Source organism: Triturus cristatus, chromosome 7, assembly GCF_964204655.1.
Source record: "Triturus cristatus chromosome 7, aTriCri1.1, whole genome shotgun sequence".
In the NCBI taxonomy this organism is placed as follows: Eukaryota; Metazoa; Chordata; class Amphibia; order Caudata; family Salamandridae; genus Triturus; species Triturus cristatus.
The window spans coordinates 817,508,870-817,580,958 of NC_140590.1; the positions used below are offsets into that span (position 1 = coordinate 817,508,870).

Genomic DNA, 72,089 nt, shown 5'->3' on the forward strand with positions numbered 1-72,089 from the left:
GGTATGAGACGATGGATATTTAACAATTCCCTTATATTAGACCAAAATTTTACAAATCCTATAAACATTCTTTAGCAGCCATCTCCTTAGATGCTGAAAAAGCATTTGATCGAGTAAGCTGGCCCTTTATTTTCTCTACTCTTTCTTGGTTTGGTTTTGGCAAGCTTTTTATTGAACATGTCTCTCTTTTATATTCGTCCCCCATGTCCTCTATTTTAGTCAATGGCCTTCTTTCTCCTTCCTTTTCCTTATATCGTGGTGTTTGACAAGCTGTCCCCTTTCTCCTCTCCTTTTTATTCTTGCTCTTGAACCATTTCTGATAAAGATCCGTACAAATTCTCAAATCTCTTTCTTTCAATATGGTGAGCAGCATCTCAAGGCCTCAGTTTATGCTGACAATTTTTGCTTTTTCTGTCGCAACCTCAAGTTTCCCTTTCCGCCTTCCTATCGGAGGTGCAACTTTTTGCTTCGGTTTCAGAGTACAAAAATAAATTCTGAAAAGTGTCATATCCTCCCTTTAAATAAACTATGTTTCCATGCTGACTATATATCCTCAAATTTCACTTGGAAATCCGAAAAAATTAAATATCTTGGCTTATGGTTCATGCCTTCTATTAAAGAAAATGTTTCCTTGAATCTCAAAGAATTGCAATTAACCCTAAAAAACCTAACTGCCAGATGGAATCCTTTGTTCTTGTCATGGTGGGGCCGTTTGGATGTCATAAAAATGATGTTGGTCCCCGTGATTCTCTTTTATATATCCAATCTCCCTATAAATATTCCTCTCTCTCCATATAAAATAATTTATTCTATCTTATCAAAAATTTTGTGGAACAACAAAAAAACGCGTATGTCTCTTCAGAAACTTAAAAGACCCAAATTTATGAGGGGGTTAACTTTCCAGATTTTCACTCTTATCATACTGCATTTTTTCTCAAACAACCTGCTCTCCTTTTACAGGACGGTGATATTTAAGATTTACCTTTATGGGTCTCCATTGAAAAATTATTTTTACATCCATTTTCCTTTAAAGAATTTGTATCCTTTGCATGTAGGCCTTTATCGCTATCCCTTCCTATCTTCAATAACATTTCAAACATTTTCCAACCTCTTTTCATTTCTTATAATTCCCCCAAAGATCAATTTCTTCATTCCTCTATTTGGTACAATCGTCATATTCGACTTCGTAATAAGAATCTCATTTGGAAAGATTGGCATGCAAAAGGCCTTCATTATGTCTCAACTTTTTCAAGACACTGTTTGCATTCCGTTTGCCACTGCCCAAACAAATTTCTTGTTACCCTCCTCCTGGGAAATTAAATTTAACTCCTTAATAACAAAGATTCAAGATACTTATAATTCTCTCCTACCTTCCCATGTATCTTCTTCATCCCCTTCTAATTTACCTGCACTTTTGGAATCTATCCCCTCAGCTTCTCAACTATATAAACATTTCCTCCCTCAACCATCTACTAGAGAGAAAACAGAAGTAGAATTATTATGGGAAGCAGATCTCCAATCTACTTTTCCTATTCACATTTGGAACAAGATTTGGTTACAAATACGATGATCTTCCAGAGCAGCTAATACCACTCAAACATTATTTTATATATATAATAGGCTTCTTGTTACTCCTGTTTCATTAAATAAGATAAATAAATCTCTCCCTCATTCCTGTTGGTCTTGTTCTTCTAACAATGCTGATTTACGACATGTTTTTTGATTGCCAAAATGTTTTTACTTTTTGGACTCAGGTTTGGCAACAAATAAATAATCATCTTTCATACACACGTCCCCCTTACATTTATTAACATTTTCTTAGGTAGTATTTCCGAAGATTGGGTCTCCCAGATAACTAATTTCTCCATAATAGACCTTCTCTTGGACGTTGCTTTTCAACAAATCACAAGGTACTAGAAAACCTCTGTTAACATATCTTATTGAGCCTGGAGGTATGCGGTTTGTTACAACCACAGATTAGCTAGGACATATCTCTCTCCCATTCCCCTTGCAATTAAACGTGACACCCTTTGGCAACCTGTGACTATTTTTCTAGATACCTCTGCCATGAGTGCTTCCTCACACAACCCCGAATTGAGGAAGCTCCTAAACCTCATTGATTGCGTTTCATACCATATACCAATTGTGATATACTAAATATTATTTTGCACTTTTCTTCTTGACTTTGATGTTATTTTTTCTTTTTTGAACTGTGATTATGAGGATTTTCTTTAGATTTTTTTTTATAATTGTCTTTTCTCTCCTCCCTCCCTCTCCTCCCTTTGCATATTTTTCTTAATTTACACACTTATATGTATGATTTTATCTTGTTTTGTATTCTGTTGTACTTAATTATTTGCAAATAAAATCTCCTAAACTTAGAAGTAATATCCCAGCGCAAAGCCTTACATAATCTGGACCTTAATTTCTAGCTCGGCCTTGAAAGTTGCGTTAAACTCATTTCTTATAATTGCTTTGCTGTTTGCAAATCTTCCTGAATTAGGGCAGAGTATCGGTGAGCGCGAGTATATTGCACAAACTGAAATATGGTAAAGCTTTACGCCCCAGTGGCGTAATGCAAATTGAGGGTCCCGTGAGTCTCCCAATCCTTTATTGGCCATGGGCTGAATGTGGTCACTTTGAAGGGCTGGGGCCAGGGCTCCCCTGCACCGCAGGGGCTGCAGGAGACTGCGTTACACCCCTGCCTTAAACAGGAGTTGCGCGCCGTCTGTTTCTGGTGCGCCTGTCGCTGGGCCAGCTGCACCAAGCGTGGGTCCGTGAAGGCTCAGCCAGAGCTCTCCCTACATAGAAACAAGTGATGCGGCCGAGCAGCCAATGGGAGCGGCTCCTCCAGCACCTGAACCGAAATCTGAGGCAGGCAGGGGGAATTTACAGCTTATGAGACGCCTGCACTTTCATTTCCCACCTCATTGTGTTACCGTCGACCCACTAAAAGTTTCTGCTGTCGCCCACAACTTGAGAGCTAGTTCTGCACGTATCGCGAGGAGGAGAGATACCGGACCAGCACAGACGATGGCAGAAGAGCGCCAAGACCTACTGGCCAACCAGGAGATGCCCTCCGTCGTGGGGGGCGAGCCCGCACCACGGGGGTACGTATGGCTGGAATTCATCCACCAACTTGTTGTATCAGCTTGTGTTATGTTTTTTGTTATTTTATGCATGGTCACAGGGTGCATCTTGTATGCAGTAACGCAGATCTTGCATAAGAGTGTAAACCTGCCCACGGGTCTTAAACTGATGTAACTCCGTGCGCGCACTCTGCCAAGGAATCCGTCAGTACTCGGTTGGGAAAATGTAGGGTGTCAATTTAGGGACACTTATTTCTGATGCCACCCACGGCTAGTCCAGCGCCTCACACTGACCACTAAACCCTCATTCTCACCCTGCCACCTGTGCCATCTCATTACAGTGCCCTTTCTTACACTGTCCACCAGGGCCCGTTTTACTCTGCCCACCAGTGCCTGCACCCCACGCAGCATCGGTGCCAACTCATAACATCGTCCAGCAGGGCAGGGCAGCCTTCCACAGTGGCTTTACGCTTACATTCAATCTCCCGAGGTTGAGAAGAGTGTTTCTTCCTTTGTCTGTTGTGCGGAGGAGAGAGAGGCCGACAAGGAAGATGGAGTGTGACAAAGAGGGCGTGACTGCCCCCGCCCTCATCTCACAACTGACATCGAACTAACACTGGCTGTTAGGTCTGTCTTTTAACAGCACAGCTGGTGATTATTGTTGACCTATTGCTAACAATATGCATGGAGAGGGTTTTTGCTCTATCCCTTTGAACCAGTGTTTTATTTTCCAATCATGTTTCAGCTATTTGTTTGAGACTTAGTGAATGACGTCTTGGCTCAGCCATTTGGAGTAAGCCATCCCTCTCTTCCTTAATACTGTTGGCTGTTTGGTGTATCCTTCCACCTCCATTCGAGCGCTTGCATTGATCTGCATGAGTGACTACTTTACAACTATATCTCTCGGTGCCCGCTCCTACTGGCTCCTCCCTATGCATCTCGGTTTAATCTGCTGACGGAGCAGGCATCATTCAGCCAATTAAACCAAGAACTTTTGGTATTGCCAACGCTTGTGGATTCTTCCAGGCCAGTCCACTCTGCCGGTGCATTTCACTTGTGAGGATGGAAAGTCTCCTGGGTGTAGTTGGGCGATAACTGTGCTTGGACTCAGGATTGCAACAGGATTCATCCTGCAGCCCTCAACCCTCCTCCCCCCCCCTCCCCCACCAGAGCCACCCGTCGCCCCCTTGCTTGAAACAAATACATCGCAAAATAACCTGATGAAAAAGAGAAGCCTTTGGCGAGGAAGGGACAGCAAGGGCTTCAACTCCTCACTGAAATTATGTTAATCAAAGACAGAAACATACTTTTGAAATGCCTACTTCTTAGGTCTCAAAATGTGTGACTGGCGCCAAGCAAGGAGAGGTGCTTGGGTGGTGATGGCCAATATACTGCCTTATCGCGCACTACCTCTGGGGCCATTGTTCAGGACAGTATCAACATCTTTCATTAAACCGACATCGCTATGGCAGACAGTATTAATACTGTTGTTTTTACATGAATACTTTTGTCATGGGTGTGAAAACTCCTGACAACACTTATGTAATATCATTCTTGATCACCCTGGCCAGTAGCAGTGTCGTTATTATAAGTAGGAGTACACTTTAAAAGTATTTAGCATAGTATTGAAATGTTGTACTATCATCAGTATGGATATTGTTAATAGTGTCGTCATTAAAGTTAGTTGTAGCATTAATGCTGTCCCTAGTGTTACTGTTGTATTGTTATCTGTATTGTTAACACATCCCCTCTTGTTCTCTGGGTTATTAGAAATGCAGAAAATAGTACAGTGTTTTTTTTGCCCAGGGCCTGAATGTGTTCTTTGCTAATTTAAAACCATAAAAACACAACTAGGACTCGATCAGGATGGACCTGCAAAATGAAGTCAAGTGCTGTACGTGTATGAAAAACAGTTGTGCAGTGTTAAATATATGGCCTGGTCACTTTGGTAACCACAGCAGTCAAAACCTTTATTTTTTGTACAGTTAATGCACAGAGTGAGACTATTTGGGAGAGCTCCAAGAAGCCTGGAAATCCCCTGCCTGTACTGACCAATCAGAAGCCTGGCCGTCCATGACCTTCCTGTTGTCAGGCAGAGTTTAGTTAAAGTGGCAAAGACAAGAGCCCGATTTCAAGTTCAGTCTTAACTGGAAATCCTCCAATTGCTGGAGGTGGCTGATGACTCTAAATACATATGTAAAAAAACATCAGCTTAATTTCATCCTCAGTGCTATGCTTCTGATGGAGTAAATTCAGCTGGCGGTTTCTCCGTGTTTAGAGTTTGCTTCAGAATTTTAAAGCTTTCATTTACCACCGAACTCTGTACCAGGCCTAAGGGTGGCTCCAGTTGTCTCGCTGGGGGGTGGGCACTTGGATAAATACTGCCTATTTTAAAATCTCTGTAAAGTATTCTGTCTTCTAGGTGAGGTGATTTAGTGCCAGATGCAATGTGTCTAACCTGCTTGTCTCAGTTGCGACTCATTCTCCTAGAGTTGGGTAATAATATTATGAAAACTCAAGTGATTATCCGTTTTATTGTGTTCACTATAGAACAGGTTAACACAATTGTATTATTAATTTGGCTTTATACTAATATTGTCACTTTTATCCATATCTAGCTTATTCAGAGTGAATCCACATGTTTTGTAAAACAAAACAACAATTCAGTAATTGAAATGTTCTTCAGTATGTCAGGGCACTCATGAATGCGGGCAGGTCTTGGTGTCTTTAGATACCCACGCTTGAAATCTCCCAGCCCTAGTCGATGGTAGAGGAGACCCGGAGCATTTCTGGAGGATTGGGGGTTTGGAGACTCTTGTTGTCCCAAGAGGTGCAGGACAATCAGAAGCGCATAGTAAAAAGATACTAGCCGTCTGTTTCAAGCAAACAGATTCACTTTCTGCTTATCTGTGTCAGTTTTCCCTCTAAACACACAAGTCCTAGCGAGAGGCCCACCGCCAGCATATATTCGTGCTCTTTCATACGGTAGGGGAGTCTTGGCTTAGTTCCGGTGGAAAGTCTGACTTTCCAATGAAAACATGGGGATTTAAATGATGCCTTCACACAATAGCCCAAGTGCTCCCGGGGAAGAAAACTAAAGTGCTGGTCGGTATCCTGGGGTGGCCCAATTATTTCAGCTGTCAACCACTGTAAATACACTCTTCAGCCATTGGAACCCTCTTCCTTTCTCCCGGCAGATCCGTTCGGATCTTTCTTTTCACCCATAAGAAGCTCCCTCCTACTATCAAGAGGTCTTCACCGCCCCTTCTACCATCAGATAACTTCTTTGTTTCTTCTGCTTCCATCTGAGTTATCCTCTCACTCTAGAGCTATCAGTGTTATACTTCTGCTCTTCAGCCCTTAGAAGTTCTGCTCTTCAGCCCTTAGAAGTTCTCCGTCTCTTAAGGAAACCAAAGTGCTTCTGCCTGTCTCTGACTTCTACATCAGATATCATTTCACCAGTCAGTCAAAAGAGGTCTTCTTCTCCCAGTCCATCATAGGTCTGAGACCTTTCTCCAGGCATGGTGGGGCTTCTGCCTGTTGAAAGCCCTTCGGTCCTCTCTCCTACCATTGTGAGTCTGTTCCTCAACCCTCGACTACTGACACCCAAGACTCTAACCAACCTTAGAAATCCATTTACTGCCACGTCCTTTCCAGCCTCCTCCTTCTCTCCAAAATCAGCAGTTTGGAAACCAGGGGGGTTATTTACAAGCCCCTTGTGCCGCCTATGTGTCACTTTTAATATGTGAAAAAGATACCTACCGGCGACGCAAGGGACTTGTAAATAAGCCCCCAGATATGTAGTCCTATCCGACTGGGAAGTGAATTTTTCTATGGAGATGGAAACCCCAGATGACATAAATATATGAAGTATCGCCGATTTGTGGGCTCTGAATGACAGAGGTTCTCTGTTCTCAATGGCGTATATGACAGAAAGAGACAGTGTCCAGTTCTGAAACTGCACCCGTTCTGGTCGTTATGGTGCGGGCAGATTTTCGGCAGCCAAAAGGGATTTGCAGAGGGTAAGGAGCGCCCTTACGAGAGCATCAGGAAATAAAGGGGAATTCCTCAGGAGGCTTAGTGTGTGCGTGTGCGTGTGCGTGTGCGTGTGCGTGTGTGTGTGTGTGTGTACACAACATATATTTAGTGTCAAGGTACATATATGTGGAGTTAAGATTCGCAATTCTATCATTGCACACACTCTGAGGTCTATTTACTAAGATTTAACGCCATGTTTGCTTCACAAAAGTGACGCAAAACGGGGCTAAATCTTTATTCACCTATTTAATTTCCAGTGTAAAACCGGTTTTATGCTGGAAAATAACTTGAAAGTAACGCAAAGGAGCGCATAGCACAGCTTTGCATTACTTAGCGCCAGGGGGCGTATCATGGCCGGTGCATCGGTGTTCCAATGCAACCACCCAAGGTTTGTGACACTAAGCCCTATTTACTAAAAAAAAAGTAGACAGGATTTAGCTTCAGAAAATAGAGCCCATTTCAAATAGACACTATACAGGAGAAATGCTTTAATTTCTCCTTTCTTTTCTGACTTTGTATGTATGCTGCACTGTACAGCACACTACAAAGTGGAAAAAGGTTTCAAGTTAGTCTAAGCATGGTATTTTGTACTGGAAGGATTTTCTTCCAGTACAAAACCTATGCTAGACTCATGGAGATAACCTTGCACAATGGTGCAAAGGTGTGTTCGTGGCGCATGTCAGCATATTTCTGTGCCGACGCTAGAGAGAGGGGAGGAGAGTGCCATATTTCTGTAACTATGGCGCTCTCTTGCTATCTCCTACTCATGCAGCGCAGCATTTGTGGCTGCTTCACTGCGCTCCGTGAGAATCCACCTAGTAAATCTACTCCTTTCTGTCTCTGATGCCATGGCAGTGAAAATAAATGTGGGCCAATACAAATGCTAGTTAGAGTAATTATACTCATAGACTTGCATTCACAAATTCAAGTTTATTACCACAGTACAGCAAGTGACATCAGAAAAACCCCTTTTACTTCCTCTCAGATAGCATATAACAATTATTTTAAACATGGAAATAACTCTCGTAGTAATATTGTACGGTGGAACCACGCATACAATTAACACACATGCCTTTACAACAAGGCCATTTCCATACAACTGCCTTTACAACGCATGTCTTTATCAATCAAATCTTTAACACGGATGTGCCTTTACCATGCATACTTTTTCAACGAAAATTGTAACCTCAGCTACCCTAAACTCTAAAAACACCCTTGCCACCCAAATAACCACACCCTAAAAATACCCTTAACCTCCAAATACCGATACCCACCCTAAAACCTAAAAATATCCTTGCCACCCAAATACCCTCACCTACCCAAACCCTAAAAATACCCTTAACACCCAAATGCCCATACCCACCCTTAACATTCTTTTACCACCAAATACCCTCTCCCACCCTAAACCCTAAAAATACGCTTACCACCTAAATACTCTCACCTACCCTAAACCTAAAAACACCCTTGACACCCAAGTACCCTTATCCACCCTAAACCCTAAAAACACCCTTGCCACCCAAATACCCTCACCCAACCAAACCCTAAAAATACCCTTAACACCCAAATGCCCATACCCACCCTTAACATTCTTTTACCACCAAATACCCTCTCCCACCCTAAACCCTAAAAATATGCTTACCACCTAAATACTCTCACCCACCCTAAAACTAAAAACATCCTTGACACCCAAGTACCCTTATCCACCCTAAACCCTAAAAACACCCTTGCCACCCAAAACCCTCACCCATCCCAAACTCTAAAAGTACACTTACCACCCAAACACCCACACCCACCCTGAAAATACGCTTATCTCCAAAGAGCCGCACCCTAGCTGCGGCCCGTGCAGGTAAGAGCGGTGGGGCCGGGTTGACAGACAACCATAAGGGACAATTAATGAAATAAGGGACAATTAATGAAATAACCAATTTTCCCTCTTAACCCCCACCCGTCCCCACCGCTTTTACCAGAATGGGCCACAGCTGCTTCACCCACCCTAAAAATACCATTACCATCGAAATACCCTCACCCACCCTAAACCCTAAAAATACTTTAACCACCCAAATACCCTCACCTACCCTAATCCCTAAAATTACTCTTACAATCCAAATACCCTCACCCAACCTAAACCCTAAAAATACCTTTACCACCTAAATACCCTTACCCAACCCATACCCTAAAAATACCCTTGCCACACAAATACCCTCGCCCACTCTAAACACTAAAAACACCCTTGCCACCCAAATACCCTTACTCACCCTAAAAATACCCTTGACACCCAAACACCTTCACCCACCATAAACCCTAAAACACCCTTGCCACTCAAGTACCCTCACCCACTCTAAACCCTATAAATTCCCATGACACCCAAATACTCTCCCCACCCTAAACCATATAACACCATTGCCAACCAAACACTCTCACCCACCCATAACCCTGAAAATACCTTTGCCACCCAAATAGCCTCACCCACCCTAAACCTTAAAAATAACTTGCCAATAGCCTCACCCACCCAAAACCCTAAAAATACCTTTATCACCCAAATACCCTTACCCATCCTAAACCCTAAAAATACCCTTACCACCAACTGTCTACACCCACTCTAAACCCTAAAATACCCTTACCATACAAATACTCTCACCCACCTTAAACCCTAAACATACTGTTACCACCCAAATACCCTCACCTACCATGAATCCGAAAAATACTCTTACCACCCAAATACCCTCACCCACCCTAAACTCTAAAAATACCATTGCCACCCAAATTCCATTACCCACCCAAACCCTAAAAAAGAAAACCTTGCCACCCAATACCTTCACCTACTCATAAACCCTAAAAACACCCTTACCCATATATATATGTCTGTGGGGGTAGGAGTACGGCAGGGGGTTGAATGTTCTTTAATTGCCCTGCTTTTTGTTGAGTAGAATCAGCATGTACTGGTGGCAGCATGCTCGTTTTTACAAAGTTACAATCCTTACTATAATGGACATTTACGAACATGCAGCCAGGCTCACTTAGAGATTATTGCAAAAATGAATCATGCTATCATGGCGGACATGAAAGAAAAACAATTTGGAGGATATTACAGTCCGTCTTCCCTTATAGCAATATGCCTGTCCAATGATCATGGAGAAGGAATGGGTGAAATTGTGGGCCAAAGTGAATCATTTGTAAATGGCATTGAAAAAGGTAAGAATGCTGAAACACGTCTGCCATATTACAATTGGAGTGAAGTACTCCAAGTTTGCCTTTGGGGAAGTTTGGTGAACTATTTACTTCGTGACAACTACAGTCACGGCAAAATGCCATGGCATAAACCATGTATGTAGATCCGCAGTGTTTAATATGCTGCTTATTACCATTGTTGAGGAAGGAGAGGTGCATCATGACTCACTCAGGGGTTCACTTCTCGTGAGTCATGGCTCCTCCCCACAATCAACAATGATAGTAAATAGCATGGTATTCAATCCATGGTTACATTTCTGTTTTTTATTGTGAAGGATCACAGATAACAGGCTATTCCCAAAAATTGATTGAGACTGCCAGAATATATGATTGAAATAATCTCTGCACTTTGCGATAAAATATTTATATTCTAAATGTGTGCATAATTTGCCATCTGTGTTGCACCCTTGAAATTGATATGTGCACACATGTTGCACACACACGTGTGTGTGTGTAACATGCAACGTTTAAAAATGCACTTTAGTGCATTTTTCAAAGTTTTTGCTATTTCAAAGTTTTTGCTATTTACCACCATTATTTTTCGGTAAATAGCAGACCCTAATAGCGAAATCGTTATTTTAAATGGCATCTTGTATTGCATTTAAGGAAATCGCAATTTGCAATTTTTGCTTTTGGGATGATGAATCCCAAATGCAAAAATACCGGTCGCAAAGGGGCAGATTCTGTGAATCTCCCCGTTTGCGACCGGTTTTTACTTTGATGCATGTGGGCCCATATGTTTTATCAATGTCTCTCATATCTCCTAGCTCTGCTTTCTCATTTTCTCGCCGGGCTCTGCTTTCTCCTTTTCTCGCCGGATGACTTCTCCCTGTTTGTCCTTCCTATTTCTAAAACCCTGTCTATCCTTCCTCGTTCCCTATTTTTCCAATCAACACCCTTTTTTCCTCTGTTGTGCCCGCATCCGCCCTACTGACCTCATAACATTTTCTTTCCCCTCAATCTTTCTGTACCACTAATTCTCTCCTTCCTCTCACTCCTTGTGTCCCACAGGGTCTCCTGCAGTCGGGGAACAATTATGTCAGTATTGTCGGTCTTTGTGGGTCTGCTGTTGGCTGGCCAGATCGCCACTGTTTATTTTGTAGCCCAGCAACATGGCCAGATCACCAAACTCAAGGACTTCAATACTGAGATGAAGCTGAAGATGTTGTCAGATCAGCTGGCCAAGAGCCGTGAGTACTACCACCCTGAACACCTAACATCCTCTACAGTTGTACCACCCACTATTTAACACCTCTTTCTATTCTCATCAGTTAGCGAACGCTGTGTTATTTGGATTTGGTGTCATACTCATTGAATGTAGCTTTTGCAGCTCAGTGTAATCGTGGCAGATGAATGTATTCCTTCTGTCCTCATTTAAGGAGTTCATCATTTAAAGAGTTCATCAATGTACCTATAGCTCTTGCAAGGCCTAAACTGCCTAAAGGGGCTTCATCATCATGAGAGTTACATAGCTGTTTAGGCCTTGGGGCATCCAAGTTCTTTGTCGAAAGAGAAAGAGGAAAACTAGATGATTAAAGGGATAGATCTTGAGTGCCAAAATGGCATGAGCTTATTTATTCATGATTGGTAAACGGGGGGTTATTCCAAGGTGCTGAAAGAAGCTTGGGTCATATTATTACACACAACTGGAAGAATACCGTTTTGGCTACATAAAGCTCCGTAGCAGAACAGCTTGAAGCAAAACAGGTGTCGGTTCTATCAAGGTTTAGTCTCATTGTACATTTAAGGGGAGATTTATCATTCTTTCATGCAGCGCAATGCAGCGAGCCATCTTGCTGGGCTGCGTGAAAGGGGAGGAAAGCACCATAATCACTATTATACGGCTCATTCCTGTCCTTTCCTAGAGCTGGCACACTTTTGACTATCTAGCACCAACGCAGGCACCTTTGCCTCATGTTGCAAGGATGCCTGCACTGTAGCGAGGATTGTTTTTATGCAGTAAGGGGCACCTTACTGCACCAAAACAATCCTCAGAAGCATTTTCCTCTTTCTAAGTGTTCTGCAGAATGCAGCACCCTTAGAAAGAGGAAACAACGAGGAGAAATAAATATATTTCTTCTTGTTGCGTTTCTGGTGGAGAGGCGTATAATTCTGATGCATTCTCAGATCTACCAATGTTGGTAAATCTGCGAATGTGTCAGAATCCATGGGTGGCCATGGAATGCCTCCCTGTCGAAGAGGAACGCTATTCAGGGATCTGAACTGTCTTGTGTTACTCTAGATTTACCAACCCACCCAGGGCCACACAAGGTGGCCTTGCGTGGCTTGATAAATCTCATTTAGGTTTTATGTCCATCTTGTTTGACGCAAGGGCAACGCAAAACCTTGATAAATATGCCCCTATATTTGCAGTTTTGTATAACTCACAATAAAAACCAACATTTAAAACACTTTTTTGACTCTAAAACTTGATAATTATATATATAAGGTAAGTGAGTAAGGTAGCTCTTATCCACAGTCTAATATTCCCTTGTACGCCCACATGAGTATAGAAGGAACAGTCACCTGCTCTAAGATAATTGTGCGTAGGGGGCCAAAAGGTGTTTTGCTGGAGCTTAGAACCTAGCCTGGATGGCTCCCAGAAGATGGCTTGGATGAGTCACAGTGATGCAGCCTTTTAAACATCAGAACAGCAGATCCACTCCCCTTAGACACGCTAGGGTAGTATGCGTTAGGTATGAATACATTATATTACAGTATTAGTATGCAAGCATTTTGTTTTCTGTAATCAGCACATCTTTTTCACCATTCTCAATGTTAATTACATTATTCTGTTTCCTTCTATTCATCATTGCAGAGCACGTATATTACTCAAGAATCACAATGCTTCATTAAATATTGAAACACCTTACTATGTATTTCTTGTGCTTCTCTTTGGGTATGCATGAGTGACTAAGCAAAAGGGTTCTAGATCTGTTACCGTGATTCCTTCAGGAGTCAGGGTTGTGATTTTCTGAGGTCTTATAATCTCTCTGTTACCTGATTGGGTTTGGGGTATAGATGGTGCACTGTGATCTAACAGGACAACATATCCTGAGGGTGTCCTCCGAGTCAGTCTGGCACAATTCCAACTTCTATGTTGTCCAACAAGCGTACAGTTTTTACTAGGAAGTATAAAGCTGTACGACATGGCACATTTCTATAGAACAGCTTATGCGTCTACATTAGAACCTTAATCTTCATCCTTGCCTGCACTGGCTACCTGTGCAGTGATTTCCAAGAGTGGCTAATCTGCACTCAATAGGGGAGTGTCGGGGACTACCATTACAGCTTCATATTGGACAATATGCAACTTCGTTGTAGTCTTTTTTTGAGGTACCAAATCTCGACTCGACTCCTCCGGATGAATGGACTGTGCCAAGCATAATTTAATGATGGATTCTGCAATCACAGCGTTAGCTTCATAGATTACAACATTCAGAAGTCAAAGAGCATTCCCAGAATTTTTTTATTTTATTTATTGAAGTTTTAACCACACATATACATGGTATAAGCACAGTTATACATTTACTCTACGCAGTATTACTCAAAATTACAGCATTATGCACATCGTGAAATAGCAAAACGGCATACAAAATAAAGAGAAAAGGAAAAATAAGTGTGTTTCTCCAATGCGTCCTACTGCTTTGAATGGAGAAGAGGGAGCAATGCGAGTGAAACAACAGCACAGTTTACACATTAATAGTGATAGGAACATAGCAATTTCCGCTATTTGCTTTGCAAATCTGAAGGTCGAGTTTCCGACCCTACGGGGGGAGGGGAGGTTGGTTATGATCCGACTGAACACTGAGTAGGGCTGATCCAAATGTATAGGGGTAAGTTACACAAATTAGTGAGAGTTGAAGCGGGTTATCGGGCTGACCCTGTCGGAGAGATAGCTGGCTCCTGATTCGAACCATCCACAAGAGCGACATCACGCCCATTGAGCCAAGTAGTGAAAGGTTCCCATATGTCCAGCGGTCTAGATGCAGTAGGCATTAGGTCCCAAAATATCGCCAACTGCTCTTGGCAATAAGCAATGTCACGTACCCACGCAGCTACCCGGGGGGCTCTTGGGACACCCCAATGTATAGCTTGTCTTCGCTTTGCAAGCAGCAGCATCATGGCTACCAATCGACGTTTTGCCAGTGGTATTTCCCCTACGTGTCCTAGTAGTGCCATCAGTGGGGTGCACTCCAGTGACAATCCGGTGACAGCTTGTATTGTAACATACACCTCTTTCCAGAACTCAGCAATGGGCGGACAGCTCCACACAATATGGAGAAAGGCTGCGGCTTCATGTTTACATTTCCAGCAGAGCGAGTCCTGGCGAAGACCCAGTTTGTGTAGCTGCATGGGGGTGTGATATATCCTATGTATAAATTTAAAAGGGTTAAGCCTCATAGTTCGGGGATAGGTGTTTCAGCTGTGAGCAGCAGAATGACCATTGCTCATCTGTGGGTAATTATTCAAGGTCCGCCCTCCACTGGGTTTGTGCCCCAGGAGCAATCCATGGGGTGTGTGTTTGCGTAAGGGTATATAATCTAATGATTAACCTACGGGGTGAGGGTGTGGCTAAAATATGCTCTAACGGCTGCATGATATGTGGGGTGGCGGGAAGTTAGAGTGTATTGCCTTGCAAGTGGCTCAGAATTGAAAATAAAGGAATATGTTCAGAAGTGGTATTTGGGTGCCTTCTGGTTGTTGTGGCTGCTCTAGAAATGTGTCCTGTGGGTACAAGTCCCCCAATGTGGCTATGCCCATGTTCCGTGCTTGTGTTATGGAACCCCATCATTAAGAAAGGGGAAATGCGGATGGTACGCCACCGGGGTGGAAGTTGCGTAGAGTAGTGGTGTCCCAACACGTTTTCTCAGACCTTCCCAGGCCCAACGCAAGGTTTCGACAGTATTTATTTAATTGGCCAGTCTGCGGTAGGGTTTGTACAAGGCCATATGTAGAGGAGTAGGATCAGCCACATCTGTTTTGATGACCACATCTGGCTGGAAAGGGGTGGGATGCACCCAGAAGCGAAGAAACTAGGCCTGAGCACATAGAGCTTGAAGTCTGGCGCACCCAGTCCCCCTAAAGAAAGCGGGCAAGTCAGTAATTCCCAGCTCACGCGACGTTATTTGCCTGGCCCAAACCAATGCAATCACCAAAAAGCGTAGGGAGCTAAAAAATGCCTTGGTCAAAGGTATTGGTACATTAACAAATAGATATAAAATCTTAGGAAGAAATATCATCTTGGTGATAGCGATTCTACCAGCTAGGGATAGAGGCAGAGCAGCCCATACTTTCGATTTGCGCTCCAGCCAGTCTAATAATTTGCCAAAGTTAGGGGCATATTATCAAGCCAGGCGATAAAATTATCGCCGCTTTAGCGGCAGAAAACTGCCGCTAAAATGGCGATAATGGGCTTGATAATATGCTCTATGGAATTCCAATTGAAGCCCATGTTAGATGTGAAGGACGTCTAACATGTGCTTCAATTGGAATTCCATAGAGCATATTATCAAGCCCATTATCGCCATTTTAGCTGCAGTTTTCTGCCGCTAAAGCGGCGATAATTTTATCACCTGGCTTGATAATATGCCCTTAATTCGCCATATGTCCTGTAGGTCTCTACTCAGCCACACCCCCAGGTATTTTACTGCCCCATCAGCCCATTTAAGTGGGAATTCTAAGTCAGCTGTCAGCGGTGCCACAGTGAGAGGCAAAATAGATGATTTTGACTAGTTGATCTGTATGCCAGACATTCCACCAAAGCTGAGGACCTCTCTCAGCATGGGGTTCAGGCTTTCATCGGGTTTACGGATGTATAACGTGATATTGTCTGCGTACATCGATATTATTAGTCCTCTGTCCGTGAATCCCAGACCGCGGGCGGTATGGTGCGGGCGAAGTCTGGCAGCTAAAGGCTCCATCGCCACCGCAAACAGCAGTGGTGAGAGTGGGCATCCCTGCCTGGTGCCGCGGGTTATAAAGAATGGTTCTGATATTAGATTATTCACTCTAAGTCGGGCTGTGGGCTTAGTATAGAGCAGACCAATTAGTTTAATAAAGTTGGGACTGAAACCTAATCTTGGAAGTATCGTGAACAAGGCTACTCCAAGGAGTCAAACACCTTGGTTGCATCAAGAAACACTGCAATGGCAGGGAGTTGGGGGGTCTAACTGTTGTACCGTGGCGAAGAAAGTGCGCAGATTTTGAGCTGTCGACCTGCCCGGGATGAATCCTGATTGGTCTGGTCTAGCTATGAGCGGTAATAATGCCTGTAACCTGTTGGTTATTAGTTTGGCAAGGATCTTAGCATCCACGTTAATTAACGACAGGGGTCTATATGAGTCACAAATATTAGATGACTTATCTGGCTTCAGTAGGGAAATAATAACTGCTTCCCTCATAGTCGGTGGAAGAATTCCAACCTCCATAGACTCCTGGTAAGCATCCAAGAGTCTGGGCGCCAACTCCTCCGCATAAGTTTTATAAAATGTTGTGGTCAGACCATCGAGCCCAGGTGCTTTGTCACCGGGTAAACTGCCAATGACTTGAGTAATGTCAGCTTTTGTGATCGGCTCGTCCAGGTATTTTCTGTGGGCGTCACTTAACCAGAGTAGCTCTAATGATTCTAAATATTCAACATGTTCAGGGTGGGGCGTTGTTTGAGTTGCTGAATATAGCGAAGCGTAATATTTTGTAAGGTGTTTATGTGTAGCTCATTGCCCTCTAACTGGGGATTCTTCTTCGTCTGGTAATTCGGCTATGAAGGTAGGAGATGTGCGCTGTCTGAGTGCAGTGGCACGTGTCCTACCAGTCCGGTCACATTCCCCATAGCTATGTGCTCTTGTGCGTTTCCCTAAAAAACGGGTCTCCCTCTTCGCTTCGTCTTCAAATTCTGTTATTTTCTCTCGTATAGTTGCTAAGTGTCTGGGTTCCCTAGTTTGAAAGAACATTTGCTCTGCAGATTTGATCTCTTGCTCCAGGTTTACTATAGTAGACCTAATAGAACTCAACACTCCTGTTTGCTTGGAAATGCAGGCCCCTCGGATCACTACCTTGAACGCCTCCCATAGCGTCCAGGCTGAGTCCATCGACCCTTCATTAGTGGAGAAGTATTGTGTTATGTCAGTCCTGATCTCTTCTCGAAATACAGAGTCCAGGAGTGCATGCGGTGGTAGGCGCCAACTAAATGCGCGTGGTAATGTTTGAGGTATCTTCCAACGTGGCATCAGTGGAGCGTGGTCAAACAACGTGCGTGCAAGATGTAGGGTGTCTATGGTCCATGAGGCAATATCAGAGGTAATTAACCAATAGTCTATCCTAGACCAGGCGTTATGTTGCGTAGTAATACATGTTCCCTCCCTAGTGGTCGGGTTACGGATACGCCAGATGTCCATAAGCCCATGTTCAAGGATACTGTTATTAAGTTGTAGGGCAGCCCTAGGGTGTGGGTTGCGAGTAGCACCTATTCTGTCCCAGTCATTGTTAAGAGTGACGTTAAAGTCCCCTCCCCAAATTTTCGTGTCTTCTCCTAGTGTCATTATTTCAGCCCATACATTGAGGAAAAGTTTTGGGTCATGCACATTTGGACCGTATATTGCCACTAAGGGGGTCTTAGTTGTCATGAGTGTACCCGTTAAAATGAGAGCAGGATCTTTATGTGTTTGGGCTGTGGTCCAGCCAAGTCCCCATCTGATCAATATCGCTACCCCCCTGGTGTAGTTAAAATAGGGGGCCGAATGGATCTCACCCCAATATCTATTCTTCAGTTTAGGGTCAGAATCGGATTTCAGGTGAGTCTCTTGGAGGAAACATACATCTATGTGGTGCCTGCTTAAATAAGTATAGACCAACCGTGCTTTCTTAAAGTCATTAATCCCTTGCACGTTCCAAGTAAGAAATTTAGCCTCGACATTACTCAATATACGACATAAATGGCACCATTGTGTGTAAGAAGATCGGACATTAGAACAACAGAAAGTACTGAATAAGCAATATTTCCTTGCTGCACATTGTGTGTAAAATAAGAAAAAAACTGCATCGTGAGAAAAACAAAATTGTAAAGCACTTCATGCGTGCTCTGCGTAGTGAAACACCATGCGTCTGGATATACTGTATTCCCCCCCTTTCCACCTGCCACCCACAACAGCCTCCCAATCAGGTTGAGACTTACTGCCACCCTTGAAATACCCTGTGAACAAAACAAAGGCACATGGGAGATCTCCCTGTGGGGTATGGGACGTAGGCTGTAATCTGCAGCGAAGCAGGTTGACCAGGCTTTTGCGTTTGGTGCGGAATCTGTCAAAGGAAGAGCTTACACACTTGCATTAACATGAACAGTGCATCATGTTCAACTGTGGCCGAAACACCGAACACATTTCTTATAATTAACACAGTTATGAAGCTATTGGCGAGTTTAGGTGCAGTTATACCCGAGAGGCAGATCAGTCATTGTCGCTTAAGTTCTGTTCCGCAACGGGGTGTTGTGAGGAATGTGGTGGCGACTTCCTTGCACATATGAGCTTAGCATATTTAACCTCTTCAGTGCCCATGACGAGATAGTCTCGTCATGGAGCACGGTTGCGCTGTGCCCATGACGAGACTATCTCGTCATGAACCCCACCCACCAGTGCAACGCCCGGCACAGGAGGGGGATAGGGCGTGGCACTGAAGGGGTTAAGGGCTGACTTAGCGTCAGTGAAAAGCTGCGCCTTCCCATCAAATTTGACTCTGAGCTTCGCTGGGTATAGCATAGCATAGGGAATCGAGGCGTTCTGCAAGATACATTTCGCTGGCGTGCACTCTCTGCACGCCGCCTGGACAGCGGGCGTGTAGTCAGGAAAAAAGGAGAGAGAGTTACCTTGATGAATCACAGGGCTCTTTTCCCTAGCCGCTCTGAGGATTGCATCCTTGTCCCTGTAATTCAGAAGATGTGCGATTATTGGGTGCGGCGGGGCACCAGGCGGCGGCCGGGGACCCAAAGAGCGATGCGCCCTCTCATCGATAAGAACTTGCGAGCGATTTGGCCCAAAGAGGTCTCGTAGCAGATTCTCTATGTAGGGTTCCATCTTCGGGATTGCTGTTGATTCAGGCAGACCAATAATACGGAGGTTGTTGCGCCAAGAGCGCGCCTCCAAATCCTCGTTTTTAGGTCGAGGACTACCGGTCTGCCGAAGGCAGAACCGGAAGTCGAGATTTAATGTTTCCTAGAGTGGCTCCTTAGCCCGCCTCTCTTTTTGCCTCTCCTCCATTGGCTGGCTTCCTAAACGGAGGCCCGCCATTGGAGGAGAGAGCTGTCCCTCCAAATAGGCTCCGTCTTTTTCAGATTCGGGGGCGTGTTCCTTGCTGTTCTTTCCACTTTTTAGCCACGCCCTTTTAGAACAGCAGGAACACGCCCCCGAATCCGAAAAAGTTTCGGAGCTTCCATCCGCCATTGTTTTGCTGTCCTCTGGCCGTGAGGATCTTCGTGCTGTTGTGAGTATAGTTGGCGGCGCTGCCCTTCGATGAGCAGGGATCCGCACCGTGCCTTGGACGCCTTTCCCCCTTGTTTAGGACTTGTGCCCTGATCCTTTGCCCTCCCAAAAAACAATTCCTGGAGCCGGGCATGCTGACCTCGCTGCCCCGCACCCTACAGACTCTGGGCTCCTCCAATTGCACCCCATGCGGCCTCGTTGCTCTTGTACTGTCCCAGCGCTCCACAGACCCACCCAGGCTCCGTCCTCCTCCTCACCCTTTTGCAGCCCCTGTGGTCTATTGAAACCCCCCTTCCAGACTCGGCGGATCTCCCTTGAAACCCGTGCCCCCGTACACCCGTAGCCCTCCCGTAGTTATGTGCTCCGTTGCCGATTCAGATCCCTTACCCAGACCGAATACTCCCCCCCCCCCCCCCCCACCCCCACCCACGCCCCGCGTATGTGTGATAGCTCTAAAACACTGCTTGTACCCATTAATTGTTATCATTTACATAATGGTGTGGTTGACATTAAGGGCACCCCTCTCATACCCAACAGGCGTTGCGCACCCACCGGAGTCGTAGTGTGCTCACCGGACTCCTGTCAAGTCTACATATTTATTTCGGTGATTTCTATAAAGCGCCAACTTGCAGTCGCTACAGAGCGCTGGCGGGATGGGCAGCAGAGAAAGGCTTGGTAGAGTGCGGTGGGGTGTGGGCTGTGCACCCCTGTGCAGTATTCCGGCATCACTCTCCAGCTTGTACTGAAGGGTGGCTGGCTTTCATGCCTCACTAGGCCATATTAGAAGGAGCACAATTTATGAACTGCAAGTAACAAAGGGATCGCGGTCTTTAAAGCAGTGACCCATCCCCTGCTCTCGGCTCCCTCGGTGCTCCTGCCTCCGGCTGGCGCTGTTCGCTCTCCTCCCCCTGGCACTCGGGGTCCATATGTCATTCTTGCTGCAGTTAGGGTTAAAAAAGAAAGCTACTCTGCGTGGGTGTCAGGCCGAGCCGTACCGAGCAGAAGCAACCAGTCCAAGAGCACACGGATGCATTTCCCCGAGGAGAGTGTCACGGGAAGTATGATGCTGGGGTAATTGGATATCTAAAATGACTGTTGGTGCGTTCATCTGTCATGGGTATGGTAAGTCAGCCTGGCAGGCAATGCACTAGGTTTAATGTATTCGTGAAACCTAAATACGTTCTTCATAGGGTAGTTCAGTGCCAATAGTCTCTGCGGTGAAAGGGCGATTTCTTCCTTGGTTAAGTCAGTCGCTGTGTGGAAAGTGGCACTGGTAGCTCAGTCCCCCCCACACACGTGTAAAGCGCAGGGCCCCGTGGGGGTAGTGCACGTGTGTTGTCTGTGTTGAGTCGGCTCTTTTGTCTGCGCCTGGCACATGCTGCAGGGAGTCGCTCTGTTCTCAGACAGATAAACAACTGGTTAGAATAGGATGTTCTGAGCTCGGAGGCCCTTCTTCTGAAGGCAGAAAGCGAATGAGTGTGTGTGTGCTGTACAGAGGCAGTGGAAACAATGAACGCAAACAGCATTCAAAGCGCCTAGCTTTTAAACACCATTTCTAACTGCCCCACACCTTCCGAATTACAGCTCCATGACCCATCCAACTCCTTTACCCCCCACCCCCCCAGTCCTTGTGGGTCCTCCTTTGTACCTTCTCTAGTTTCTCTTCTTTCACTCGATATGTTCCACTAATTTTCCCTGAAAGACACCATCTTTTACTCTTATCGGCCACTCTTGCCCTAAATATCTGGATTTCTTACCCTCGCTCTTTTTTTCTTGTAATTTCCTACACTAATCCAAATGGGTGCTGGAGTAGCGTGCTACTCACCGTAAAAGCGCTTCAACACCTCGTCAAGTCGTCAGCGCTATTTAATTGCAATTACAATACAATACACATTATTGCTTCTGCCCTCTCCCCTTTTTCGCCCGCGCCTCTTCTCTTCGTATTACAGCCGCACGCTGTCCTCTCTTTGAGCCCTGGACTGCTGCCTTTTGGCCATGCGCCAATCATAGGCTGAGTTCCGCTCTTCTCCCTTTCCCCTAATATCTCCCTACCTTTCTGTCCTTCAACCCCCCACCCTCGTCTCTTGTCCCAAGTTCTCGCCTTGGCTTCCAGCCCTTCGCTATTCTTTGGCCCTACATGCCCCGCTCCACCCTGACTTTGCTCCGCTCCTCACATCTGTCTTGGCCCTTGAAGTCACCCCTCCTTTTTAGGTGTGTGTGTGTGTGTGTGTTTGTGTGTGGGTGGGTGGCTCTGTGTGTGTGGGTGGCTGTGTGTGTGGGTGGCTGTGTGTGTGTGTGTGTGTGTGTGTGTGGGTGGCTCTGTGTGTGGGTGGCTCTGTGGGGGTGGCTTTTTTTGTAGGTGGTTCTATGCGTGGTGGCTCTGGCTGTGTGTGGGTAACTGTGTGTATAGGTGGCTCTGTGGGTGCCTCTATTTGTGTGTGGGTTGCTCTGTGTGGGTGAGTGGCTCTGTGTGGGTGAGTGGCTCTGTGTGTGTGGGTGGCTCTGTGTGGGTGGGTGGCTCTGTGGGTGTGGCTCTGTGTGTGGGTGCAAATGCAATAGGTCTCGCATTTGAGAGTGATTAAGCTATTGACATCATTGTAAATAACAATGCAGTTTCTTTAAATGTTTTAAAAACATAAACAAAAATAATGTCATGAGCAATGCCAATAGCTCTAACTTTAACAATGCCGAGAACATTGCATTGTAAATGCTTGTTAGCTTTTATCACCGCCTCCTGGGTGTCCAACAATCTGTTTTCCAGGGTATCAATCCGGCCCTCCTGAACATCTACACATTTTTTAACTATTTCAAGACTTGATGTGAGAGCATCTAACTTATTGTCTACAGTTTTACTAATGGAGCGCACGTCCAGCAGGATGGTACAAAGGTCTTCTTCCTGCCGTTCCATAGGTTCTTTGGACCCTTGCGCAGTGTCCAGCTCGGGGCCTGCGTCATTCGTCCTAGTCTGGCGCTTGTTCTCAAATGGCAGCTTCGCCTGCTTGGGGTCAGTTCGTTGTGCGAACAAGGGAAGAGAACATGGGTACTGGATGACTTGGGGCCAATGCAGGATAGCAGTGCTGCTGTCGCGTTCCACATTACCAATGAGTGGCAGAGACTACTTTGATTGCTGCTTTCGCCTTTAGACCTGTAAGTGTGGGTGAATCACAGAGACTGGGGCCCTCGGGTGGTTGTCTAGCTCGGCATCTCAAAGGGGGAGCCAGCCATCTCAGTAGTGCGCATGTGGAGGCCAGTACCGAGCGACGCTCGAGCAAGCCAGGACAAAGAGGGAGCCACCGCCCCAACCCAGGCCCCCGCGCCCAACTCTCAGGCACCGGAGGTCCGCAGGGGAAGATAGAGACTCACCCGATGCCCCACTCACCCGGGTGCCAAAGCATCACAATTGCTCAGCAGAGGAGGCAGCACGGCCAGGGGCTCGAGCTAGCACAGGAGAAGCGCGCACGACTCCACAACGCCGCAGCGCCCCTGTTCCACTTACCGTACCTCTTGGTCTCGCCGGGGCCCCTTATCCCGCAGGCCTGTTCATCTGGTTGCCTCTTCGTACGCGATGGCACGCAGGCTCCGACTCTTCCCGCGGCCCGTCCAACCTTGCAGGACAAGCCCACGAACACGGCCCAGAACACCACGAGCGCCTCCACCTCCAGTATCGGAGCGTCTCACTCGTCGCAGGGGTGCCGCAGGATGGAATCAGGCACCGGGCCACAGATCCAGCCCGAAATGTCTGCTCTCGGCTCCACCGGATACACTGTCACTCTTGGCTCCAGGGGCACGCCAGTCTAGGTGCATTCTCTAGGTGCGGCGGCCATGATGTCTCATCGGCCAGGCCGCGGTGAATCGGGTGAGATATCTCGGCGTTAACTCCACTCCCGTCTACAAAAACTTTGACTAGGCAGTGCATGTCGGCACTTCAGCAGCTTCTGTCGGTAGGCATTAGTAGATTCCTATTTAAAATGTTGATTTTCAGGGTTAATGACGCCTGGGCTGCGGAGCCCCTTCAACAGGCGACCATCCCGCTGCACGACGTAGCCACGCCCCCGAGCATTCCCAGAATGTTCATTTTATTTAGTACTGTTATGGTAGTGACACCAAGCTAGATTGTTGCATATTTTAACAAATGTAATTTGATTCACCTGGAAGATTTTCATTGGGGTTAAGTAATCTGCATGGGTGCTTCTTTCCCTTGCTATAATTTGGTTCATCAGAACAATTTACTCTTTCTGCCACGATTATACAAGCGGTCTAATTTTATAGGCTCAATATGTACCTAGTTAAATTCTGTGTCTCCTTTTATACTTACCTGTTTGCTTTACTTAGCTGATCACCTTTCCATCTCACCTCTTTCTCTTGTTTTGATTTCCTCATCTCTCTTTATTCTATCCCCTGCCGTACATTCTCTTTTCTTCTTCTCTTTAATATTGTCATCCTCATTCTGCAGACCCTTCTCCCCATAAGAAGATGCAGATGGCCATGGCCATGGCCAGCATGCCATTGGCCTTTGCAGACACAGACGAGCATCCTTTGAAGGTGAACCTGACGGTGAGTCTTGTGTGGTGTAAGAGGCATCAAGGACTTCTGCACCAGCTTGGGTTTTGTGCATGCATCACTCCTCTCCTGCTCCTTGTGGAGCTCAATGCTTCCACAGCCCCACATGGGGCCTCCTGCATAGGTTGCTCTGTTTTGCTTTTCACACAGTCTCATGGGAGGTTTTAAGTATGCCCTTCTATAATTTGCTCATCATACAGTCTAACATAGACTTTCTGCATGTCCTTCAAGGACTCCCTCTCAATGCAATTTCACATGAGCTTTCTGCATGTGCTGCTATGGCTGACTCCTCACACAGCTTCACATTTGCCTATTGTATGCCCTGTTCTGATTCAGCCTTACATGGGCCTTTTGTACTTCATGCAGTTTGCTCTTCATACAGCTTTACATGCCATTTGCATGCTCTGTTCCAATTTACTAGCCATTATGTTATGTTATAAGTTGCTTGTAAAGCGCACGTACACCCAGGGCTTTCATGGAGCTACTTGGAACATACCGGGACCGAAGCCATTCAGGCTCACATAGGCGTCCTCTATCTCCTACTGCACTTCACTCTTGCAGTTTTACATGGATTTTTTCTCTACATGTGCCTTTCGTGCTGCTGCACCAGTGTTAAATCCCCAACCTGCTCCATGCATTCCCTGATTCTTTCTTTCTTGCACCCTCTCATGATCCTCCCGCATGTTCTGCTCTGCTTCACACCTCACATAGCCTCACCAGGCACTCCTGCATGTCCAGTCAATATTTTGTCTTCCTACAATCTCACATGGACCTGCAGCATGTACTGCCATGACTCACTCCTCATACAGACTTGTGTAGTTCTCCTAATAGCTGTACTTTATTTCTACTCCTTACAATTAATGCTTCTACGTGGACATTCTTTCTGCATGTGCTTTACTGCTACACCATTGTTAAAATCTCACACTGGCCTCATGCATTCTCTGCTTCTCATGGGCGTTTCTGTTTTGCAGTATTTCATTCTTCATATAGCCTCATCCAAGACTATTACATGCCCTGGTTAGATTCAGTATTAGTGCTGGCCTCTTGCATTTTCCGCTATAATACCATTGCACTATCTCACCGGTCTCCTGCAAGGCTGTTATCGCAATCAAGCTGTGCAGATCTTGACTATAATAAAAGCGTGCAGCACCCCTACAATAGTACTTATGGCTCTTCATCACACCCCCTCCCTTCGCCCAACACTCATTCCATAGCTTTATTATTCTTTTGTCTAATTGAACATGGTTAGAGTAAAGTGTAGGCTCTGCTCCTTTAAGATGATCCATACTGGCACATAACACCCAATCTCTCCACCACCCACAGAAACTGGAGAACACGGCCAAGAGGAGCAACAAAATAGAAGACCACGTGAAGTACATCGTGGCGGTGAGAGATTCACATTTCTGAAAACATATCTGCCCATACACTGGTATATGTCTTTGTTAGGATTTCATTAATGTTTCATATAGAAGTGGAAGCATGACCTCAGGATTCTGCTTTAGATCAATGTATCCAGCCAACACTTGAGCAGGGTGAATGAGGTGCCCAGACACCTAAGGGTTGCGTTCCTCTCTAGCGTTACAGTGATGTGGGAATCCTGCACCCAAAAATACCAATACTGTGAGCTTGTTTTTGACTGAGTACAATACTACTGCACTAGTTCTGCATCTCAGTTGAGGATAACATGGTACTGCTGCATGTTTTCCCTATATCAAGGAGCAAATATTGGAATGTATAGTATTTTCCCTTAACAGATTCTGCCAGGTTTATCTGCTGGGATTTGTTTGGGGGAGAAACCTCTGGCATACGGTAACGTCTGCAAATCTGCTTAATGCACCTGAATCAGGATTACTTCAGAGGGGAAAGAGGCCTTATGTGTTAGGTTTAAAGTTGTAGCATTTTGGATCATTGCCAAGTTTGCCCCAGTCCTAACCCAAATCATACTCCTAGGTATCTGTGACTTTTAGCCTCCACTTCCTCATAATAGATTGCTGCCTCTGAGATCGTAGACACCGGCCATTGCGACAAGATCTGATGTTGCTAAATCACATGTATGTATTCAGACCAAGGGCCTTATTATGAGTTTGGCGGTCTGTTAGTGGGCCGCCATGCCAGCACCCCAGTATGATAACACCAAACCCCGTAGTCACAACGTCATCCAGATTAGGACCTACATCCTGGTCTGGCAGGTAGTGCTTTGGCGGTCCCACAGCCGTGCCTTTCTTAGGCTCATATGTGAACCTTAGAAAGGCAGCGCCATGGGACCACCAAAGCAAGTTCCAGCACAGAAAGAAATGCACCATGTCGTGCATTTCTTTCCGTGATGAAACTGGAGATGCAGACATATAGGGGAGTGGGGGTACCCCCGTGCACAGAGGCAACAGAGGGCCCTGAAGGGCCCCCGTTGTTGCCTCTCCGCCACCCTTTTCATGGTGGTCGCACCGCTATGAAAAGGGTGGCGGTGAGGCAACTCATAATATGCTTGGTGGTGCCAGCTGCGTCACTGCCAGCATATTCTGACCAGGAAAAGACCGGCGGCCCAGCGGGATCCTTGATCCCGGCAATGTCGGCCCTCTGACCACCACAGCTGTAATACTGAGGGCAGTCCCGCAGTGTGGCAGTAATAAGACCGCCACCACGACTACGGCGTGTAGTCATAATAAGGCCCTTATACAGTCTAAACTTAGCTATAAAGCAACAGAGCACTCTATAGTAGGTGAGGTTACAATGTATCAACCGGTGAGTGTTAGCTTGGCAGGGGCTTGCTGCAAGGGAAGTAGGGTATTGTGGGATCTGGGGTGAGAGTGACCGGCCAGATAGAAGGCAAGGTGTGCGAGCAGTAGGCCATATGGTTGGTGCAGCAACAAGCATATGTGTGGGGTTGCAGAAAGGGGTATCTGGAAGCATTTATCTAATGTTGGTAAACAGGATGTTGCCATGGAATGAGGTGCTGTCTGATCAGTAAGCGCTTACGCTTTTTTCTATTGCGGATGTGGGATGGTGTTTGACCGGTTATGATTGAGAGAGATTTCCACATCCACGGAAGGTAAAAGGTCAAGGCATGTCTTCTGGTCTTGCACTGCCCGCACTCATTGGATTCCAGTCTGGCAATGATGCTACTTTGTGTCCGTCGATTTCCTCCTAATGCTTGATATCATTGGAGATGAGAACAAACTTCATTTGGATTGAGTACAGCTTGAGGGAGGTCTTAGATATCCATGGTGTGTGTGAGTTTGTGAGACATGTTATAATCTGGGCAATGCCATAGACGGATGAGAGCCTAATGTGGAGCTTGGCCTCTTGTTCCCATTCATGAATTGGGGATGTCTTGGTTGGTAGTAAGACCTACATGGGGCTTCCTGTAGAAACCCCTAAGTAGTTAGTTTAGTTTTAGTATTTAATACATTATCTTAAGACAAAAAAAACACCACAAACGTTTCCTCCTAAAAAAGTAATATCTATTGAATGAATTCACACCTCCACCCAGCAGGACTGAAGGCTAGATTTATCGCCGTCTATCTCTGGAATTTCTTGCCCTGGTAACGCGTTATTAACAACGCGTTACTCCAGGGCGATACAAATTGCAGAGATAGCGGGAAAATCGCCGTTTTGCAGGAAACATCGCTGGGCAATACACGGTGTGGATATGACCAATTGCAGAATGCAGCGGTAACTCCATGAGTGTATATGTCTGTCACTGGTCAGAAGCAGTGGCTCTATTGGTGGATATACCTATATCTTAAATAGGAGAGCTGGTTCTCTGTGTGAATACCTACCTAGGAAGCAGAGATAGCTCTAAGTGGGGCTGCATTTTGAAAGCAGAGATGCCTGTGTGTATGTGGATATGTAGATATTGTCCATGTATAAATATTTCAGCCTCTAGATAAGAGATTTTGTTATTAGTTAAGAACCAAAAGGCAGATAAGCATCTCAAATACAAAATGACTGCCTCTCTGCAGTCATACCCACTGTAAAGAAGGCCCAGCGCATTCCTCCTTAGGATGGGGCACCCACCTTTGCCAAGTGCATTAAAGCTTGTTTTTAGAAAGGGAAACAGTCTGTGTTTGTTTGTAAAAGATCTTTGCATGGCCAATAGATCTATTGCTGGAAATGTGGGCAGGTTTGTTGTAAAGAAAAAAAGACGGAAATGTTATTTTGCATGCACAGATATCACAGTGAACACTCGAAAAATCAACTTTTTGTATTTTGTATGCCGCTTTATGTACTCATCCAAGCAGGGTTATAAAAGTTGCTAGAGCACGCAAGTATGACATTTTCCCACATCATTCAATCTCTTGAACTGCTTTCTTAAGTCTTTTTCATCCATTTATTTTTGCAGAAGGACAATCCTCAAGCGATGTTGCCAGAATTCAATGACACCTACCTAGAGAACCTGAACAAGTTGAGGGGGTCCATGAATGATGCAGAGTGGAAGGTAGGTGTTCTGAAAGTGCTGGTTTCTCAGTCAGGATTAGTACTCCCTCCTAGGCATCCTCTAAGGCCCCCTCAACCCCCCCCCAATAAAATTCAATCTAGTGATGTGTTTAAGATCTATTCTCCCACTAGAAAGGCGCCCACCTAAAAACTTCTAATTATCTCTAAACTAGCTGGTGCTCATGCCATCTAGAACAACATTCCCTTAAGATTGTGTCTGCCATTCCAGGCAGCAAAACTGACTGTCAAAGGGGATCTGAGGCCTAGCTTCATTTTCAGATAAATGCATCTTTTCCTAAAGACACAGATATAAACTGAAGCAGTAAAGTAAAGAAGAACAAGTTACTTACTTTCTGTAACATTCTTTCTGATGGATATTCTAGCTACCACTGCAGATTCATCTTTAAAATATCCCCAGCACCAGACTGGATCTTGATGATTTAAACAGATTTGATCCCATACACTGGTTGGTGGCAACGTGCCACTCCACATTGATTTTGTTTCACCCAGGAAGTGAAAATGAAGCTTCACATCAACTTCCGTGTCTTTCTGAACTATGTCCATGCCCTTGGGCACACAACCCAACAATAATCAGAGGTACCAGTGTGCAAATCTCTAAATCAAGACCCTTTTAAATAGGGAGGGGGGGGGGGGTGGAGGGGAGAGGAGGTAAGAGATTATTCCTTTGAACAGGGAGTAGGGAGGGGTTTGAGAAATCTGCAGTTAGATTTGAGTAGCCACCAGAAGGAGCATTACCAAAGGTAAGGAACTTGTTCTTCTGATGCATATTTTTAATTGTATATTCCTCACCTTTATAATAAACATCAAAGCAGTAACTCTCACAGTGGTGGGTCTGTGGCATGGCTCATATAAAGAATTCCTGCAGGACCATACAGACAAAATGGCCTTCCCTTCAGATCTAGCTGCAAAGGCAATAGTGCTTTGTGAAAGTGCGTACTGATGCCCACGTCGCAGCCAGACAGCTGCCAAGGACAGGCACTCTGCATGTCAGCGCAGTGGTAGCAGCCTTGGCCCTAGTGGAATGGGGCCTTAACCCCTCCGGAGACTGCTTCTTGGCCATTGCGTAGCAGATATTGACGCAGAGGACTATCTACCTTGACAAAGTCCTTTTTGTTCTTCCTTGCCCCAGAGAACCCCAAAAAGAGCTGATCATCTACCTGATGGTCTTTGGTGCGATCTGTGTAAATACTTAAAGCTCTTTTAAGGTCCAGTCGATGGAGTCTCGCCTGTCTTTCGAAAGAACGTTGGGAGAGTGATGGAGTCTCCAAAATGAAAAACAGTCACAACTTTAGGCAAAAAGGCTGCCTTGGTCCTCAGCACCACTTTGTCTAGGGAAAAAAGGTGGCATAAGGCAGCTGCACTAATAGAGGTTGGAGTTCACTCACGGGACAAGTCAAAGTCACCGTGACTAGAAACAGACATCAGAGCCAGGAGATGTAGCAGACAGCTGTGCATGGTTTCAAGTGACGTGCACATGAGGAAAGTTTAGACAAAATTAATATCCCACTGTGGAATCACAAAGGGTTTGCTTTGAAACAAATGTTAAACCTTTTAGAAAACTTAGCAAAATAGCTGATTTGAACAAGGACAGCTGGTCTAGTACATTTAAAAAGTCCAAAAGGAGAGACAGATAACCTTTAATGATGCCCACAGCAAGTCCTTGTTGGCAAACGAAATGTTGTGGGGCGGGTGGAGGGGGAGTGCAGGAGGGGGAGTTTCATAATAATTAAACAGAAGGAAGACTTACCTGAAACTGCCGGCCACCTCCCTAGCTCTCTAAGCTAGGGCTGCATGCATCGGTATGGCATCGGGATAGAACTTGGTTGGGGCCAAGATTAATTTAGCTTAGATTTCTAAAGCACTATATGAATGGGTGCTTCTTCCAGTGCTGTAAATGTCAAAGAAACCAATGTGGATTTTGGTGCTGGATTGGAAGTCTGCTCCATATACGGAGCAGAACTCAAGGTAGGTTCAGGAAGATTAAGGGTGGACCCGCCGGTTGTCCCCAACTGGCATATCTATTGGGGCCTTAAAGTGTGTGCTAGAGGGAGCCAGAAGAGTGCCACAAATTTGTAACATTGCCTCTCCAAAGGCCTCAACCTGCTACAATGTTGCCAATGGACCCAGTAACTCGCCATACATAGGATCAGTAAAAGATCTGCTCCTTGGCAGGGGATTTGGAGAGAGACCGCAAGGCACTCCAATGTTCTCGTGCCTTTCTCAGGCTGAAAGTGGCAGGACTGCACACCGGAATTAAGAATTTTGGGCAGAAAGAAGGGAACTGAAGGAGATATGCTGGGGTGGTGCTTATGTGCTGTTCCATCATCGATTCTGGGGAGGAAAGAAGACAACAAGGAGCTGCATGGCGCCACCTGCTGAAGGAAGGAACACTGCTGTTTAAATCTTCCAGATACATTCTGTATAGTGTGAAGGTGAGGAATCTATGGTTAGAAGTAGCCATCAAAAAACATAGGCACAAATAGCTTTGATTCTCTGGTAAAATTGTTTAACACAACTTGCCTCATTTCACAGAATTAATTTATATTCGTATTGTGGGTGAAGGGGATACCAAGGTGACTAATGAATAGTTCTACAGCCAAATGCAAAGCCTAACTTGGCTGATGAACATAGTCGTTCCTTCCTATGTGTGAAGTGATATATGTTGGTAACAGAGACCAATGAATTGTGTGTTTGGTGTTATTTCGGTGACTGATACTGACTCGCCTACCCTTTCTGGTCTAAAGTGTGAAAAATAGATTGATTATTTATCTCTTACGAGTGACTCATTGTCAGTTCCAGCACACTGTTGAACACACTATTTGCCTCACCCACAGTGAATGAAAAATGTATTTGGTTAGTCATGATTTAATAATAAACAGAGCATGTAAACCATTAACATTTATCAGCTATACACTTATTTGCAAAAAGCGTTAAAGTGGATCACAGACAAAAACCATACAAAATGTTCCCCTGTGTACTCAGAAGGTTGCTTAGTTACCTTCAGGATGTCAAAAGTCTAAAATGGGCAGTACACGCTCCATGTCACAGGGAGAAGTGCATCATTGGTTGCTGAGAGAAACATCAGCAAGGATGACTTGTTGAATTTGGGACCTGCGGTTTCTAATACGGGCTCACCGATTATATACGATCTTTAACACAATCTGGAGGAGGCCATTTTGCAGAAGAGGTCACATGATCAGGGTGAATGTGCAGTGAGATTCTCTGTATTGACTGCCTCTTCACTCCTCTATTCAAGTAAGAGTTTTCTCGGCCACTTTAAAGGAGGGATTACAATTTGCATTCTCCATGGGTACTGTAGGTCTGATTACTAGAGTCCTGTAATCTCTATTTGGGCACAAATGAGAGTTTGATTCCAAATTAGGGCTACAAATAATACACATGACCTACACTCTTGAGTTGTTTGCCATGTCCACATTTCACCAGGAAAAACGTGGTGAAATTTGCAAAGGCAAAATGCACAGTAGTCAGGGGTGTCAACTCCAATACTTCATGCTGTGCCTCATCTCAACCGCCTCAACTCGAAACTGAGCTGTAACACTGACCTGTGGCAATACCACACCCTGCTGTATCCATGGGCAATATTACTGCATCACAATATCCTAGACATGTCCTTATTCTAATATGACAGTGCCTAACTTAAGTAAAAAATCACTCTGCAATTTGAAACCACCTAGAACACTTCTAAGTGGTCATTAAATAGTGAAACTTGAACCTAAGGAAGTAAATCCACTGGGACATATTAAGTCTCAAATGCACAGATGTGCCAGTAGGCATGGTAAAATATGTTCAACCAATAGGACCAAGAAATGGTACAGAAAAAACAGGTAGAACTCTTTAAAAAGTTGAATTCTCAAAACTCGCTCTGGACTCAGCTCTACTGCCAAGTATCCCCAATAGCAGAGGACTAGCAAGATCCTGGGCAATGGAAAAATGTGCTGAGGGAAAAGAGACAAAAGGAGAACATGAAAGGTGAGTGGGATCTGTGCACACCACGTGCATGCCACCAGGGTGCTCTATACCTAGGCTCATAACTACGTTAAAAACATATAAAAAAGATTCTGCATGGACAAGGATGAATATGGTATGGACATATAATCTTATGCGCTCCCCCTCTTGGAACTCTTCTGTTTTTTTCAGGTTTTCAAATCGTGGCTGCGTCATTGGCTGCTTTTCCATTCAGTCCAGAACCCCTTGCAGAAAGAATCCAAGGCAGATGAAGAGGAACTGTCTCCCATTACAGGTAACTTCACCTACTTATACCTATTAAACTCATACTAACCTCTAACACAGATGCCACCCTCAGACTGACATCTGCCCAGTGGGGAAGACATAGATATATAAGCAGGCCAGCATCTCTTGGCCTGGGAGAGCTTGCAAAGTGTCACTCAAGCAAGACAGACTCAGGACACTGATATGCTCCCAGCTGGGTTGTGGGTGAAGATTGAAGTGCTGAGTTTGGGTGACTCACTTATGTTATGTTTGGGTTCAGATGAACAACATAATGTATTGGGCAGATATGGACGTACTGCGTTGGGTAGAAGAGGACTTATTTCTATGTCCTATTCTTCATCCTTTACAGAAGCTCCAGTTTTGACCAAATGTCAGCTAGAGGCCGCCGGCAGAGGCATTCATAGCCCACTTCTGGGTGCATGCCTTCCAGAGTGTACTGAGAGTGGAGACTATCTCCCCAAGCAATGTTGTCACAGCACCGGTTTCTGCTCTTGTGTCTACAAGAATGGCACAAAGATCCCTGGAACCAGTACCCGTGGAAAGCTAGACTGCAGTAAGTACCTGATCACTGTTCCTTTGCCATCAAAAGACACTTGAGTGTGGCAAGAAAGGAGTGTGAAAGGTGTGTGTTTAAGCACTAAAAATGCATTCAGGTTAGCTGAAAACTGCATAGCACGGCAATGCAAGTGTATGGAACCATCTAAGGACAAACATTACCATGCCATCTGACCAGCTAGTAACTCTGGAGCCCGAAGTACTCATTCAGATGTAAGCTAGCGTCAGTTAAATGTTCAAGCTAAGTATATTGGCAATGATCATGAATCATTAACATTTCATTGGTTTTCCCTCTGGACCTCATATACATATTGTCCCCCATAAGGCCTGTAACATTTTCTGTGTGGTACCTACACATTAAACTGGTAGTTTCATCATGACAAGAGAGGAAGCAGCCCCTACAGCGATGGAAGCGATCAGGATAGAGAAATCTGTGGCAGCACTGTTGTTTTAAGGGAGCGACCAGAGGGATAATGCTTTTGCATATCCAGATGTGCAGCAAATTTATGGCAACCAGAGCAGAAGTTCAGGGGATTCTTACTGGTAGTCGCAAATGTGGAGTAAAGATTAAGATGTCTGTCGGGGACATTTATTATATATTGCTTGCACAAGGAAAAATATTAGTGTGAGAAAGTGCCTCTTTTGACATGGCTACCCCCCACTCTCTGCCTGGTATTTGATGTGATTTTGACTGTATGACACACGGTCCCTGCCAACCATGACCCCTTTGCCAGTGCTTCTTCCCTATAAATGTTCCACAATTGGCCTTTCAGGCCCCTGTAAGTCCCTAGTAAATGGTACCTAGGGCATTGGGACTGAAGAGGGCCCCTCTGGGACACCTCACCTACGCCATGCAGACTGCTACTGCAGCATGTGTGACCTGGTGCAGACAAAACAACAAAGTCAGCATGGCACACTTCCTGTGTGCCATTCCAGCTAGTACTGCCTAAGGTATGGGTAAGTCACCTCTCTGACAGCCCTAAGACAGTGTACACCATATCCCCAGTGTGGGCATATCTGCATGAGCAGATATGCCCCAACAATATTTAAGTCCATTCTTAGATATTGTAAGTGCCAGGGAAGCCATAGCGAGTACATGTGCCGGAAACTCGACAACTTGAGATCGCCAGCACATAATGGCTTCTTTGAACCCAGGATGTTTGGTACCAAACTATTCCTCTCAATAAACTCATACTGATACCAGTGTGGGATTTATTGAAATATGTAGTCAGAGAGCACCTCAGATGTGCCCCCTGAAAACCCAACAACCCTGATGTGGCCACAGGCTGACTTTAGGCAGCCTGCCACCACCAGACATTTTTCTGGACCCCTGGGTCGAGAGCCTCTGCTCTCTGGGACCAGAAAAAAGCACATTCTGGGCAGAGGTATCACTCCTCCTCCTCCCCCAGGATGGGAACAGGCCTGCTGCCTTTGTAATGCGACCCCCAGCCTCTGGTGCTAGCAGCAGATGGCAGCCGACAGTTTTCACCCCCACTTTGGGCGGGAAACCAGTCAGGAAAACCTCGGAAGAATAGGAGGTGTGCCCACCTCTGCCAACTCCATCCCTAAGGTGAAGGAGGTGAGATGAAGTACATCTTCCAGTCCCCACCATCTTGAAGAGGGGGAGCCTTCCAATCATGGCTATGACTATGTCCCCTCCCAAAGGAGGGTGGCATAATTAAGGGTGTAGTCATCCCAGGTAAGGTACCCTTTGGCCCTACATGACACTCCCTTAAAACACCCCTAAATTTAGTATTTAGGTGGCTCCCCAGACCCTAAAACTAGTTCCAGCCAACCTAAGAATAAAAAGAAACAAAGAAAAAACTGCTGTGTGAAGACTGAAGACGCCTATTGACTTGGCCCCAGCCCTACTGGCCTGTCTGCAGCCCTCGAAAAGTTTGTGAAGAAATTATGCCGGTCCAGCAGTCAGCAACCTCCACAAACTCTGGGAGGACTGCCTGCCTCTTAAGAAGACCAGAACTCCTGAGGACAGTGGCTCTGTCCACAAAGAAAACAACACCAAGGACCCTGGTGCCCTTCGGATCAACGATCCTTGACCAATCTGCATCGACACCTCCGCCTGTGTCCAGATGACCCACCAATACAGAAAAGGATCCGCAGCAAACCTGGGTCCAATCCCAGTGTTGGCTGACCCCTCCTGAACTCCACAACAACGCCTGCAGTGTGAATCCAAAGGCTTCCCCCGACCCCAACCTGCTCCTGTAAGAGGAATCCGACGTCAAAGGATACCCCTGCACCCGAAGTTCCTGGGACTTGGGGAGCTCAACCTACGGTGTCCCTACGACCCCCAAAACCTCAACATACCTATGATGTTGCTGGTTTCCTTTATGCAGCCTCTGGCTCAACGTCTGCAGCCTGTTTGTCCAACCGGGTGTCTCCATTGAAAAGCATTGGGTGCCTGACGCTGTATCTGCACCCTGCCACCCCTGTGCTGCTGTAGGTTTGGTGCTGCCTAGTGGCCCCCCTGTGCTTACTCCTACCCCCAAAGCTTGGACCCTGCAACCGATTTCCTTGCCTGCAAGCATTGGAATCTCTGGACTCTGTGCACGGTATAACCACCTGGTGATATACAATATACAGAGCCAGCTTCCTACATAGTAATTAACCAGTTGCAGCTGATAAAAGTGAAGGGTGACTGACGAATCGAGCATTGGCAATGTCAGTAGCAAATGCTATATAAACAACTATGGTTTATCAAGTTAAGGCCAGGCGTGTTTACTTTGCCAAGGATTAAAAAAATTTGCAAAAGAAATTGCTGTGTGCATAGACTAAACGGGATACATAATCATCACACTTTTTGTGACATTCAATTAAGTATATTGCTTAGATTTAAAATAGACCCTCATGCATTCCATTGGAAGCACATTCTAGGAAAGGAAATGAAAAACCAAACAACTAATAGCAAGGGAGGAGCGAACATCCTTTTTTTAAAATGTAAAGCTGCTGTAGTCCTACATAGAGGAAAGATAAACTAGAGCACCCCATGAAGTCTTCATTGGGGCTGTTGCGGGTCTATAGCATACAGATACAGGTTAGGGTCTCTGTGGGTAACTGACCACATGAGGTCTTGTAAGCCCATGCGCCTCCCTTACTGTAACAATGGAACAAATAGAAACCTTTGACGACCACCTGAATAAGCTATCCATACAGTTAGCTGAGGCACAGAAACTATTCCAAGGTTGACATTTGGGGGCATATTTACAATGAAGTGATGGAGTGCGGCGTTAGCCTCCCTGGCTTAACGCCACACTCTGCCACTTCAGAAACGCACGGCTTTACCATACTTACAACAATATGGACAGCACTGCATTTCCCCCTGCACTGGCGCTCAACTTAGTCGCCTAGCCCCAATGCACGCACCCTTGCACCATAGTGCAAGGGTGTCTGCGTTGAGGGGAACATTGCTTATGTACAGGAAGGTGCACATAAATAATCTTTAAATGAAGTTTTGTAACTTATGTGAGCTGCTTAATGCAGCACACATAGAAGTTGCAAAATGTAATTTCATTTTTAAAATTGTTTATGTGCAGGAAGGGACACCTTCCTGCACACAATCAATGGCAATTTGCTGTTTTTATGTGTGCTGCACAACACGGCACAAATGGAAACAGCAAAAATGAGGAGAAATTTAACTTGCCCTTGTAAATAGGGAGCAGTGTCAAAATCAATGGGTGTTGCGGTGGAACACCCACCCAAACACCCATTGCCCTCCCCTTTCATGCCAATTATAGCGTGAAAGGAGGACTTATTTACAAAGCAGTGTTAATCCACGTTCAGTGGCTTAACGTTGCCTTGTAAATTAGGCAAAGCCCCCTGAAAGTGACGTTGTGGTGGCGAAAGGGGCTTGTACATATGCCCCTTGACGATACCTTCATTGATTATCATTTTCCTGCATGCTGCTGAAAGTTTTAAGGGCATGGATGGTTGAAGAAGCAGAGTGTGAACAAGGGAGCCTGGCAAGGACCATGGGTACCTTGACATGACTGCCCTACAGATAGGTACCAGCATACCAAAGCATCCTTGCAAGGAATGGACTTACCCAATCTGAGGCAAGTGTCCAGGAATGGATTACTCACATACATCTAAACAAGAAGCTTGGTATCAAAACAGAATGAGTGAGTTTGGGAGACTGTGTGGAAGCTTACGGGTGGTTTCAGGCATGCCCTCTTTTATGAGGGCCAACCACAGCAGGCCTTTCACACCAGGGTAGTCTGACTCTCTAATTTCTGTATCCTTAGGTTTTCTGGATCGTGAAGGATCCACTTTGGGCTGGATGATGGAGGACAATCTTCAAGAATCAACTCTTGGTAATATGTTTCCCATTCTCATCTATGCCATTTACATGTTTTAAATATATTCACTTCTACAGTGCACTATCACCCACTGGCATTGTGACGCATTGATCCCTAGAAAGAAAAAAATCTGACGCGGCCTCCAGTAATGCACATAGACACAAAACCACATTAATGGACATTCACTTATTCTGAAATATTTTCTTTATTTCAGCTTGGGCAGTTGGTGGGCAATAGTTCGACGGTGGGTAGCCATAGGCAGATGTTACCAGTAAGTTTGCCGTCTTCAAACAGCACGAAATGTCTTTGTGGTGTCGCCACTGCTGTTTGTGTATTCCTATTACAGATGACATTTCTTGTAAGAGCACAGGAATCTTTCAGAGAGAGTATTAAAGTTGAATTATTGCAACACCTTTTATTTACACTGCTTGGAGACCTCTATTTTGAAAAAAGCACGTAAGCATTAGTATTCATCTTTCATGCTAGTCACATTTGCAAATCCCTCCTCAGCAAAAAAAACTTCCACGTAATTCAATAATGGTCCCCCGAGCACCCTTCACGTCCCATTGCCTGAAAGGGAAAATCACAGAATAATTCATTGAGAGTATTCTGGAATCTTCTTTTATTTCACCTTTCTAGCCAATGTGTTTCGTCATTAACTGACTTCATCAGGGTTAGAGAACATATAATCTAAATTACTATATCATAATTACATTACATTTATTCAAAAACTGTTGTGCTCAAAACAACAAGGCAAAAGAAGCAGCTCTAAATTGTGTGATATAATCCAATACAGGACCAGGTTTATAGATGATATCCTAAAGATATGGATGGGTATTGAGGATGAACTCCTTTGTCTCTCACTTGAATCAAAATGACAATAATATGAGATATACCTTGACATATAGTAAACAATAAGATTACATTTTTTTTGTGGAATTATATTCAAGGGACCACAAATTAGAAAGTACGATGTATTGGGGAAAAAACATTTTGCAATGCCATCTTATACGCTTCAAGTTCACATCCACAATTACAGATCAAAGCTATTTCATTAAGGTAGCTGACTAGGGAAGGAGAAATTGCAATATGGACAAGGAATTTTATGACAACATCAATGACATGCAATATATTTCGGATCAGAAAATATGATCAGATTAGTAAAAACGGATAGTTGCATGGCCTACCAAGGCTTTTTAGATAAATGTTTTTATCCTGGTGGTGCCCCTACAAGGGGAAGTAGCACATCCTAGCATTTTCTCTAATGTTGTGGAGAGCTGCAGGGGGCACGACAGCCCCTCCAGCAACATTTAAAAAAAAATCATAGTAAGTCTCCCTGGAAAGCCATGAATCCCCCTTTTTTGATAACTCTTACCACTCTACACCCATACCCACCCCTAAACCCTAGAAACACCATTACCCATCCCTAAACCATAAAACACCCTCACCACCCTATACCCTTCCCTAAACCGTAACACCCTTACCACCCAGTACGCCTACACACCACTAATCCCTATAATCACCCTTACCCCCCTATCCCCCTACCTACCTCAAGATCCTAAAAACACCCTTACCACGCATCCCCTTACCTACCCCTAAACCATACATACACCCTTACCACCCTAACCCCTAAAAACACCCATACCACCTTATACCCCTAAACACCAAAAACACCCATACCACCTTATGCCCCTACCCACCCCAAAACCCTAAAAATACCCTTACCGCCCTATACCCTAAAAGCTCCAATACCCTTACCCATCCTTGAACACAAATATATAAATATATCTATATACACACACATACTTACCTTAAATATACTAACTTCATGGTAAAGGTATGTGTGGTAAAGGCTTTGCGTTGTAAAGGTATTGTATTCAAGGCATTGCATGGTAAAGACAGCATTGTAAAGGCCGTCTCCCTCAATGGTTCACCAGGCAGAAAGTTGAAAAAAAAAGTTTCTAAGTCTCACTTTTTGCAGTTTGTGAACAGGAGGAGTACGCTATAACACTATCCCGGGGTCCAGGACATGATGGCTAGGACTTACACCAAAAGAGGCCTGCAGCAGGTTACAGGGCAGGTACAGTTGGAACTGGTCAGCTGGGCAGTTGTAGGGAGAGAGACCTCTGGAAGTTTGTTGTGCCACTGTAGCTCGAATCAGGAGGTCACCCAACTGAACCTTGGAGTCCCTTCTGGGGTCCTGGTTTCAAGGCAAGCAGGTTCAGGTTTCTTCAGATATTACAATCCCACATGGAATAATGAATCAACAAACTTGCAGTTTAAGACAGTGTGAACATAAGGGATTCTAGACATGTTTCTTCTAAAAGACGTTAAAGGAAAACATAAAAAAAGATCAGTTCAATACTTTTCCAAAGAGCTAAACAAGAGTCAGAAGTCTTTGAGAACCTCCAATCAAATTTGGTGGCAAAACCGATCCCCCGCAGTCCCTGATGCAACTATGCATGGAAAAGAAGCATGCATAAAAATACTAATCTTTGAAGCATATAAAAAAGAAAAGAGATTGCTCTAGGAATTAACCCAAAAATTGAATTTGGGATCATGAAAGATCACACACTCCCAAAGCCAGAGGTGGTATAAACTGTTTCTAAATAACGGTGTGAGCTGTTCTTCGTCAGTAGTGAAAAGGTAAAAAACAACAAAATGCTCCCCGTCTTGCTCCTTGAAACCACAGGAATGAAACACTGACTATAAAAAATCCAAGACAACATAGACCTCCTTTAGAAAAGTCTTTCCAACAGAATTACAAGGAAACATTGGTAGGACCAACTATTGCCCCCTTTTCACTGATCCCATTCCCACAAACTTCTTAAAGAAATCAGTCCTTCAGTAATTCCGTGCTAGTGCAAGTTAAGTAATACATTCTTAACCGAGGATGCTACCTAGACTGCTTAAAAATAGTGCAGGTCTCACCTTTAGCAAAATAAATTAGCTAAACTTAGAAAAAAGCTGGGATGGACTTTGGCAATCTTCACCTGGTCTCCTATTTCTCATTTCTGGCAAAGGTGCTAGACAGCTGCGTGCATACCTAGCTAAAAAAAAATAACAAAAGAAAATTTCTTCCTGGGTGATCTTCAATCAGGCAGGAGGTCAGAACTGAAAGAGCTATCCTTAAGATTGTTGATGATGCTCTCGGCATCTTAGATAAGGGCGATGTTGATTTCTCACCGGCCGCTAACGAGATAAACCAGGACACTCATCACCACTATCAGGGACAGAAAAGCAATCAATGGCAGAATCCTCAGTGATTTCACTTTCTCGATCAGTGTCAACTCATAAAAGTTGAAAACTGCCTCTATAACACTGTATTGATGCAACAGCGAGCCCCCAAGCTCTATCTCGCTTGTTTATAAATCTCCAAGGAGGTTCCAGCCTCCACTCACAGACATACCAAGATCTCCTATTGCCTCTACGTGGATGATGCTCAACTGTATCTGAAAGTCCTACACCCCAAAAACGTAGAATCATTAGCCATGTTCCTAGAGTCCATCAAAGACCGGGTGTTCCACAACTACTCAAAACGTATTCCAATTAGGATTGAGTTCCTCCTATTATCCCTATAAAAAGCCTCAACTCCGACTCAAATATGTCTGAAGCCCGTCTCAACACTAAAGGTTAACCCTATAAATCTGAAGTCACATATTGGAAAAAGATTTTGGGCTGAAAGCATACGTTTATAGTGTGGTGAAAGGAGATCAACTGCATCTCCAGCTCCTACAGGGTATCAAACCTTTTTTTTTTTAATCAGAGTTTATCCAGAATTTAAGTTCGTTATCCAAACCTTTGTTCTTTCTAAACCTAATTATAGCATATGAATACTCACAGCCATTCCCAAACTGCACCTATCTTTCCACTGTACATACTGCTTCCAGGCTGGCCACAGGAGCTAAAACGTTCAACCACATCACCTATTTTTGTCTTATTTAAACAACTCCCTATAGAAGTATGGTGTATGTACAAACAGGCCTGCACTGCAAATAAAGTTAAGTTCCTTGAATCCTATGGCCACTTTGCGTAATAGTTAACCATCCAAGGTGAACAACACACCCTCCAAAATAAGGACAGTCTCTTCCTGGAAGTTCCAGGACTCTAGAAAGAAAAAGACACCGATAAAGTATTTTCAGAAAGTGCCCCTGTCGTGTGGAACTGTATCCCTCCCACTAGCAATCCGAACAGTCGCTCCCTATGACCTCTTCAAGAAATAATTAAATAGGCTACTTTTTTAATGTCATTTCCAAAGGTTGCCCTTGGTGTCTTTTTTCTGTAATGTTCACAGACCAGAACTGATAGCTGGAAAGTGGATATATATTAATTATAATAAATTATATTAATGTATTTCAAACACTTTACAGTAGTATCTGTGATGTTTTGAGGCAGGCATAAGGTTTTGTTGCAGTGGTGTCCTAGAAGTGGCGCAGTGAAATCTGACATATTTCACTGCGCCCCTTATACGTGGTTTTCTTGCATGCGAACACCAACCCTGCACACATTATACCTGACGCAGGTATAACATGGTGCAGAAGTTTACAAAGTGACACGTCTACATAGATGCGTCATTTTGTAAATATGGCGCAACCTGGTGCATTATTTACACCGCTGATTCGTCACAAAAAGTGAAGCAATTGTGGCGAAAAAGTGTTGCATGGGGCTCATAAATAAACCCCTATGTATTTTGAAGACCCATTTAGATAGACTTTTGTAGATTGCATAGGATTGTTGTTTTGGGTGGTTTATAACCATGCAATTTAAAAGAAAATGTTAAATATGGTATTCTGCAAAGATTGTACCAATTTTATTCTTACTGGAACCAATGTCAGCATTTGGATCCATAGAGAGGACTTAGTGATCTCATCAGATCTTGTCGACTGTACCACCCGTTGCAATTTTAAATGTCTACACGACCAGCCGCAGCCAATGTAGCCAAGAGCGGTGGGGCTGGGCGAGGGGGTATTTTGACAGACGATGACGAGGGGTAATGCATTATTTATTTAATTTTCCCTCATGGTTGTTTGTCGAATAAAACTCGGCCCCACCGCTCTTACCGGCACAGGCCGCAGCTGTACACAACTCTCGTATTGAGCATGTGATTGACCGTCCTATACAGAGACCGTTTAAGTCACGGGCAAAGTGGGCTCTTGCCTGGGGGGGGCCCTGATAGAGCCAGCTCTGTTCTGCAGAATCTTGCCCTGATGACCTTGAATAATTCTTAAACAGATGGTTTTAAATCCAATTTTAAATTAATTAATTTTAATGTGGGTGATGTGTGAGAGTCTGTTACAGACAGTTTGCCTAGAAATTTTGTATTTATGTTTCATGCAACATCCAAAAACAAGGTTCTTTTAGATCAAAATAGGAGCTCACGTATGAGAAATGGGAGGGTGTCAAAGAGATTATTTGAAGTAATATCAGTGAGCTGCTGCTGTCATACAATATTGAAAACATGTCACTATCCCTGAATATTATATGTAAATACATTTAGAATTTAGACAGTGGACCTGTGCACTGAAAGAGCGGAAATTGGTTCATAAATTCAAAGTTGTTTCGAATAGGGGCTCCCAAACTACATTTGGCCCAAGGTCCCCAAAATCCCTATAAAGATTTGAAAAAAGAGTTGCATACAAATCACCGGAGCACAGAGCTGATTGAATACTTTTTCTTCATACATTTTATACTATGCGGTCACGGCTGGTAAAAACTACATGTAAATCCGTGTTTTAGATTTGAAAATTGACTGGGTGTGTGCTGCCAAGATTTACAGTGATTGGTAGGTATGGAAGACCTAGGTTTACATCTTTTACTCATTACCGATTTCTTTTCTTCCTCCAGAATAAATGATGGTGGCAGGTGCCTCCCAAATATCCAAGCTCTAACAAGCAACTTTATCCTGAAATCACGCCTTGGATACAGCTGCCTCTCATTCTGTGATTCAGCAGTGCAGTGTGTGATGCTTTTTTGTTTTTCTACAAATTTGTCACATCAACCTTGGGGCTGTGATTTTGCTGTAATGAACGCACCTTGAGAAATATACATATATGATCATGGGTTAATGGTGCTTTAGAGAATCTAGTGGTGGCGGGTATTACGTCCAGTTTAAACCGTCGAGTTTCCACTAGTGAAAATTCAGACAGATGTAGTGTTTGTGGATTCTTGACTCGAAACGCAGTCCCTAAAACAGTGTGAAGCGAAGGGGTTGGGGGTACCTACTTTACTCCAATTAGGAATGATCAAACTGAGTTTCTGTCCCAGGCCCACCATGTTAAGTCCTTTGCTGTGTGTTTAAGTCACCAGTTCTGAATTATCTGGGATACTCCGGTTAAAGATCGGCACAGGAAGCTTGGTGGGTGTGAGAGGATTGTTTGTACATTGGCTGGGCTTTTACATTCTATCATGCTTCAGTTGTACCCATTTGCATACCGTGTACTAATCATTAATCCAAGACCTTCTAATCATGAAGAATTGACTTCTTAACCTTACGTACATATAACACACCTTCAATGTTTATACAAAACGAATCTAAGCCCTTCAGTGTAAACTTTATTGCTGCAAGAATAAAGATCTACTTTCAATAAGCGTTTTTTTTTGGTTTATTTTTGTGGTAGCTGAATACAGGTCCCATATTGGGATAGTCAACGGCCTTCCTTCTAGTTTTTAACTTGAGGTAGAAAACTTTACAGTGATTGCCAAAGCTAATCCGCCGTCCTGCACCCTTGAAAGAGACTGTAAACCGGTGCTGCTACAAGCTCTGCACTATGCAAGTATCCATGCTCTATTCTTTGGCGATGCGCTTGGCGAGTGTCCCCAGAGGTGAGTAGACACAAACTGGTATGTCAGACGCCTTCGTTACCATTTATCACATGACACATGGCCTGAACATATATCAAGTACTTCTTGGTTGCTATCAGAGACTAGATCGCCAGTGTTGTGAATAATTAAGAATCAAGCCTTTTTCTTACATAATTAAGGTTTAGTGACCATATCTCAGGTGCAGGCCAAGGTCAAATATTGCTCCTTAAAAATATCCTGTACTATGTGCAGTTAGTTCCTGCTTTGAAATAAGTTTACAATGCTAAAATCAAGAAACATAAGCCAGCTAGATTAGGAAGTTAATACCACTGAATGGCTGACAGGATTTTTGAAAATCAGTGACCGTGATAAAGTTGCATGAACAAAATATAAAGTACTCAACATTAAATTTAAGAATTATCATTGTAATAATTCCAAATAGGAACTGAGCAGAAAACCATTTGCCAGTATGTCTGAAGTGGATTAGCAAAGTACGGCTATGGTGAAACATTAGCATACTGTGTCTGTACACCTCAATGATTTAGTTGACGTGTATGGCTTTTGTGAAGAGACAGGAGATTGTTTCTTCAGTTACTCCTGTCCTGCAACCTCAAGTCTTTTTGGAGGTCCTGCATAAGTTCATTCAGCTTGCAGTTATTAATACAATTATAAAAAAATAAAATAGGCCATTTTTCGAGAAGTCTGTGCAAAGCATAATTGCACACTCTTACGCTTCAGCAAGAAAATATTTAATTGTGAAAGGCTATATATCCTGTCAAGGTAGTCCAGTCCCATCAATCACAAGTCTGACAGCCAAAACGACTGATTGAAATTACAAGACGGTTTCTTACCTGTAATCCCAGTTCTCTCTGAGGAATTTCCATTGAAGCTATAATCACTGAATGGCGACATGTAGGGATCCTAGAGCTCTTTTCATAATATATCTTCTTGAGAGTAGATGTTCTCTTTTCTTCATAAAGGCCTGTAGGAACAATCAAGAATATTGTGCAGCCTATAAGAAAGGCTACAATGGCCAATTTCTTCAGATTGCATTTTAAAAAGGCTAATAAAGGTGTGTGTGTATGTATATATTTCAATCTCTTTCACAAACCCATTTTTAAAATAGAAAGATAAAGGAAAGGAGGACAGTGTAGCCCTAAAGGCTTCCCTTATGTAAATATGAATACAGTGTCTACGCCTTTAAGGCCCAAGAGGCCACCAGTATCCCATCATGCCCAGCAGCTTCAGTTCTTTTTGCCGAGATGCGTCAGTATCATATAGGTCCAAACATCGTCTTGGTCATCTCCACCGGGAAGGCAGGGGGGTTGCTTATGACTTTAATGGCGATTCCCCTGAGAGAGAACAGAGATTACAGATAAGAAACCATACCTTCTCTCTCTCTGAGGGCTCTCCATTGTTAGTCGTAAACACTGAATAGAGTAGCAAGCCAATCCCCACCCAAGAGCGGTGGAAAAGACAGGAGAAACAACTAATCCATCAGATTAAGCAAATGCATTTCTTAGTGAAGCCTGTCCTACATGAGCATCTGATCTGTCATCGGAGTCCAGACAGTAATGTTTGTTAAAGAGGGCACATACCTCCAAGTAGCTGCCTTAAAAATCTCAGCTATTGGTACATTTCTCATTAAAGCAGCAGTAGCCGCTTTCCCTCTAGTAGAATGAGCTTTAGGTCAAAACCTTTATTTGCTTTCTGATAACTTAATACAATGCAAGATACTATCCATAGGGATAAGGACTGTTTAGACATGGCTAGACCTGTATGGACCAGCCCACAGTTTACAGACAATTTATCTGAAGTACAGATATCTTTAGTTTTGTCCGGATAAAACTTTAAGATCCTTTCAGCAGGTGTGGAAGGATGCTGAAAGAAAATAGGTAAGGAAATGGTTTGATTAATGTGAAAGTCCTAAATGACTTTAGGTAGGAATTTTGGATGAGTCCTCATAACCACCTTACTGGAATGAAAAACGGTGTATGGATCGTGGGAACATAATACCTGGATTTTGCTAATCCTATGTGCTGATGTGATCTCTATGACGAAAGCAGTTTTCCAAGAGAGATGTTGTAAGGACGCTTTTTGAATGGGTTCAAATGGGAGCCTGCATGCGGACTATATTGAGCTCCCAGGGAGGAGATGGACACTCTTATGGGAGGATAAACCTTTGTCAACCCCCTTAGATAACGGACATTTGTTAAAAAGAGGCTTGTGAAGGACATTGCCTGTAGGCAGTAATTGCAGTCAAATTAACTTTTATGGAAGAGAATTGTAAGCCAGATTAGGTCAGATGAAGAAATTATGGAAGAATTGTATCTTCTTGGCCGTTTGTGCCAGAACACCAAATACAAAATCTCTTCCATTTGAATGCATATGCTGAACGTGTCGAAGGTCATTTAGCCTCTTTGATAATGTTCATGCAATCTTGCGGAAGGTTCAAATGCCCATACTGAACTAGCTCGGGAGCCATGCTGCCAAATAAAAAAATAAAAAAAGGAGGAGAAGTTGGGGTGAACCACTTGGCCTCTCAATTTCGTGAGAAGATCCGGTTTGCACGGCAGCTTCAAGATGTGGAAACTTTGACATATGGAGAGGGTCTGTCAACAACCTCTGCCAGGCCCACTCCGGACTGATCAGGATCATTGAGTAAGACAGTTTGAGCAGGACTGATGGGATCGGAGAAACGGCGTAGAGAAATTTGCCAGACCAGTCGATCCATAGGGCATTCTCCAGTGTTCCTGGTTGAAAGATCTTCGAGGCATAGCGGAGGTGGTTTTTTGTTTTCTGTGGTGGCGAATAAGTCGATGAGTTGAGCGCCCCACATTCTGAAAATGTTTTGCATGATGTCATCGTGAAGGACCGATATGTGCTTTTTTCTGAAGGACTCTGCTTATACATTTTGAACACCTGGGAGATGAGTGGCAGTGATCCTCAGATCTCTGGCTATCAGCCGATTTCAAAATGTCTGGGCTTCATGAGACAAAGGTCTAGATTTTGTCCCCCCCCCCTCCAACTCGAAGAACATGTGTAGAAGTGGACCTCAGCTAGGCCTACCAGTGCAAGGGGTTCGCCCTTCTCTGCACAATAGGAAGAAGTTGGCACAGAAACTGGAATAGAAAATACAAAGTTTAATAAACCTCATGAGGTGGAACTACATTCACACAGCACCCTTCGGTATTGAATGCAGTAGCACACCAAACAGAAGGAGCATGGTCCTTTTATACCCACACAGGGACTTGAAAGAGGGCGGTACAAGTACAGCAGAAGATTTTATGTACATATAAGGTCATATAGAAATGCACAGTCGACAAGTAGGAGGAGTCAACAGTTTGCCAATGCTAGTAAACACATCCTGACAGTTACATACTACTAACAGCTGCAAGGACAGTTGAAAACTCACTGGGCATGTGCAAAGGTGGAAGATGCTAAATATAGTTCGTTTCTAGGCAGATTACAAGAGCAGTCAACACTGAGGGAGGACAAAGCACATGGTGCGCACATGGCAAACAAAATGGCTGTCAGAAATACAAAAATGGATTCCGCAAAATGGACAAGATAGCCTCTAAATACAAGATGGATTCCGCTAATGCTAAGCCAATCGCTGCCAATTTACAACACATGGACATCATGTTGTCCATCTGAACAAGCAGGGATAGTGTCTCAAAGGGAGAAAATCCTTCAAAGCTGGGAGGACCGGCTCTTAGCTCGAGGAGATTGATGTGGTAAATAATCTTTCTCAGAGATCGTGTTCCCACGATCTGAAGGTCATCCATATGTGCTCTCCGTCCTAAGAGCCTTGAAGCGGATTTGTCAGAAAGCACCATTTTAGAGACTGCGTTGCATTGCGAGAGAGTATGGTCTTGTCCTCCCAGTAGCCTGAACGAGCAAGTTATTACCTTTGGAAAATGTCTTATCTGGTAGCGACTAGATCCACACCCAGATACTTTACCTTTGAATTTACCCAGGCGTCGAACTGGAACCAGAAGATTTTTCACAAGCAGTACTCCCGCGCACTAGTAGGTGGCATCGATCGGCTCTGCATGCATCGTCGGCAGCATCCGTCCCCGGAGTGACATCCGCAGAAACTATATAAGCACCACTTATGTATGCTGACATGAGTTTCTTTTCACGACCTTACACATCAGAAGAGCAGACCCATGAAGAAGACTGACCACTGGTGTGGAGAACTAGAACTCTGAAATCAGCCCTGTCCCTAGAAATTCCTTTGCAGAGTGAGAAGGATGGGTGGGTCAGTAGGGAAGTTGCAGCTAGATGTAGTCTCTACCAGATAAGGTGTTACTGAAGGTAAGTAACTTGTTCATCTGATAGAGACTTTTAGCTGCGGATTCCTTACCTTTGAACATATATCCCAGCAACCCCATCCACGGTGGTAGGTCTCTGGGCCAATTTCAGACAAGTCCTGCAGGACCGAATGGATAAACTGCCTATTCGTACCGACCTGACCGTCCAGAAAGTAATGTTTGGTAAATGTGTGCAGAGATGCCCATGTTACTGCCTGGCAGAGGTTCAGGACTGGAACTCTGTGTATTAACACAGTGTTCACCACTTTGGCTCTGGTGGAATGAGCTAGCAAGCTTTCAAGAGGTTGCCTCTTGGCCAGTGCGTAGCAGATTTTGATGCAGAGCACAACCCATCAAGAGATGGTCTGCTTCTGCACCTCCCGACCTTTCTTTGAAACAACATACTCTGCGAAGAGTTAATCGTCCACCCGTAACTCGTGTGTCGTCAAGGTAGAACACCACCACTCTTTTTGGGTCCAGACTGTGGAGTAGCTCCTATTCTTTGAGGGATGGGAAGGTGAATAAATGGTAGACAGTGAAATAGATTGGCCTACATAAAACAGGGTGACCACTTACAGGTGAAACACCAATTTGTTAGGATAGACTTAAATGTAAGGCAGCTTAGATGATAAGGCCAGCAGCTCACTCACTCTACAGGAAGATGTAATCGTCACAAGGAAGGCTGTTTTGATTGCAAGAAGCCTGAGGGGACAATTATGTAGAGGCTTGAAAAGGGTGCACATTAAAAAAGTTAGAACCAAATTAAGGTCCCACTGAGGCATAAAAAATGAGGAAGGAGGGAAGAGATGGAAAAGACCTTTTAAGAACCTATTTACAATAGGGGAGTTGAACAATGAGGGTTAGTCCGGCAGCCGCAGAAAGAGCAGATAGATTGCCCTTGAGAGTGTCCAGAGAAGAGCCCTGCTGGGCAAGGGAAAGAATAAAGAGTACAACTACAGAAAGGGGGGCAGAAAAGGAATTAATATTTTTCTGCACACCATGTCACAAATTTCTTCCAATGACCGCCGTATACTGTCTTGATGAAGGTACACCTGGCTACCAAGATAACATTACAGACTTAGGGAAGAAGGTCGAAAGCTGTCAACTGTTGCTGCTTAATCTACACACAAGAAGGAGGAGAGTGAACAGGTACGGGTGGAGAACCCTCCCCTGCTGCTGCGACTGAAGATCCTCCCAAAGTGTCAGCCTGATTGGAAGATCAATGTCCAGCTCAGTAGTTTGGGATACCAGACTCTACATGCCCAGTCTGGATCCACACAGAGGACTTGGGCCTGGTCATTCTTGATTGTCTTGAGAACTCTGGGAAGGAGTGATATGGGCAGAAAGGCGTACAGGAGACCTGAGCTCCATTTGAGACAAAACATTTCTCGCAGCGATAGCCACCTTGGAAACTCAAGCGCACAGAACTGCTCACATTGAGTGTCCTCGACTGAGGGGAACAGATCTAACCAAGGCTCTCCCCACTGTTGATAGAGACCTTGCGCCACCTCTGGATGGAGACCCATTCATGGTCCACTTACAGCCTGAACTAGCACCACATATATCCTTCCCTCCCAATTTGTCACCAAAATTAAAAGCCATTAGTGCAACACGGTCTCTGACTAAACATAGGCTAGACATTGCCGGGTTGATTGAAGCTCAGCAATTAGACATACTCTTTATCACCGAAACTTGGGATGATAGGGCGATAGGATCAGATTTCTGCTTGGCTGTTCCTCAAGGTTTTACGGTATTCAGCCATGATAGAACTGAGAAAAAAGGAGGTGGAATTGCACTGATTTACTGCAACACCTTTAAAGCATCCTTCGAGCCCAAACCCTGCACAGCCCGTGAAGCTTTTCTTTTTAATTTAAAATTAGCCAACTGTCTTGTAGTCAAAGGGGTCTTACTCTATCGCCCACCAGGGGGAGACATGGGTTTCATTAACGCAATTAAATCCCTGCTTGAAACCTATGCTATCGAGAATTCAATCAAGTTTTTAGGTGATTTTAATATTCATCTCAAAGACGACTCGGATCCACATACTGTCTCCCTAATCGATCTCATGACTATTGCTGGTTTAAAACAAATAGTTACAGGCCCTACACATCAGGCTGGTCACACCCTTGATGGCAGCTTTACCAATAATGAACTCCTTGTGATCAAGGCGATTTTGCCTCTAACGTGGATGGATCCTTCTGCTATTATTTTTGAGCTACACAACCCTTCCATGGACAAGGTTACTAATCCAAAGCAACTCACAAGGACCTATCACAGTTGGAAACAGGTGGATTGCAAATTGCTTAATGCTCAACTGTCTAAAACCCAAAATAAACTCCCAGAAGATGTGGAAGTAACCTCACTCCAATAATAACTGGCTCTCATACATTGCCGACAAGATAGCCCATTGTTAAAAAAAAAACTCAAACAAGAGAAAATCACCCACTGCTCCATGGTTTTTTGGAAACCCTTAGAGCTAAGAAACAAGAGTGCAGGCGACAGGAGAGACGCAGGAGAAGCAATTATAACACCAGTGAACTCTCCAACTATAAATCCCTATTGGTTGAACATAAAAGCCTGATAACAGAGAGGTGCTCCTATTTTGTTAAACAAATTGAAGAGGCAAATAATTCCACTAGGGAATTCTTACAAGTAGTCTCTAAACTGTCTGGACTTCCAGAAAAAAACACAACTGATCACTCACAAGACGTCTGCACCTCCTTAGCGCAACACTTTAAAAAAAAAAAAAAAGGGGGAGCATATATGTAATTTTTTACACTAAAATACGCTCAGATAAATGCATTTTAGCTAATGTGGGCCCTCCTAATGGTGCGACTTTTTTCTGAATTTAACCCAATTACTAATGATAGGATCATTACTTTTATTCAGCAGGCCAAATCAGGTTCTCCCCACGACCCTTTCCCTCCCAATATGTTTAAGCAAGCACCTGAGACTCTGGCTCCCTGTCTTACCACCATCTTTAATGCCTTGTTCATTCAGGAAGTATTTCCCACCATTTGAAAAAGGGCATGTATTTTGCCACAACTGAAGAAACCCAACCTCGATCCCACTGAACCGAATAATTATAGACCTATTTCTAGTCTTCTTCTACCTGCAAAACTGGTGGAAAACGTTATGAACGAACAGCCAGCTCACAGCCTGCTTAACAACAACTATCTAGAAGAAACACAGTTCGGTTTTAGGGCAGAACACAGTACAGAATCTGCCCTAGTTATATCAAGAGGTGAAATCAGAACAGTTTTGGATACTGGGGCGCTGCTGCACTGATTCTGCTCGACTTGTCGGCGGCTTTCGACACGGTCGATCATAATGTGCTACTTAAGCGTCTGAATTCTATCGGCATCTCTGACGAGGCTCTCACACTGGTCTCTTCCTTTCTGTCTGGAAGAATACAATCAGCAGCTTTGGGGAGCTACGACTCCTTCCTTTGCCCTTCCATGTGGGGTCCCTCAGGGCTCGTCCTTGAACCCCACTCTTTTTAAGATTTACGTATCTGAATTGGCGACCCATGTTAGATCTTTTGGATTGGCATTGTTATATGCAGACGATACACAAATTGTCTTGTCCGTTCCAAATATATTCTGCCACGGATGCAAAATATTACCGACTGCATCGTGAGAGTTCATGGATGAGCTCTCATTGTCTTAGACTAAATTCAGATAAAACTGAAATAGTCATTTTTGGCAATTTCTTGCTGGTCTGGTCACAGAGTTGGTGGCCTAATGAACTAGGGACGGCAGCCACCCCAGACGCCAAGGCAAAAAACCTTAGCATAATTCTTGATAACAAATTGAACTTTGAGGCACAGGTTAATGCCATCTCCTCATCGTGCTTTTTTCTTAAGCTAATCAAAAAAATATTACCTTTTATCCCTGTGGACAGTAGGAAAATGGTGATCACTTCACCGATTCTTGCCAAACTAGACAATTGCAATGGGCTCTATCTTGGAATGCCTGAGAAGCAACTTAATAAGCTGCAAATGATACAGAATGCGGCTGCTAGGCTCTTGCTGGGAATCCCCAAGTTTCACTCAGTCAAAAAACATCTGCAAAAACTGCACTGGCTCCCAGTTAAGAGCTGTATCTTCTTTACAGTCCTCTGCATTACCTATGGGGCACTCCATGATATTGGTCCTAAGTTTCTGAGACACCTGCTATACTGGTATGCCCCTAAGAGACATCTTCGCTCAGATGGAGCTAATTTGATAGCAACTTTAGGGTGGCAGCCACCGAACTCTGGAATGATCTTCTCTATGAGAACACTTCCAACCTTGTTTGCCTTCAGAAAGGCCCTGAAAACCTAGGGGCAGATTTACAAGCACCTTGCGTCATTTTTAACATGGGAAAAGTGACGCAAAAGTGGTGCAAGTGGATTGTAAATTTGCCCCCTAGTTGTTTAACAAATAGAGACCTGTGCCTTACATGAACCTGCCTACTCTGGACCTCAGCGCCAAGACACCTTTGGGTATTCATCCGCTTAATAAATTATTAACATAACTAAGCATAGACAGCTGAGTTAGTCGGCTCTGGTGTTCAGTGAACCTGCCAGGCTTTAAACCACCAGGGATATGCCCTGCTGTTCCAGCCGTGGTCAGAAATGCGAGGCTCCTTGACAGAGGGTCCAATACCCCCACCCGCCCTGTTTGTTGCAATACTACATGGCAGTGGTGTTGTTCATGAACATTTGCACTAGCCTTCCCTTGATGGAGGGTAGCAAGGCTTTCAATGCCTTTCGGATCGCATGGAGCGTCAGCTGGTTGATGCGAAGTCTGGATTCCACCGGTACCAGAGTCCTTTGATATCCACCTCTCCCAGATGGCTACCCCAGCCAAGGAGTGACACATCTGTCACTACTGCGAGATCTGATTGGAGAGGGGTCTGTCTCTGACCCAATTGTGGTTCGTTAACCACCATTGCAGAACTTTTGCAGTTCCCTCCCAGATCTAAACCATGTCAGAGAGGTTCCCCTGATGCTATGCTTATTGAAACCTCAAGTCCCACTGCAGATCCTGCCTATGCCATCGGGCAAGTGTAGGAAGCAGGAAGCCATGAGCCCCAACAGCCTCAGGGTCTGTCGCACCGAAATCCAGGATAGAGGCTGAAACATAGGTATCATGGCCTAAATATCATGGACTCGCTGCTTGGGAGGATAAGCCCGAAAGTGCACTATGTCCAGAACAGCTCCGATGAAAGGAAGTGTCTGAGAGGGTGTCTGGTGTGACTTTGGCATGTTGATAGTGAACCCCAGTGAGTACAGAAGGTTCTTCTGTAGTCTGGAGGTGGGTGCCTGGGGCGAGCCCGCCTTTAACTGCCAGTGCCGACATAGGGGAAGACTAGAACCACTGATCTTCGCAGATGAGCTGCAACTACCGCCATCACCTTCGTGAATACCTGAAGGGTACTGGTAAGGTCAAAGGTGAGATTGGTAAACTGAAAATACTTGTAGCCTACTGTAAACCACAGATCGTGCCTATGGGCAGGTGGGATGGGAATATTGAAGTAAGCATCCGGCAAGTTCAACGCTACCATCGGGTCTCCAGCGTCCGGGGCAGACGAGACCCAAGTCAAAGTGAGCATTTTGAATTACTCCTTCTTGAGGAGGAAGTTTAGGGCTTGCTGATCTAGACTAGAATGAAGGCCTTTGTCCTTTTTGGGGACCAGCAAGTAGCGGGAATACCAACCACAGCCTACTTTTGGTCCTAAAATACTTTCCATGGCTCCCTTGGCCAAGAGAGCCATGACTTCCCTACTGAGAAGGGACAGATAATCCTCTGTCAGGTGGTCGTGAGATGGAGGCATAATGGGAGTAGTCTCTAAGGGGAAGGAGTATCCCCTTCGGACAATCTGCAAAACCCACCTGTCCAATGTTCTGGACTGCCAGTGGGGCAGGAAAAGGTGAATCCTGCTGCCAACTTGTTGCCCATGATGGTAAAGAGGCAGATTAGGAAGGTTTATAGGCTGCAGCTGCAGGGGGATGGTGAACTGAGCAGACCGTTGGCTACCTGACCCACGAGGTCTGTGGGTACAGCACCCTCGTTCATGCAGAGCCTGGAAAACATGCACTGTTCTGTGTGGAAATTGGCACAGTAGGAATCCCCTTCTGTAGCTGCGAAAGGCAGATTGGGGGCAACGTGGGCAATAGAAAGGCCCAAGGACTTGGCTGTAGCCGGACTGTCCTTAAAGCGCCCAACTGTCGAATGCATATGGTGCCATCTAAGGTCATGTCCATAAGGGAAGCTTGCACAACCCTGAAAACCCAGTCATCCTCATCTAGACGTGACGCCTCAGGTCCACTGTCTATGAAACCGCTCTTTACTGTGAGTCAGTCACGTCGAGCCCACATCGTATTGTGAACTTTACCGCATCTCTCTTGTCAGCAACAGAGAGAGGACGGCCCAGGCCGTAAGCATATTACCTCTTTCTGTATCCCGAAATAGTCATGTGGCTGTACACCATACCTGTTCACTGCAAACACAGAGAGGAGGACAACCAATATCTGCTGCAAATTATATTGATAAGTGGAATAGCCCACACAACTTCATATCCTAGCCTTCGACTTATGGGTCCAAAGACAATGATTGGTCCTCGAATTAAAGAAAGGAAGTCACTTAGTAAATTAAAGGAGGACTCCGATGTATGGGAATGCCACATAGCTAACAGACCATCCCGGCCAAGATCTATGGGAAAACAGTGTTGGACACAAATGAAAAAGGAGGAAAACCATAGTCATGTCGATGACCTATGCAGAAAATGTAGGGGGCACATTTATGTAAGTAAGCAAGGCAAGATGCTGTGCTGGGTTGCACTGCGTGAATAAACGCAAAAAAAACGCCATATCTACTAAGCCATGAATCTCTCCAGCTCTCTCCCCGTGCTTGCGGCCTACCGTAAACCGCAGGTAGCGCCAAGGGGCAGGTGGGATGGGAATATTGAAGAAGGCATCCTGCAAATCCAGCGCTACCATCGGGTCTCCTGGGCCCAGGTCAGAGAAGACCTGAGTCAATGCGAGCATTTTGAATTTCTCCTTCTTGAAGAGGAAGTTTAGGGCTTGCAGATCTAGACTAGAATGAATGCCTTTGTCCTTTTTGGGGACCAGCAAGTAGTGGGCATAGCAACCACAGCCTACTTTTGGTCCTGGAATCTGCTCTATGGCTCCCTTGGCCAAGAGAGCCATGACTTAATTACAGAGAAGGGACAGATGGTCCTCCGTCAGGCGGTCGTGCGATGGAGGCATGGTGGGAGGGGTAGTCTCTAAGGTGAGGGAGTATTCCTTTTGGTAAAACCTGCCAAACCCACCTGTCCAATGTTCTGGACTGCCAGTGGGGCAGGAAATGGTGAATCCTGCCGCCAACTGGATGGCGATGATGGTAAAGAGGCAGATTAGGAAGGTTTAGAGGCTGCAGCTGCAAGGGGGGGGGGATGGTGAACTGATCAGACTTGGCTACCTGACCCACGAGGTCTGTGGGTACAGCGCCCTCGTTCACGCAGAGGCTGGAAAACATGCACTATTCTGTGTGGCAATTGGCACAGTAGGAAGCCCCTTCTGTAGCCGCGAAAGGCAGATTGGGGGCAACATGGGCAATAGAAAGGCCCAAGGACTTGGCTATAGCCGGACTGCCCTTAAAGCGCCCAACTGTCGAATCCATCTGGTGCCATCGAAGGTCAGGTCAATAAGGGAAGCTTAGACATCCCCCGAAAACCCAGTCATCCTCATCTAAACGTGGCGCCTCAGGTCCACGGTCTATGAAACCGCTCTTTACTGTGAGTCAGTCATGTCGAGCCCACATCGTATTGTGAACTTTACTGCATCTCTCTTGTCAGCAACAGCCTGAGAGAGGACGGCCCAGGCCGTAAGCATATTACCTCTTTCTGCATCCCCAAGTAGTCATGTGCCGGTACACCACACCTGTTCTCTGCAAACACAGAGAGGAGGAGAACTAATATCTGCTGCAAATTATATTTATAAGTGGAAGAGTCCACACAACTTCATATCCTAGCCTTCTACTTATGGGTCCAAAGACAATGATTGGTCCTCGAATTAAGGCTAGAAAGTCACATAGCAAATTAAAGGAGGACTCAGATGTATGGGAATGCCACCTAGCTAACAGACCTTCCCAGCCAAGATCTATGGGAAGCACAGTGTTGGACACAAAATGAAATAGAAGCAAAACCATAGTCATGTTAATGACCTCTGCAGAAAATGTAGGAGGCAGATTTATGTAAGTAAGCAAGGGAAGATGCTGTGCTGGGTTGCACTGCGTGAATGAGAGAGAGCTGAAAAGTGCCATATCTACTAAGCTATGAAGCTCTTCAACTCTCTCCCTGTGCTGGTGCACTTGAGGCTGCTTAGCTCCAACCTAGGCACCCTTGCACTGTGGTGCAAGGGTGCCAGCATTACGGACAGGATTGTTTTTGTGCAGGAAGATAGACCTTCCTCCACAAAAACAATTCTAAGAGGCATATTCTTTCTATGTGTGCTTCCGAATGCAGCACACATGGAAAGAAGTAGTAATGAGAAGAAATAGATATATTTCTCCTTGTTACGCCTATGTTGGGTAGGTTCACCATTTTGGCACAAACCCAGGTTTACAAGACTGCAGAGCTGTAATTCAACTAAAGCTTTGAAATTAGCAATTGAAGAAAAAGCCAGAAAGCAGCTAAAATGCTGAATTAACTAAGCTGTCTTGACCCCTTAGCCCCTCAAGGCAACATAAGTAAGGGTGAAAGGGAGGGAAGACAGCAACATCATCAAGTCTGGGCACCTCCAGGTCACAAAAGATCCCTGTCGCACTTGGAGTCCCCTCTGGGCTCTAATGTCTCCTATCATCTTCAACATTTACAAGGAGTTGCTTGGTGCTCTCACAGATAGCTGCATCGAGGTTCACCAATACGCTGATGATGCACCACTTTAATCAAAGTCTACCCTTCTACCACACATCCAACGCCTCAAACACTGCTTGCGCATCATCCATACCTGGATGTCCAGCGCCTACCTAAAGCTCTACCCAACCAAGACAGAATTCCAATTATTTGCAAGAACAACAAACAAGATACAGAACAATCCTGGCTCATTGACATGAACATTGACGGTTTCAAACACTAACTCTAACTGAATGCCAAATCACTTGGATTTACTCTTGACAGCAACTTTTCCCTCAAGTAATGCATTACTGAAAAAACAAAAACTGCCTTGTACCAACTCTCTCTTCTAAAGAAAAGTCACACTGTTTCCAGAAAGAGACTTCAGAACAGCCAGTCAGGCTGTTGTACTATTGCACCTGGATGGTGGTAATGCCCTACTCTATGGTCTCCCATACTCCACACTGACTCCCCTTAGGGGCATCCTACATGCTTGCAGCATGTCTCATCCACCGATCAACTCCGCCCTGATTGAACTCCACTGACTCCTTGTCAGCCTGCACCGTCTTCTAAACTAGCTAAATCATTTACAAAGCCATCTTGACCAGAATCCCTGCTTATCTTGCAGACAAGAGGCCTTTTCTATCTATTCACCCAGTATCTGGAACAACAGCCTAGTATCCAGCAGGACCACCCTAACCGTACTCCAGTTAAAAAAAAAAAAAAAAAGCTGAAGTCTCACCTCTATAAAGAACACTACATCACAATGCATTGTGTCCAGAACTCTGCTTCCTCTTCTATTGCTCGCTGACTTTAAGCTTGCATTTATTCATGCCTTTTGGCTAGGTTTGCCTATAAAAATACCATACACATACATAAAGATAAGTTCACATTTTGGAAGCATAATATCAGAAAAAAATGGGACCTATCCAATGGATAAAGAAAATAAACTAAAAACAAAAAGCCAATTGTCACACAAATAACGTGCACTAGACAAGGTTGAGGCAGCTGAACAGAAAGAGCCATAACATCACATATGTATGCATCACTTCTGTCTTTCACAAGGTAGCTGGGCAATTATCTTTCCAACTATACCTATGACAGTCTCTTTTTAGGACTCGCCTGAGCCAGTGCATGCTCTGCTCTGGCGAGACATTTAGGAGTGGAGTTTTAAAAGTCCGACCACAGCTTTGTGTGGCATACAGTGTGCGGTTACACGCACAGGCACGAGCAGAGGCGCAATCTGGCTTTCCTCTCGCTCAGCCAAGCGCGTGCTCCTCGCTTTAATGCTCCTCCCCCACCACAGAGTGCGTCTCACAGCTTGTTATCCTAAGCCTCCCATCTCTTCATTTTCTCACCGCCCTACCACTTCTCTCCCCACTACCGTTCATCTCCTTTGTTCCTTTACCGCTTTTACGGCTCGCTCTCCTCGTTCTGTTTTTTTATCACCATACCGTACATCTCCTTTGTTCCTTTACTGCTTTTACGTCTCGCTCCCCTTGTTCTGTTTTTTTTATCACCACCTCTAAACCGGTTGCCTCTTCTTTCACCTTCTCGCTTCACCTTCTCCTCTCCATTGAAAGCGTCCCTTCTGTCTCCCCTCCCTTGGGTCTCTCCCCTCCCCCCTCCTCTTGGCTCCGAGTGCGAGTGTTACTGATGCGCGCGGCACACCTTGAGCTCATGGCCTGTATCCGTCATGTCTCCCTGATGCACACTGTTTATTTCTGCAAGCAGTAAACTCGTGACACACTGACCCTGGCCGGAGTGGGAGACAAGCTCAGTCACACTCCACAATACACTCGCCCGTTGTGCAATCCGCCCACGTAGAAATTCACACTTAATGACACACTTTCGTAAATATCACAAGACAAGGGCTCCCCCTGCTGCACTCACAGTCTGGCAATGTGAGCTCGAGAGCTTCAGGGGAACTATGCTGAACATGTCCAGGTAGATGGAAGGGAACATTGGCAGATGAGAGAGGGAGACTGCAGTTGCCATTATCATTAGATGGGAGGGTGAGGTGTCATTAGGGCCACTAGAATTACACAGCAAGATCGCACCAAATTATGAAGTAAGGTTGACTAAATCATGTGTCAAGAAAAGACACATTCTGCGGCATTATGAGGCACATTTTTAAAATAGTATTACTTCTCCAGTTTTTCATTTTTAGGTTGGCCGTCGCATTTTTTCTATTTATTTGCTTTAGTAGTATTCACATTACGCCCCACTTTAGATGTTTAAAGCTGCCAAGATTGCTACAAAAGTAAATAAATGGAAAAAAAGTGGGCAGACGCCACATTTCTTTTCCATTTATTTACTTTTGTAGCAATCTCGGCACTCCGCGCTTTAGCTTTAAACTTCTAAAGCGGGGTGTGATGTGAAAATTACTAAAGCAAATAAATAGAAAAATGCGATGGCAGCCCGCCTTATAACAATTAATTACTTGTGTAGAAATTGTTTTCAAACAGGCGCCGGACACCCTTCATGTTTTAATAAAGTGGCCGCGCTGCCATAGTGTATTATTTATCAACACAGCGCCTGACGCCCTTTTTCATAGGATTTTCAATACTCTTCTTTCCTTCTTTCTGTCTGTGCATTAAAAAGCCTTGGAATATGTCCATAAATGTTTCGTAAAGCAAGCATGTATCCCTAAATCACACTGCATGACCCTGTGTGTAGTAATTGCATAACTCTTCAATCCATGGTGGCACAGCACCCAGGATAATGTGCTGCATGGCTAAACAAACACTTAAAAGGTCCCAAAGGCGAGACCTACTGGCTATGCCAATGCTTGTTTAATACATATGGATTGGTGCTGGGGTATTAGCGTGAGGGGTATCTCATGCCTGGCTAATGTAAGAATAAATCGACCCAAATCCTTTACATTGTATATTCATCTGAACCCTTAAATATTTTTTACCTCCACCGTGAAAATCAAATTAAAACAAGCATGCAAGCAGCACGGACACTCACGTATACAGTTTTACCAAAAGGCTGTACAATTGCTATGTCCTCTATAAATGAACAATATGAAACAGCAACAACGTAAATGCAATCCACGTGTAAATTAAATAGAAAAGTTTAATGACATCAACATTATTTTCTAGTACTATGCCTGGCTTCCTGTGAGGGGTACTTGGTAAAGGGTAGGGAAGTAGAGAAAGTAGTGCTAGGTGAGAAAAGTACACAAAAGCTCACAATCCAGTGTAGTGTAATCTTAGAAACTGGTGGTCGATAATACAGTTTGTACATCATCAGTACTGTAGTTCCTTTTAGGCAGTTTCTAAGGAAGTAGATCAAATGTAGTATGACAACTGAACACTACCGTCTAAAACACAACACATCTCGTTCAAATCGTACTTCACAAAAGCAGATGTCCCTCAAGGCTCTATCATCTCCCTCATGCTTTTCAGCATCTACATGAAGTCATTACAGGTACTGAACAATCAATTTTACCTCACGTGCTATAACTATGCAGATGACACGCAAATACTCCTTCAACTGGGATGCCCCAAAGACATTGGAAAGTCGCCTATTTTCAGTTGCCTCAGAGCCGTGAATCAATGGAGGACGTGGAGCCATCTCAAATTGAATGCTTCTAAAACGGAAATACTCACTTGTGGCGATTGGAAAAATTCTGACCTGCTCACCGCATGGCCTGATGATCTGGGTACACCGCCTAAAGTATCACAGGAAGTAAAAAATCTCAGAAAGACCATGGACTCCAAGCTATCAATGAATACCAAAGTGGTTAAACTTGCAAGATCAAGCTTTCTTACTAAAAAAGCTCTGCAACAAATCTTCCCCTTTTTGGGATTTCCACACAAGGTCCAGGCTACCATCTCTTTTGTTCTGTCCAAACTCAAATATGCCTATAGCCTCTACCACGGACCACCTTTAACGACTATGAAAAAGACTACATCGGATTCAGACCTCGGCTGCTAGACTACTCTTACATATAAAGCCACAGATCACATCTCCCCTGCCTTGAAAGCCCTGCATTGGTTACTGGTTGCCAGAAGATCCACGTTCAAGCCACTTCGCATCACCCACCAAGCGATACATGGGACAGGACCGCTCTTCATCAGGAATAAAATCACTAAACACATTCAACAAAGGAACCTCTGCTCTAGAGTGGCACCTCGCCTCAAAATCCCAATGTACAAGAAAAATACCATGGGTGGCACATCCTCCTCTGTTCAAGCAGCCAAACTATGAAACTCTTTACCCCCAACATAAGATCCACGGATAACCACTTATCTTCAGAAAGCTACTCAAGAATTGGTTCTTCCCCACATAACCACCATACACAAATAGAAAAATATAGCATATACCTCTGTATATAAGCATTTATTTGCACTATAGATATGTACCTATATATGTGTTTTGCTTTGTATAAACGTGTATAATATTGTTTTTATAAATATAGATATTCATTAATTCCGTTTTCTAATTTGATGTTTTTTCTTTTTTATCTCTGTATTTCTCCAAGGTACTTGTTTTCTTTTGTTCCGTCTCCTGTAGCCACTCATATTATTTCTGAGCAGGATTTATTGTGTCTAGATCTGTACTGGATGTTGTGACGCTGATCCTAAAATGTGGTGCTAGTGATGTCAGTTCAGTCTGGTTTTGCACACTCCAGAGGTCAGGAAGAAAGTAAGGCAGAGCTTAGAGTTGCACAATATTCTAGTGTTATTTACTAATAATTAGTAAATTAAAAAAAACCTTTTCAGAATAAGAAATCTGTGAATATATTACTTATTCGTCAGACATAATGTAACTGAAGGCAGGATAAGCATTACTGCAAATTCGTTTTCATGAAAGATTGAAAGCAGTGTTAACCACTGAATGTTAATTATTGCACCAAAATATGCTGCAAAATCACTGTGCCAAATATCAATTTAATTTCTCATTCCTTAATCAAGACAATGGTGAATGGATGGAGAGAGGACCACCTTGCAGCTCCACAGATGGCTACTAATGGCACACTTCCCTGCAAGGCTAATGAAGCTGTATTACCCTAGTCATAAACCTTCCAGTGCTCCGAAGAGTGTCTCGGTCTGTGCCACGTCATAGTTTTTTGTTTGAGCCTACTAGACAGCACAGCTGTCTGGTTTGCAACAGACATTGTGGGCTTACCAACAACAAAAATACAGTTTGCCCACTGGCTGGCTTTACTATCACTCTCATATGACTGCTTCGTATTCAATGGCTTGCCTGGTTCCTTCTCCAGAGCATTGTTTATTTACTTGTGTTCTTTCACTGCTCATGTTTAGGACACTGCTTTTTTTGTATTTAGCACACCCCAAGAGTGCATATGCTTTCCAGATGTCTCCCTAGCGTGCTTCTCTCCCTACCTCAGCGCTCTACGTTGCTCTCACCCATGCAATTCTCCCCCCCCTTATGTGCATTCTCCATCCCCTGCGTTGCTTTCTGACTGGTGTGTTCCCCGCTCAGCTCCACATTGCTCTCTCACATTTGCTTTTCTCAGGCCTCCACCTGCACCCTACGAGTGGCTTTGCCCTACCTGTACCCCCCATGTTGCTTCACCCACACGTCTGTGTTGCGTCTGCCCTCTGGCCCATGTGTTGCTTCTGTCCCCTCCACCAGCTTTAAAAGAAACGCTTTCACACTTTATTTTATTTACTGGTCTAACTCAATCAGCAAATGAAAAGAAAAGAGCTTGCATTATTTTGTAGGCATGTATGCAAAATGACAGTGGCTGCGTCATATGCTTTTTTTAGGTCAAGCCTGGGCAGCGGATGAGCTGCGAGGCATGCTGTATTGAGGTATGGAATACAGGCTCTGCCCATTTCCCGCCTATCTTTTAAATTGGCTAGCGTTACTGTCCTTTCAACATCATTGCTTTTGATTGATAAATAGGTAGGCTATCCTGTTTTAGGTTTAAACATATAATAACTGATAAAACACCACCAAAAGGAAAATAGCTCTCACCAGTGTAAACATATAAACACTGAAAAGCACTTTCGCAACAACAAACTAAATACCATTCAAAGAAATAAAAGGTGAATTAAAGTCATTTTTATTTCTTCCTAGAGGGGCCAATACAATGTAAGTTTGTTATACAGGGCAGCAGCAAAAAAGACAGGTCTAACATCATTCTGCTTGAGTTTTGTTTCTTAGGGATGTCACAAAAATAGGTTTTCTTCTTCCTTTTGCTTTTTTTTCGGTTTTGTGGTCTGTGGTCTAAAGAAGCAGGGTATAGAAGAATGTTTAAGACTTATTTAATTATTTTATAAACTAGAGAATCCGTAAATATCAATATATTTGATATTTTGGCTATGTTTGATTCTTTCACTGATGGGTAAAATGGCTGGTCTCATAAGATTCTTTCCCAATATGTACCATCACATTTACCCACAGAGAATGGGTGAAACCCTTTGATACATCAGCCCCCTTTTCTAGCGAGTCAGTATTGATAGTAGGTGAATAACCAAACACCCCAGGTTTTAAACATTCAACGGAAGGTGTAGTGACAGGTATGGGTGAAAAGAGTGCTGTCACCAAGCATATGAGATAGTGGTGAAAACATGACAACAGACATTTAGAAAACATGGATCGATTGGAATGCGGCTGCAAAAAGCTCTTACCGAGTTAAAGATTAGAGTGAAATTGTTTGTATTTGAAGTAGTTCAGTTATGTATATGAAAAAGTTGTGTGACGATCTGTCGAAATCGATCCCTGAGCTGAAGTGCTTCCCTGTAATAGATCCTTGACACTTGCTAGATGGTATGCTAAAAGCATCTTTACAATCTTTAGAGTTAAAGAAGAATGCTATTGACTTTGTAGCCCATTCTGATGCACTATTCTGTTATGTGCGGGAACTAAAATGCTAATATTTATCATTTTGTGCTGTGTGTGGCATCAAAGAAAGAATACTCGTAACTGGGTCATTCAGCCGGTTGTTCTCAGTCCCAAAGGCCACGAATGCTATATTATCCATGTGGCAACCGTTTACAGAATTTTTACTTAGAGAAGATGCCAAAGGCAAGAAATGTGAGGATCTTTGGTCGCATATTGATAGAGATGTGAAAAAAGTACACTCTACTGCATTCTTAGATTTTTACAGGAAAACAGGATTGCTGTAGTGGAGATAATCAAAAAATGAGAGTCTAAAAACACACTTGTCTACCAAGTGTTCAGCGTAATTGGTGTAGATGTGAAACATCTCCTTAAAAGTAGGCTGGGTGACACTTTGTGACTTTGACACTGCAACATGTTCCATGTTAGAATTCTTGCCACTTGGCAAGCAAAGAAATATTGTGGAGCAATTCAGGAAATTTTATTTTACATTGCATGAGAAATGGCTTGCAATGATGCATTGAAATGTCCTTTCACTAACCATGGTATTTGAAGTCAATGAAGCCACACTGAGGTACTCTGCACAGGTTCTAGATCCCATCCGTAAATGGAATTTTCTCCGGACTTTGAAAACTACAGCTTCATTTTTGACTGCTTCAATAACTGAGAGCATATTCGCCCAGTCCAACATTTATGTTGCACATCTTCAGGTGCAGCAGTACTGCCATGGAAAGCTATTTCAGTGGCCAGAGTTAGCAAATTGTGTATTGGCTGTTTTGGCGTTGCACACCTCAAGTGCCAATGTTGAGAGGGCCTTTTCACAAATAAAAGTTTACATGGGAAGGAAAGCTCGAGCTCGCATGACCAAAAAGTCACTAAAGAGCTATTTTATGGTGTACTACATTAAGTTTGATTTGTAAAAATATATTTGGACCTCACATACTCTGTATGCACACTGTCTATACACATGCACCATCCGTGCAGAAAGCAAGCAATAATAAAAGCAAAACATTCTTAAACACCAGAAAAACACTGTTGTACGAGTTACTTACCTTCGGTAAAAATGTATCTGGTAGAGACGATTCTAGCTGCAGATTCCTTCACGTAGAATTATCCCCAGGCGTGGGACTGGACCCGGAAAACCTTTTTGCCCAGCATCCCTGCGCGTCGGGGGGGACGGCATCACACGACTCTGCCCAGGCGTCGTCCGCGTACGTGACGTCAGCGAGGTCACAAAAGTCCCACCCCGGCGCGCCTACGTCTGTTTTCTTCGGATAACTATTCCGCGCCACAACGCGGAGCCAGCAGACAAAACTGTGAGTTTAGGAACAGTGTGCGAAAGAGCAGAAAAAGGAATGGTGAGGAACACCACCATAAAGAGCAGTGCCCGGCACTGCAGTACCCAAAGGCAGGGAAAGAATAAAGAACAGAGCAGCAACCCTGCCAGTACAGAGACAGCCCCACCCCCGGAGACAAGGGACTATGTAAAAATGTCACGATAACCTGCAACAGGACTACAACCCCAACCAAAGACAAGGAAGGGGAACCAGTCGGGGACACACAGGGAATGACAAAACTCCAAGAAATCCCCATCACAGAGTGTGACATCCCCCATCAGGAACAAGGGCAGAGGCACAGCCAAAAGACCCCAACCTCAAGGATCGCAAAGAGCCAGAAGTACCAACAAACCTATCCTCCCATGTGACAACGTGGAGGAAAAAGGGACAGCCTGACAGAAAGAGGGAAAGAATGTACTCATAGAAGACACAGCCACCCACAGGGAAGCGAGTGCAAAAGACCAAATCACAAGCCCTCGCAGAACGGGGAGAAAGGGCGGGCCATGAAGGAATCTGTGGCTAGAAACGTCTCTACCAGATACATCGTTACCGAAGGTAAGTAACTCGTACGTCTGATAGAGACTACTAGCCGCAGATTCCTTCACGTAGAATAGATACCTTAGCCATACCCAAGGGGAAGGAGGGTCTGCGAGAGGACCCCACCCACATGGGCACAACAGAAGGCCGCATGGGGGCCGAGTCTGAAAACAGGACGAGGAACCCCGTCCCCCAGGCAAAGGGAAACCCCGCCAGCAGGAGGCCACCAACCCCAGGGGTAGGGGGTGCAGAAAAAGAAGAGGATAGCCTGTCTTCACTCAGCAGAGGAAACAAGGCAAGGCATAAAGAGGCCAAACAAGGAAAGGAGCACCGAAGGAGAAGAGCAACCTAGAGACTCCAAGGAGAAGAGGCAGAGCAAAGGCAATCCCAGACAGGACGGCGCTGGCAGCAAGAAGCAGGTGGAAGCCGAAAAGGGGATCTCAAGGTCACCCAGGAAGAATCGGCCCTCGCCCCGCAGAGACAAACTGCGCCCGCAAAAGGGTCCAGTAGTCCGGGACCATCCCCCTCACAGGGAGAAGAGGTAGAACCGAGTGCAAGGCCCACTGGAAGCAGCGGAGAAGGCAGGATGACAGTCCAACTAAAGCCCCAGGGAGACACAACGGTGCAGAAAGAACAAGAGGGGGGCACTGGCAAGCTCCACCAGACGCCAGGGACACCACAGAACGAAACACTCAAAGCAAAAAGGCGAAGAAGTTTGCATCCGCAACATACCATAACGCCACGAAGAGCAGAAGCCCGCATGCGACCACAACTCCCCAGCACATACCAGGGCTATATAACCGCCAACCCTGCCCCACATAGGGCATGTCATATGAAAGACATGGGAACCTCTTAGGAGGAAACCTCCGCAGCAGAGGACAACAAAAAAAGACCTGCGGCAAAAAAACCCGCAGGAGGCCTATCAAGCAGCCAGAGGGGAAACGCAGAAGGCCCAATCTCAGGCCCAGCATGGTGTAAAAAACCCAAAGGAAAAACACACAGTCAAAAAGGGCTGGCCAGCAGTCAACAGAACCACAGCCTCAGCAAGGAGGACTTGAGTGGCCATGAAGCACACAGAACAGACAACTGGGGAAACCCGCCCCAACGGAAGAACAGCTCCAAGAACCAGATCAACACGCAGGTCACTGAGGAGGAGGAGGAGGAGAAGAAGGAGGGGGAGGAGGGGGAGGAGGAGGAGGAGGAGGAGGAGGAGGAGGAGGACGAAGCCCCAAGAACCTCTGGATGGCTGAGTCCGCAGGGGCATGGAACAAAAGAGCACCATCGAAGGGAAGGTCCACCAGCCGTTCTCGAACATTCTCCGGGAACACACTGTCCCGGAGCCAGGCATGGCAACGAAGGGCAACCTAAGAAGCCATGGCATGACCCAGCACCTCCGAGATGTCCAGAGCGGAGCGAAGGATAAACGCCGCCAGCTCCCGACCATCCAAGACATGGTACACAGGCACCCTCCTGAGAAGCGGCAGACATAAGGGACTCCGCTGAGTCCCACAAGCAAGAAGTGGCCCTAGCCAAAACACACAGTGTGTTAAGGGCCCGCAGAGCCGCACTGGTTGAGGCAAACCTATTGCGCCCCAAGGAGTCCAGCCAGCGGGGGAGACAACAGCAGCGGCGGCAAAGCAGGACAGGCAGACTGCAAAAGGGGGCCTCTGGTCGAAGGGTGAAGAGAAAGGCACACCGGATCACTCGGTGCCGGATGGTGGTGCAGAAGGTGCTGGGGCACCGGGTACCCGTGGCGGGACGGCCCCAAGTCCCCAAGAGAGAAGAGTGGAGTGAACCCTCGAAGGGGAGCAACAGTTCCCTACCACCAGAACCCTGATGGAGAATCTCCAGAAGATGATCTGCGGGGAAATGGGTAGCTGGATCACCCATGCGCAAAATTGTGGAAACAGCACGGGCAAAAGCAACACCCGCCTCTGTAGGGCCCCGCGGAGGGGAAAGCAGCTCCTCATTAGGTGACGGCTGCAAGCTAAGGCGGCCATCCCCAAGCCAACCGGAGGAAGGAAGGGCCAAGGCCGGAAGGAAGGAAGAGGGACCGAGGAGTGGGGGACCTGCGGCTCCTCCGGCAAAGACCGCGGTCGTGGAGACGGCGAGGAGCCGCCTTTAGACAACGTCGGGTAAAAAGCCATGACACAGCGGCCTGTCTCCGGCGAGGATGACACCAGCAACCGCCGAACCTCTGGAGAAGAGGAGGCGTCCAAAGAAGAGTGAACAACCCAACGTCAGCCCGGCGCCGTAGAGTCCGCAAACTGAGGCAGGACACCGTCGTCGACCGGCGCCGGAGGAGGCGCCAGGGCGACCCCCGACAGCACACGGCGCAGCAGATCAGAGCTGGCCCAGGGAGGCGAAGGGGCGGTGCCAGAACGGCGTCGACCTGACCGAGGAGGCAGCCGCCTGCATGGAGGGACGAGAAGGGCTCGGGAAGAGACGCGGAGTCCCCCGCCAGCCGCGACTCATGACAGGGCGAGATGGGCCCTCCGCCGACCCTTGTGGCGCCGCCAGGGTCTGCAGCCGCCGGCGCAAGCGGCGTCGCCTCGGACAAGGCCGCTGCCTGTCCCGAGGGGGGCTCGGGGGTGCGACCCGAGCCCCGATGACCTCCCGCGACACCAGTGACTCCCGCGGGAGTTTGCAGCGAAGCAGAGGCACCGTGGTTCGAGGGAGGGACCCCCGGAAGGGATGCTCCCCAACGGCACCACATCCTTTGAGCCTGGATCTGAACCAGTCTCCGGCACCGCCGCGGAGGCCCCGCACACTGCAAGGGATCCGCTGACGTCCCAGGAGGGGAAGGGGGAGGAGAAGAAGCCAGCGACTGCAAAGCCGCCGCATATGTCTCCATCTGGGCTCTGGTCGCCCCCACGCCGTGAAACGACGGATAAGGGGACGATACGCGGGGCCGTACCAGCCGCGGAGAGCTCACGCCCCCGACAGGCCGGAACCCGACCCTCAGGGACAAAGTGCGACACTTAGCAAGAGGTGAGCGGCGCTCTTGCGACCTGGGAGAAGATCGAAGTCGGCGAGGGAAGCCGCAGGTCCGAGAACCCTCCGCAGGGGCCGGATGACAACGCCGACCTGGACACACAAGCCGAAATAAGTTTCATCCGGCGCTCCCGCCGGGACTTCGGCTTCATCTGCTGGCACGCCTCACAATCAGTGGAGTCGTGGTGCTCCCCCAAACACCACATACAGATGGGGTGAGGATCCGTCGCCGACATGAGGCGGCCACACGACGAGCACGTTTTAAAGCCCCAAGGCATTCGCACACTGTTTCCCTTATGCTATTGCTGCATGTGTGGGAAGGCCTAAACAGGTCCAGAGCACAAACCAGATCCGTGTTGCACGCGGAAAAGGAAAAAACTGATGTAGGCGCGCTGGGGTGAGACTTATGTGACCTCGCTGACGTCACGTACGCGGACGACGCCTGGGCGAATTCGCGTGATGCCGTGCCTACAGCGCGTAGGGATGCTGGGCAAAAAGGTTTTCCGGGTCCAGTCTCACGCCTGGGGATAATTCTATGTTTAGGAATCTGCGGCTAGCAGTCTATCAGATTGTTGTTTTCAATGGCATGAAAATGTGTAACCACTGATAACCACTTTTTAAGGTATTGAAAACACTGGAAAAAAAAACCCACAAGAAATCAACAAAAATAAAAACTGAAAATAGGAAAGCTAATAAATAGGCTTAGCAGTCCCTCCTTAGTACCGCCTTGTCTGCATTTGTAACCTCCCATGAGAACTGGACTTTTTACTTGTGCTGTTACAGACCGCTTTATCAAAGCTTTGAGCACTATATTCTTTAATGATACAACACTTTTCCACCCACGATGTGCTTTCCTACAAGGCAGTATGCCACCCCGCATTTATATTTTTAATAGTAATAAATTAATTTACAGCGAGGTCTGCTTTAACTACAGCAGCTGCGCTTATTTAGTTAATTTACAGCACAGTCAGCTTTCACTATAGCAGCCACGCCTATTTAATTTGCAGCAAGGTCTGCTTTCAGTTTAGTGTCCGCGCTACAGAACCTTTCTGTATTTATTTTTTATTGTTGGGTGAAAGCACCCCATACCACGCGTTCACTTTAATGTTGGCCGCGCCCCTTTCTTTAGACGCTGATCACTGTAACCTGAATATGGCGAGCAGTGTCTAAAGAAAGGGGCACAACACCATTAAAGTGGTCTCGCATTCGTGTTAGTTTGAGCTATTGGCATTATAAATAACAATGCCTTTTATATGAGTGTTGCTTTTAAAAGCAAATAAGTCATTGCCATTTACAATGCCAATAGCTTAAACTCTCGCACATGCAAGACCAATGGGATTGAAAATGCTTTTTTGTATTCTTCTTCTGGGATGCTGCACAGCATTGCTAAAAACATTGACAATGCCAATAGGTCCCAAATGTGAGACCCATTGGCTTTGCTAATACTTTTTATGGCATGACACTACCACCCAAACTTCCAAATGGCCTTGCCAACATTTGCCAAAGCCAAGAACCAATGCTTTACATCTTTTCAAAGAGAAGCTAAGAGCTGACCTGGGGCTCTACTCTGGAAACTCTTTTCCAACACTGAAGGATCTGTTGGTGACAACAAGTTTGAAGAAGAAAAAGTTTCTTATCAATGATAATGATCTTTCTAGTGGATACTTTATCTGCCGGCAGATTCCCCCACCTAAAAAATCCTCCCTGGTTCTAGACTAGATCTAGAAACTTGAAATACCCATCCTGTGCAAGTAGACGGCACCTTCGCTATGTCTCTACTCCAGATCCTCCCTGGTTTTGATGTCTTGGAGCTGTAGAAGGCTCCAATCAGTGCACTGGAATCAGCGCCAGTCCTCTTTTTTCGCACAATTGGAGGCAGAAAAAAAAGCCATGAAAGCAGCAGCAAGACAGTGCACAACATTAGCAGAAACAGGGCTCCCACATAGCCACAACTCGGGGGGGGGGGGGGGGGGGTGGGGGTTGGGTGGTTGAGGTGTATTGGTGAGAAATCTGCAGATCTAGCGAATTCACCAGAAAGATCATTTACAAAGATTAGTAACTTTTTCCTCTAATGGCTACTGCTAATTGCATATTCCTCACCTCATGAATCAATATCAAAGCAGTATTGCACGGAGGTGGGTTGGAGAAGCAATAGAGACAGAATTTGCCATTTAACCTCCACCTAGAGATCCAGCATGCACAAGGCTCAAATGCCAAACTGGAGGCAAGCCACACTAGAACAGTAACTACAAGCGAAAAATAAGAACATGGGCAACACATCAATGGTACCAGTCAGCAGGTATGGTCCCACATTCACCAAGGCACTCCCAGAAGAATAACTGCTGACTGAGGTACCAAGAGGCCCATAATGGTCCAAGCAGTGGGCCCTTGAGCATGGAGATCATCACATCCACCTCCAAAGAGAAGCACAGGAACTGCTA

The 72,089-nt window shown here is 45.2% G+C and overlaps 1 protein-coding gene across 1 annotated transcript; it reads left to right on the forward strand.

The window, feature by feature from the left end:
• Positions 1–2,636: 2,636 nt before the first annotated feature.
• CD74 (CD74 molecule) lies at positions 2,637–44,546 on the forward strand. The gene is made up of 9 exons (XM_085617710.1): positions 2,637–3,110; positions 11,367–11,545; positions 24,282–24,382; positions 25,712–25,774; positions 28,728–28,823; positions 33,002–33,104; positions 33,444–33,647; positions 37,909–37,977; positions 43,807–44,546. The coding sequence occupies exons 1-9, from the start codon at positions 2,836–2,838 to the stop codon at positions 43,809–43,811; spliced, it is 1,095 nt and encodes a 364-aa protein (XP_085473836.1). The 5' UTR covers positions 2,637–2,835; the 3' UTR covers positions 43,812–44,546.
• Positions 44,547–72,089: the final 27,543 nt, after the last annotated feature.

What these genes read in the sequence shown, in the direction of transcription:
- CD74 (XM_085617710.1), top strand. Translation starts at nt 2,836, where the DNA reads ATGGGAGCGGCTCCTCCAGCACCTGAACCGAAATCTGAGGCAGGCAGG. An exon ending in AGATCAGCTGGCCAAGAGCC is followed by an intron (nt 11,546 to 24,281) that starts GTGAGTACTACC and finishes CTCATTCTGCAG; the next exon opens with ACCCTTCTCCCCATAAGAAG. An exon ending in GGAACTGTCTCCCATTACAG is followed by an intron (nt 33,105 to 33,443) that starts GTAACTTCACCT and finishes CATCCTTTACAG; the next exon opens with AAGCTCCAGTTTTGACCAAA.